Raw genomic sequence first — 72,089 nt, 5'->3', positions numbered from 1 at the left:
ACAGCTATCCCAATTAATCTAGTCCCGTTTGCCAGCATTTGGCCCAATTCCCTCCAGACCCTTCCTATTCACAGACCTATCCAGATGGATTTTAAATGTTGCAATTGTACCAGCCTCCACCACTTCCTCTGGCAACTCATTCCATACACACACCTCCCTCTGCGTGGAAAGATTGCCTCTTAGGTCCTTTTTAAATCTTTCCCCCCCCCCCCCCCCCTCACCTTAAACCTATGCCCTCTAGCTTTGAGCTCGTCTACCCTGGGAAAAGGACCTTGGCTATTCACCCTATTTGTGCCCCTCATGATTTTATAAACCTCTATAAGGACACCCTTCAGCCTCTGGTAGTCCAGGAAAAACAGCCCCAGCCTATTCAGCCATTCCCTGTAGCTCAAACCCTCCAATCCTAGCAATGGTGGCTCAGTGGTTAGCGCTGCTACCTCACAGTGCCAGGGGGACCTGGATTTGATTTCAGCTTCGGGCGACTGTCTGTGTGGAGTTTGCACCTTCTCCCCATGTCTGTGTGGGTTTCCTCTGGGTGCTCTGGTTTCCTCCCACAGTCCAAAGATGTGCAGGTTAGGTGAATTGGCCATGCTAAATTACCCATAGTGTTAGGTGCATTAGTCAGGGGCAAATATAGGGTAGGGGGAATGGATCTGGATGGATCACTCTTCAGAGGGTCGGTGTGGACTTGTTGGACTGAAGGGCCTGTCTCCACACTGTAGGGATTCCATGAAATAATTTTCTATGGTATAAAAAATCTTTTCTGCATCTTTTCAAGCTTGTTGATTATGATATAAACATATTATATGGTACATGTTATAAAAGGAAAGATATTATATACTTATCTTGTTGCACATGTTTTAAGAGTTTTGTTCTTGTAGTATTAGAAACTTGAAAAGATCTTGGCACTGAAGGACCCTCAGAGCCCAGCTTGCTGGCCAAAAAAAGCTACTCAATGCCATTGAGCTTCCATTTTATTATGTGTAGACTTGTGGTGATGGCACTTCAAATGTTTCTTAAATGCAACCAGCAATTCTGCCTCTTTCAGAAAGAAAGTTCCAAATGCCCACCAACCTCTATGTGAACGAATTTCTCCTCAAGTCCTCTCCAATCCTCGTTTTTCAGCCTTTTCCTTTTGCAGGAAGTGTGTGACCTTCCTGAAGGCTAGGATTGAATCTGTACCCACCAGCCTATCAGACAATGAGTCCCTAACACTAACCACATTCCTCATGCTGTGTCTGCCTCTGGTGCCTGTTGCCTTAGAGCTGTGGTTTTAACCCTTCAACAATTGAAACCACTCCCTACTTATTCTTGCCTAAATGCTTCCTGACGTCACAGACACAGTTTGAGTTTCATTTAAAACATAGAACATAGAACAATACAGCGCAGAACAGGCCCTTCAGCCCTCAATGTTGTGCCGACCTGTGAACTATTCTCAGCTCGTCCCCCTATACTATCCCATCATCATCCATGTGCTTATCCAAGGATTGATTAAATCTCCCTAATGTGGGTGAGTTAACTATATTGGCAGGTAGGGCATTCCATGCCCTTACCACTCTCTGAGTAAAGAACCTGCCTCTGACATCTGTCTTAAATCTTTGTTATGGCATTAAGGTTGATAACTTTGTGCCACTTTCAACTCTATGTCTGCTTTGCGCTGAGAATCAAGGAGATGTGTCTACAGCACCAAAACTAACCGAAGATAAATTACCATCCTACTAGACAACACTGGATTGTGAATAGGGTTTTAACTCCAACACTTAGTTCTCTTACTGGTGTTTCAATGAGTTATGTGAGGCAATATCAGTTTCTGTACTGCATAGAATTTACAGTATAAAAAAACAGGGCAATCCGGTCCCTGCCAGCATGTGTGTGCTCCACCCAGTTCCCCTTTCATCCTGCTTCAGCTGCTCCTATTTACATTCTCCCAGCCTCTCTGCTTCATCGACCTGGGTGGCTCATTCTTACTCACAGCCATGTTATTCTCAACCTTGCCTTAAGGTAGCGGGTTCTATGTTTTCACCATTGTCTCCTGAGTTCATTTTTGGGTTTACTGGCGGGGCTGTTGTCACACAGACAGGATCAATCCTGCCACGACAGACAGACCTTTTACAGTGTTACCACCAGGAAATTGCCAGATTAATTTTAGAAGTGCATCAGTTAAAAAAAAGAGAGATTTGTCCTCAACTATTCACCTTGACTTCAAACAAAATACTCTTTATCTATCTGTTAGTCATAAAATCCGTTGCAAATATGCGTGCTTTATATCTATAATGCCAGAACACTGATAATAATGCCTATACAGATCGATTATGCTTTCATATCACATGCTGCAAAATTAAAATTTAACATTAATTAATTTGTATTTGACACACATTCATATAGTACTTGTACTTTGTAACACTGACTCCTTTGAGCAGTAATTTTAGCAGTTGACTTTTAAGAGAATAATTTGTTCATAAATATTGCAACAGTAATTCTGCAGTTGACGATACTTTGTGATCATAGAAACCTATTACACTGGAACTGCCACTGAGGTTTGTATATGCTGTGAGTGAACTATGAAAATAATTGTGTCGACATTTATTTAAGCTATGAAATAGACTGTGCCTCATTTTATCAAAATTTAGGCATGTTGAAAATAAAAAATGACTTGCAAAACTAGCAAGAGCTTTTGGAGGGAGATAAATAATTTTTTTAAGTTAGCAGCCTCCAGAACAGGGTTTTTTGAGTTAGTAGGAAAACAAAACTTAAGCCTCTTAAGTGGCACTGCTGCCTCACAGCGCTACAGACCCGGGTTTAATTCCTGTCTTGGGCAACTGTCTGTGTGGAGTTTGCACATTCTCCCTGTGTCTGCATGGGTTTCCTCCGGGTGCTCTGGTTTCGTCCCACGGTCCAAAGATGTGCAGGTTAGGTGTATTGGCCTTGGTAAATTGCCCGTAGTGTTAGGTGCATTAGTCAGGGGTGAATGTAGGGGAATGGGGTCTGGGTAGGTTGCTTTTCAGAAGGTCGGTGTGGACTTGTTGGGCCAAAGGGCCTGTGTCCACACTGTAAGTAATCTAATCTAAAATGTTTTGGCATTTCTGGTTTGTAATTTATCGTCATGTATTCAGAAAATGGTGTCTTCCTTCAACAATTAACACTCTTGTAAATTGATTGAAAGGTTGATCTGAAGTACAGGTCATTCTGCTGTAATATGATTGATTAATTGGGGACATTGTTGGGACGTCGCAGACTTTCTACTGAATGGGTATAATTACATTCTATTAACAATCTTCTACAGCGCGACTTTCTATAGTGGTTTTCCATAATGCGAGGCTACAGGGGAACACAGCTGTCACATTATAGCAGAACGACCTGTAACAGTCATATAACTTTACTGTTCAAACTGCTTGAAGCTGGAGCCTAGTTAATTTGAAAGTTTGAAAGAATGAATTTTTTTTTACCTTGAGGTGGAAGCTTTGTAGAAACATAGAAATTAAGGGGAGGAATTCAACCATTTAGCCCATCAAGTCTACTCCTTCATTCAATGTGATAATAAATGATCCTCAATCTTAACACCACACTCCTGCTTGCTCCCCAAATCCTGTGATAACCTTAATGTCTAGAACATTGGTTAAGTCACTTTTGGAATACTGCAGTCAAGTCTGGTCTTCCTGCTTTTGGAAGGGTGTTATGAAACTTGAAATGGTTCAGAAAAGATTTTCAGGGATGTTGCCTGGATTGGAGGGTTTGTGCTAAAGGGAAAGGCTGAAAAAGTTGGGGCTGTTTCCCCGGAGCATTGGAAGCTAAAAGGTGTCCTTATAGAAGTTTATAAAATCATGAGGGACATGGAGATGGTCTTTTCCCTGAGGTAGCATAGTCCAAAAGTAGAAGGCATAGGTTTAAGGTGAGAGGGGAAAGATTTAAAAGGGATCTAAGAGGCAACCTTTTCATGCAGAGAGTGGTGTGTGTGTGTGTGTGTGGAATGAGCTGCCAGAGGAAATGATGGAGGCTGGTACAATTAGAAGGCATCTAGATTGGCTTTTTAATACGAAGGGTTTAGAGGGATATAGGCAAATGGGACTAGATTAATTTAGGATATCTGGTCAGTATGGATGAGTTGGGCCAAAGAGTCTGTTTCCATGCCGTATGACTCAATGACTCTACAATGCAGTTAAGTAGCCACAGAGGAGACAGTTGATAGCTTTCACTTGCAATTCCAATTCATTGCCTTAGACATGGTGAAACATACAACTCTGACACAAAAATTCCTAGCCACCAAAGACAAAACTCTAGCGCGTAATTGTTAATTTGGGATTTGAATCATGAAGCAGCTTTCTTTAGACCAATGCAGCCTTGATGGGCTGAAGGGCCTTTTTCAGTGTTGTAGAACTCTGTGACTCTCATTCTCAAGCACTTGTCACTAGTACAGGAATTCATGAAATTTAGAACTCAACTTTAAGATTCTCATCATTATTTTCAAATCCTTCGATAGCCTTTGCTGCTTACCATCTCTGCAACATCTCAAACCCCTCCATGACTTTGATGCACCAGAAATTCTAGTCTCTTTTATCTTCCCTTTTCAATTGGTCCACTGTCAGTGGCCATACACTGAGCTGTCCTGTTCCATAACTCTGCACCACCCTCCCTCAACCTTTTGAGGTACCGACTCAAATGTGTAAATGGCCAAATTTGTGGTCATCTAGTTTAATATTTCTTTGTGTGATGTAGTGTCAAACTTTGGTTACTAGTCTCTCCTGCCAAGTCCCCTGGGTCCTGTGAACATTAGAGAAGGTCAAGTCATTAGCCACAGTCCACAAATGAATGTCAGGCATCTCTCTCCATTACAGAGTGTGGCAATTGGTTATATGCAGGGGCATGGACAGTAATCATAGGACCTGATGCTGTTATAGCCTGGGCCCCCAGCCAGAGCCCTCTTGACTTGGGTCTTGAGCCCTGGTCATGTACCCTGATTAGCTACAGTTTGAGAGGCACCACTGCACAAGTAATTAGGCAAGGTGAGCAGGCAGACTTGCACAAACTAGAGTTGGAACCTACATCATTGAAGTCACATGTCAGTCAACTGAGTTAACCCGCTCCCATAACGTGAGCACATCAAGGGTGCTACACAAATCAACTTGCTGTTGCATCATTACTCAACTTGGATAGAAGGGGTTGTGGGGATGGGGGGTGGGGGGGGAGTGGGTGGTGAAACTACATTACTTGATTAAAATCAGAAGGTTCCATTATCTCAGTTGGCTAGCACTTCATGCAGACTGATCTTGTCACTATTGGGTCAATCCCAGTATGGGCCAGTTGCTAATTCACAGAGGCCCTGTCCCCACTCCTTGTCCCACACATGTGGGCCAGCGCCCCTCAATGACCTCACTCTGGTCCCCCCACCCCCGGGGTCTATGATCAGTCAGCCTACTTGAAACAAAACGTAAGGCTATTTGATCAGCTGAGAAAGCTGGACAAGACCGAGTGGGTGATGATAACATCAGTGTGATGGCGATCATAAGCTAAGTTGATGTTGTGGTTTGATATTGCCTGAATCTCCACAAGATCACAAGCAGCTGTCCATTCTCTAAGAATGCAGTTTCTGTGGTTAGCAATTTAACCACAGGCTTGGCCAACCAGTTATGTCTGCCACGATGATCACACTGTCACTCAATTGGAGCAAATGACTTGCTCTGCTTTTTTCTATCTCTCCTGAAGCAACTTTGGTGCTGTTAAGCAGTTCAAGCTATTGCTCTGTGCAAATAATCTCCTGGACTCTGTCATACTGATGTCTGCAACTGTTGAACAGCTCACCCTGTTAGCTTACATGCAGAAGAACATCTCTGTGACAGTGGGGGGGAGGGTTGGTCAAATGGCCTGACCTGCAGCTATCAAGACCCTCACCACACGAGGAATCAATCAGGACAAAAACAAAATGGGCATGGCGTAAGAAAGTGTTTTGGTTTTCGATTCTTATTTTGTTCTTCATCTTTTCGCAGAATGTGGGTGTCCGTGACAATTCAACGGTTTGTTACCCATTCCTAATTTATCTCCCAGTTGCTCATTTCTAACTACTCCCTGATCTGAATGAGTGTCTGGAGCCATTTCAGAGGGTCGTTTAGAATTGACCACATTGCTATTGGTCTGGACACATAGACCAGACCACAGACCAGGGAAAGACAGCAGATTTCCTTCAATAACGGGATATTCACAGCCAACGAAGGTTCTTAAACATCGATCATGGTTCTCATTGTTGCTAGAGCTGAGCCTAACTTTATGTTTGAGAATTATGAGTTGCACGTGGTGAGTGGCAATGCGATGGCTTAGTGGTATTATCACTAGGCTGTTAACACAAAAGGCAAAAGTGAGGACTGCGGACGCTGGAGATTAGAGTCGAGAGTGGGGTGCTGGCAAAGCACAGCAGGTCAGGCAGCATCCGAGGAGCAGGAGAATTGACATTTCGGGCAAAGGCCATTCATCAGGAAAGGGCTTTTGCCCGAAACGTCGGTTCTCCTGCTCCTCAGATGCTGCCTGATCTGCTGTTCTTTTCCAGAATCACACTCTCAACTGTTAACCCACAGACCCAGGTAGATGGTAGCATTTGAACTCAATAAAAATCTGGAATTAGGCATTTGATGACGACCATCAATCCATTGATGATTATTAGGAAAACCCACCTGGTTCACTAATGACACTTAGGAAGGAAAATCTGTCATCCTTACCCGGTCTGGCTTACATACGACTCCAGAACCACAGCAATGTGGTTGACTCTCAACTGCCCTCTGGGTAATAAATGTTGGCCTAACCCATGATGCCTAATTCCTGTGAATGACTCATGAAAGAAAGTGAGTCATTCCAGACCCCCCCAGAGCATTAACTTGAGCCCAATGGGCCAACAGTCCGGTGACATTGACCATTACATCCCCGTGTCTCTGGTGAAAATATTACTGGAGTAATATACTGCCGTCTGAGTAGAGCTGAAAATGTGTTGCTGGAAAAGCACAGCAGGTCAGGCAGCAATCCGAGGAGCAGGAGAATCGACGTTTCGGGCATACTAAGAATGACAATGGTTACCATTTAACTCAATTCCAGACTTTTAATGAATTCAAATTTCACCTTTGGCCAGGTGAGACTTGTACCCATATCCCTGGAGCATTAGCCTGGAGTTGTGTTATTGGACATTACCACTACACCACTGGGCTACAGTGTGGTGCTCAAAACACAACCTTTTATTGTTCATCCCTCATTGCCCTTTGGTAGTTAGGGGTCAACTGAATTGGCTGTTGGTCTGGAGTCACATGTTGGACAGACCAGTTAAGGATGGCCATTTCCTTCTTTAAAGGGCTTTAATGAACCAAATGTTTGTTTTTCCCAAAAATCAACAATGGGTTTACAAGTCATCATCAGCCTTTTAATTCCAGATTTTTTAATTGAATTCACGTGTCACCATCTGCTGTGGCAGGATATGAGCCCGTCTCCCCAGAACACTGCCAGGGCTGCTCAATTAACAGTCTAGTGATAATACCACTACCCCATACCATGCCCCGTAAGTTTGTAACTTCTAAAACTCACTGTGTCTGCTACAAACCCATTGGGAATGATTCTAAGATGTGTGCTCATTTCTGTCTAAGTCAGATAACTAACAACATCTGGATTAATGCCAACAGAGGTGGAAAATGAATCCAGATATCTTATTCAGTCCAAACCAGCAAGAAGAGCTCTCTGGTGCATTTGTAGCATCCATACCCCTGAGTCAGGAAGTCTAGGTTCAAGTCCCAACTGCTCCAGAGGTGTGGTAACAAGGATAAAAGCAGTATTGTCACATCCCAGAGAGCTATTCACTCACTAGCAATGGTTATTATTTTTAAACTGAGGGTCACTATACATCCGGAAGGAGTCAAGAGCGTGGCACTGGAAAAACACAGCAGGTCAGGCAACATCCAAGGAGCAGGAGAATCAACCTTTTGGTCATAAGTCCTTCATCAGAAATGTCACTATACATCAGACTTGGGGAAGAGGTTGAGAAGGAGACTCTTTTGTACTGCTGTGGATATTGAACCCATGAGTTGGCATCACACTGGATTGCCACCCAGTGCGTTGAGCTAGCCAACAGCCTTGGCATGGCATAACAGGTTGATTAAAAACATTTAAAGTTGACTTAAGGTCAATACTTTCAATTTAAAATCCTATATTTACCAAGGACTGACTAAATTCTTGCAAATGAATGAGCTACTCTGCACTACAGTGTACAACCACCAGGTGGCAGTGTTGCAGTGTGTCAGTGCACCTTTCTTTGGTAAAAACAATGACTGCAGATGCTGAAAATCAAATACTGGATTAGTGGTGCTGGAAGAGCACAGCAGTTCAGGCAGCATCCAACGAGCTGCTCGTTGGATGCTGCCTGAACTGCTGTGCTCTTCCAGCACCACTAATCCAGCACCTTTCTTTGTCCTGGTTTTGCAATTGGAGTCATGATTTGGTGATGCCGGTGTTGGACTGGAGTGTACAAAGTTAAAAATCACCAGGTTATAGTCCAACAGGTTTAATTGGAAGCACACTAGCTTTCAGCGCATCACTCCTTCATCAGGTGATGAAGGATCGACTCTCTGAAAGCTAGTGTGCTTCCAATTAAACCTGTTGGACTATAACCTGGTGTTGTGTGATTTTTAACTTTGTTCTGAAGTCATACAGCACGGAAATAGGCCATTCTGTCCAACCAGTCCATGCTGACCATAATCCCAAACAAAAATGGTTCCGCCTGCCTGCGCTTGGACCATATCCCTCCAAACCTTTCTTATTCTTGTACTTATCCAAAGGTCTTTTAGAGAACATAGAACATAGAACAGTACAGCACAGAACAGGCCCTTCAGCCCACAATGTTGTGCCAACCACTGATCCTCATGTATGCACCCTCAAATTTCTCATATGCATGTCCAGTAGTCTCTTAAATGTCTCCAATGACCTTGCTTCCACAACTGCTGCTGGCAATGCATTCATGCTCTCACAATTCTCTGTGTAAAGGACCCACCTTTGACATCCCCTCTATACTTTCCTCCAACCAGCTTAAAACTATGACCCCTCGTGTTAGTCATTTCTGCCCTGGGAAATAGTATCTGGCTATCGACTCTATCTATGCCTCTCATTATCTTGTATACCTCAATTAGGTCCCCTCTCCTCCTCCTTTTCTCCAATGAAAAAAGTCCGAGCTCAGTCAACCTCTCTTCATAAGATAAGCCCTCCAGTCCAAGCAGCATCCTGGTAAACCTCCTCTGAACCCTCTCCAAAGCACCCACATCTTTCCTATAATAGGGCGACCAGAACTGGATGCAGTATTCCAAGTGAGGTCTAACCAAAGTTTTATAGAGCTGCAATAAGATCTCACGACTCTTAAACTCAATCCCCCTGTTAATGAAAGCCAAAACACCATATGCTTTCTTAACAACCCTGTCCACTTGGGTGGCCATTTTAAGGGATCTACGTACCTGCACCCCAAGATCCCTCTGTTCCTCCACACTGTCAAGAATCCTATCCTTAATCCTGTACTCAGCTTTCAAATTCGACCTTCCAAAATGCATCACCTTGCATTTATCCAGGTTGAACTCCATCTGCCACCTCTCAGCCCATCTCTGCATCCTGTCAATGTCCCGCTGCAGCCTACAACAGCCCTCTATACTGTCAACGACACCTCCAACCTTTGTGTAGTCTGCAAACTTGCTGACCCATCCTTCAATCCCCTCATCCAAGTCATTAATAAAAATTACAAACAGTAGAGGCCCAAGGACAGAGTCCTGTGGAACACCACTCACCACAGACTTCCAGGCAGAATATTTTCCTTCTAATACCACTCACTGTCTTCTGTGGGCCAGCCAATTCTGTATCCAGACAGCTAAGTTCCCCTGTATCCCATTCCTCCTGACCTTCTGAATGAGCCCACCATGGGGAACCTTATCAAATGCCTCGCTGAAGTCCATATACACCACATCCACAGCTCGACCCTCATCAACTTTTAAATGTAAAATACTAGCTGACGAAACCTTGCTGCTAGCACCTGAGACATCAATTCATGACTCTCTGGCTCTTTAACGTAGGAGACTTCAGAACTGAGAAATAAACAGAGTGAAGGAAACAAAGTAAATTAAAGTCAATTCAGTAACACAAAGGGAAATAAAGAGGAGGTTAGACATGTTGGAATACGAGAATGGAAATAACAGGAAAAATAAAATAAATATTAAATTTAAAATATCTTGATAAAACTGACTGGTTGAAGATATGCGATTGAATACTTTAAACTGTCCCCTGAATGAGCAAGGAAGGTTGGGATGAATTATTGTCACAATGTTATAAAAATATTACTGTACTTTCTGTGTGAGTTTATTGGGGAATTAATGCATAAACTTGGTGAGTTGCTAAAGACAATGAGGTGGTTAAATGCTCAAAACAATTTGTGAAGACAAAGAGCTGGCAAAGGCAGATGGGCCCACATGCCCTATTCTGTGCTTTAATATTTGATGATTTTCTGAGGGATTTGAAGGATTCAACTATTTGATGGAAGCAATGGCAAGTTTTTTTTTTATTTTCTCTGAATTGATTATATTTTTATCATGGACCAATGCGTACCTCGAACAGAGGGAAAGGTCCCAGGCATAATATTTGATAATAAGGATGTGATCAAAAGCATGCTCAAAAATCTGAGTCAAAAAGAGGACAGATGGTAATCTGCACTAGATGCTGGAAAACAATTAAGTTGAAATTGTTGCCTGATCTGTCTTGTCTTGTGCAGTGATTTGTGCAAAACACGATGTATTTGTTCATCAGTTGTTACTGACCCAGGAGAGACACACGTTTATTGCCCGTCCTAATCACCCACTGTGCTGCAGTCCATTTGGAACGGTTATGTTTAAATTGGCACCGCTCAGCGCATGAGCTCAAGACAACCTTGGTACAAACATGGATAAAAGAGTTAAGCTCAAGAGGAGAGGTGAGAGTATCATCGTGGCAGGGTTTGACTGTGTGGGCATCAAACAGCCCAAAGGCAATGGGAGTCAGGGGAAATCACTCCACTGGTTGGAGTCTTATCTAACACAAAGAAGGATGTTGTTTGAGAAAAAACATCTCAGCTCCAGGATATCTCCCACAGGAGTTCCTCACTTCCTTACATTCCTTAAGTCCGACCATTTTCGACTGCTTTATCAATGGCCTTTCTTCCATCATAAGATCAGGAATGTGGACGATTGCACCAATGTTCAACACTATTGTGGACTCCTCAGATACTGAAGCTGTGCACCTCCAAACATAGTCGAGAGAGTGTGATGCTGCAAAAGCACTGCAGGTCAGGCAGTATCCAAGGAGCAGGAGAATCGATGCTTTGGAATCAGGAATCAGAAATCAGAAATCCTGATGAAGGGCTTATGTCCGAAACGTTGACTCTCCTGCTCCTTGGACGCTGCCTGACCTGCTGTGCTTTTCCAGCACCACACTCTCAACTCTGATCTCCAGCATCCGCACTCCTCACTTTCTCCATGTCCAAACATCGCAAGATCCGGGCAAAATTCAGGATGATAATTTAAGGAATGTCTTATGCCACATAAATACCAGGCAATTACATCTCAAACAAGAGGCAAATCTAACCATTTCCCTATGACATTCAATGGCATTGACACTAATGACCCTTTGACATCTCTACCATTGACTAGAAACTGAATTGAACCAGCCATGTGGTTGCTGTAGGCTGTAACAGCAGGTTAGATGGTGGGAATTCTGCAGCAAGAACCTCTTGAATGAATTAATCCTTTAACACGGATTCTTTGGTGGCTAAGTCAGTTGCTGTGGTAATTCCAGCCTCAGTAGCGATTATTAAAGCTGCAGTATTTAATAAGTTCACAGTTGGGGAAAGGAACAACAGTATTAGAATTAGAACCCCCAATAGCGTGGAAACAGGCCCTTCAGCCCAACAAGTCTACACTGACCCTCCAAAGAGTAACCCACCCAGACCCATTCCGCTACATTTACCTCTGACTAATAACCTACATTATGGGCAATTTAATGTGGCCAATTCACCTAACCTGCACATCTTTGGATTGTGGGAGGAAACCCACATAGACCACAGGGGGTTTATGCAAACTCCACACAGACAGTTGCCTGAGGCAGGAATCAACCCCGGGTCCCTGGCGCTGTGTGGCAGCAGTGCTACCAGTATGTTGGCTTAAAAAAAAACTGCAGTGAGTTCTGTCACTCCCGATTGAATTTGGGAAGCTTTTATGAAGAAGGTTCCACCTTTGACGTCTATTCAAAGTCCTAGGTTTAAGTAGATTTCCATCCAAACTAAAGCTTCGTGCAGATGATGTTTCCATCATTCTAGGCTGTCAGAGATGCAGCTGAATGCACACAAGCATACACAGTTTCTCAGAGGAATCATCAAACCTTATCCTTTATATCACAGACTCTTGTTCTCTTTGAATATTCTCTTTGCAGAGTTTTAGTCTGTGTCATGAGAATGTGTTTGTTTGACGTTAAGGGGACGTCATTCTAATTCTTCACCAGAGAGTAGTTACTGAGCAGTTTCGCAAATTATGGTTTGTTTATAATAAATAGATCTTTTTAATGAAGCATGGTGAAAGTGTAGATTAGGAGCATGCAAGGAAATCAATTGCCAATTACGTGGTTGCTTCAACACATTTATACTGAAGACAAAGTTGCTACCTATTAGACGATAAGGCTGCTCTCTCATTCGAGGGGTTAACCTGAGGTTCACCGCACCCTAGATGGGGGGAGACTTTGAGAATGAGAGTCCTTCACGACCACCTCAACTGGCGTGGGAATTGAACCCACGTTGTTGGCATCACTCTGCATCCAACTGGTAAATGACTCGCACATTTATATTAACACTCTTGAGTGGGGTAGTGGGACATGCTGAGCAGCATGCTCCTCCCATCAGTTATATTCATTGCACAACTTGTGATGGAGGGAAATCTTTGACAAAGTGGTTGAAGACGGTTAGGTCCAGGATGTGACTCTGAGGAACTCCTGCAGAGATATCCTGGACCTGAGATGACTGACCAAAAAACAATTGCAGCCATTTTTAATTTTCCTGAGTATGATTCCGAGCAGTTCCCCACTGCTTAGTTTTTACTTGGGTTCCTGAAAGCCACATTCTGACAAACGGTATCCTGATATCAAAGGCAGACTCTCGCACCTCTGGAATTCAGCTTTTTGTTGCCATCGAATCCCCTATAGTGCAGAAAAAGGCCATTTGGCTCATCAGGTGTGTGCCGACCCTCTGAAGAGCTTCCCACCCAGACCCACCCCATCACTGCATTTACGGTGGCCCCTAGCCTGCACATCCCTGAACACTATGGTCAATTTCGAATGGCAATCCACGACCGCTTCCATCTAGAAGGATAAGAGGAGCAGATACATGGGAACACCACCACCTTCAAGTTCCCCTCCAAGCCACTCACCATCCTCACTTGGAAATATATCGTCGTTCCTTCACTGTCGCTGGGTCAAAATCCTTGAATTCCCTCCCTGAGGTCAATGCACAGCACATGGACTGCAGCGGTTCAAGAAGGCAGGTCGCCACCACCTTTTCAAGGGGCACCTAGGGATGGGCAACAAATGTTGGGCCCAGCCAGCGACGCCTACATCCCACACAAATGAATAAAAATGGTTAATCCACCTGATCTGAACATCTTTGGACTGTAGAAGGAAATCCACACAAACACCGGAAGAATGTGAAAACTTCATGCCATCATTCAAGGCTGAAATCGAGTCCAGGTCCCTGTGAGGTAGTAGTGCTAACTACTGAGCCACTATGTTCAGACCAAAGTTGAAACGAGGTCTGAAACCAAGTAGTCCTGGCAGGAATCAAACAGTCTTAACGAATGGGTTATTAGTGAATATAGATGTTTGATAGCATTGTCAATAATACTGTCCATCATTCCGTAGAAGATTGAGGATAGACTGTTGGAATGGTAACTTGCTGGATTAGCCTTGTTGGTGCAGGAGTCAGCAGGATAGTCTCATAGCCTGAAGGTTGTGAGCTTGAGCCTCACACAGGACACTGTTTTTAGATGAACAGAGGGATATGGATCCTGTAAGTGAAGACAGTTTTGGTATGGAAGGGCAAAATGTGTCGGTGCAGGCTTGGAGTGCCGAAGAACCTGTTCCTGTGATGTAATGTTCTTTGTTCTAGAGTTGACCTGCTGTTAGTGGACAGGACATCCCCGGGCAACTTTACACTTCCCATCTTACCTGTTGCACAAATTCAGCTTTCCACCTCTTGGCACTGTGCACTGAGCCTTGAACGACTTATATCTAAGGAATGTTATATCAACCACTTTGGCCCTAATACTGCCACGTCACACCCTGAAGAAATGTGAAACTGGACTTGCCTGATTCAAAACAATTAACACCAAACAAAAAATACAATTGTTTTTTATTGAAAATCAACAAATATACAACCAGTACATACACACAATAACTCAAATGTAGTGTTGGCATTGCTGCATGTTATCAAATATATTTACATCAACTTGTCATGACTGCATCATACAGTCCTGTATAATACAACACGAGGAACTGCACCTGCTACAGATGAGAGTGATAACTCAGCCATTCCTGTTCCTCTGGTGAATTTCTGCCAAGTTGCGATACAGGGTCAGTGGGAAACAGGGTTTGCTCACATACTGAAGGCACAACAACTGATGGCTGTGGAGTTTGCCAGTCTTTACTGGCAAAATGGTCTGGCCAATTAAGTAAATGCTGGCATGGCCAGTGAGGCTCCCAATCCATCAAACAATAGCCCAGCCAAAGCTTCATCCCAATAAGAACAGTCTCCATTTAATTTGGCCCCCTTCAAATGAATGCATTGATCCCTTAACAGCACGTCTGACATTTAGCAGAGAGTAGGCCGCAAGTAAGTCAAGACGGATCATACAAAGCACTAACTGGATTGTCTCAATGCTGCCACCTAGAGACAGACATGTGCCTGCAAACACAAGAGGGCTTTCTCTAACATTTTTAAAGGGTGCAGTCTAACACTGTCAAGGTAAAAACGTACACCGAGATTTTGGGACAAACAAATATACAGACACTTTATTTTGGCAAAAGGCAGGGCTGAATTTGCTGATTAATCCTTCCAGTGCCAAAGTATCTGGTAATTTCACGTCATCCCATGCTTCAAGTCAGTCAGGATCCATGAAACCCATTTATTTCCTCTCTGTAAACACTGAAGAGGGATTAAACATTGTCAAGTATCGAATGATGCACGTAAGGTCCTAACAACAATATCTGGTCAAGAGCAAGGGCTCACACTGCTCAAAACAGCAACAGTCATTTCTACATCAATACTATGTCTGGGGGAGGGGGGGAGGTTGTGAAGGAGGGTGGACGAGGAAGGGGGAAATCAGATGATAGCGAAAACACAGGAAACGTCTTCCATCTGTGCTTGCTGCTGATCCTTAGCATTTCTTGAAAGCACAATCGAGGAGGGAGAGGAAGAGCAATCCTTCAGCTTTTGTACAATGAAGGGACTGGGCCAGGAGCCCTCAGTTCAAGTGGGACAGTCTGCCCCATTCTCACACTCCTCCAGCATCACCAGGGAAGGCTGAGTGTTACTGTACAGAGGCAACACTGGGCTGGTGTGTTACCCCACGCTGCCCGCTCGTCATAAGGTTCATGCCAAGCGGGTGACAGCCCTCGTTCCATACCCAACAATGAGTAACACCTTTGGTCCCCAGTTGAAGGAGAGGTCACATGAATCTGGACATAAGCTCTCTGTACAGCATCACTGCTAGACAGTGGAATGGTAGACCAGAGATTTCCGGGTTTCATTCGGTATTGCCGACCAAGCTACCATAACTCTCTACGCCCCCTCCCTCAACACAGCGCACCTCTATCATAGTCTCTTAGTCCTGAGGTAATCCTGGTTGTGTACTTATTGCTATTGGCAACCTCTAGCTGCAAAACAAGTTGGCCAGAGGTTTGTTTCCATTTTCTACCGCAGCTGGGGGTGGGGAGGGAAATGCACTTCCGAAAGGTTTGGAAGCTGTCTGTCAGGGGAGGGGCACGGAGGCCCTCAAACTCACTTGTTCAAAGACCCACTGCTATGACATGCTGCCGTAAACACTGACCAATCAGTGGTGTCCATCACCCCATGCTTACGCCACCCTCCCCCTCCCTTGATGCATGGGGCACCATCTTCCAGCCGGAAAATCCTGGGGACGATCCGCACCCAGCCCTCACCTCCTTCCCCCCCAACCCTCCAAGCTCTTTCACCTCAAAAACCACTCCAACAGGGAAGGATGTGGAAGGTCAAAGCCCATTGTCCAATTCACAGAGAAGGCACAACGTGACCGTCAGTGTTTCAAAATACTTTTCTTCTTTTTTTTATAAACGGTTTTTTTGACAAAAAATGAAATCTACAAATCTGCATCCTCTGTGTAGCCGTCAGGGACTAGCTGGTCAGTCGATGGGCCCGAGCTGCTGTTGTAGGTCATATTGAAATTGGAACTGAACCAAGGATGATCCAAGATCTCACTAGCCGTCAACCTCTCCGCAGGATTCCTTCGCAAGATGCACTGGATCAGGCACTTGGCTTTGGGGGAGATGTGGTCCGGGACAGTGTAGAGACCTCGCCGAATCTTGCTGAAGAGTGCGGCGGGTTCCATGTCCTGGAAAGGGTAGCGGCCCACCAGCATGGTGTAAAGGACCACTCCCAGACTCCAGACGTCAGCAGCTCTCCCTGAGTATGACTGCTTGGTGTTAAGTATCTCTGGCCCTACATACGCAGGACAACCGTGTTTGTCCATCAAGGAATCATCCTCTCCCTTCAGGACACAGGCGTCATCCAAGTTTTCAAGTCTCAATTTGTTCCTGTAAGTGTAAAGGAAAGATCCATTGAGAATCTGTGCTTTTAGATGTCAGCCCAAGCCTACTCTTTAACTGTTCTGACAGAAACAATCCCCCAGGACATGCAATTCTTCATTTTCTCTCGTTGCAAAAAGATTGGTTTAATTTTTATTAAAATGTACCAGAAAAACATGTCGAAAGTTCCTGCTTTTTAAAGGATAGGAATATTAACGCCTCATTTATGTCAGTGTCTCCTTTACTGTTTGCACCGTCCCTGGCACAAGGCAATAGAACCACCAAGAAACTAGTTTGCGACTGCCCAGGTTTTACTGCAACTTGTCTCGTCTGAAAATGAAAGCGTGTGTCTACGCCCACGTTCTGGGGAACCCCAACCACCTCACAGCCAATTAATTACTTATCATCAGTGAGTCGTTATTACTGCTGCAATGTAGGAAAAACATGGCAGACAAAGCGGTGCACAGGAAGATCCCATACACAACACTATGACAAAAACAGATGATTTTGCTTAAATGTTGATGTTGGTCATGGGTTAGGTTATTGCAGAGGATTCTGCTTTTCCTCAATATAATGTCTTTTACATCTACTGAGGGTTCAGACTGAGGTCCGAGAAGGTAAACAACAATGACAGACACATACACACACACTCACGCTGACAAACATACAGACAGACTGGCATACAGTCACTGACAAACACAGACACACACACGCAAACCAAGCACAATCACTGACAGACACACACACAACAGACACCCAATCACTGATATACATTCAATCAGTTATTTTAAAACGTGATGGTCGTGTTCTTGTGCAACCCCATGTGATAGAAAAATCACACTTTAGAAACAGCGCTTTAAGTGTTGGCGATGTAATCAAGTTAAAGCCAAACACACTTTTTAAAAGTTCACGCCGTAGAACAGTGTTGCCCCAATTTGTCCATCACGTTGACGAAACACGCGTTACAGCAGAATGACCTGGACGCAGATACACTACACAATGAGAAACTGACATGTAAACACACACACAGGCAGAGACAGACAGATATCTAACGCAGAAAGTGTTGTTTACGGAGATGTCTGTCACGCAGCCTCTGTAATCTTCCCTGTACTCACCTCTGTCTGTTGGCGAAGATGAACTTCCTCAGTTTGAGGTCCCGGAGTACAATCCCGTGTTGGTGACAGTGTGCCACTGCCTCTGCCATTTGCCTGAAGAGGGTAGCAGCCTCCTCCTCACGCAGCCTCTTGCACGTCCGCACGTACGAGTGCATGTCGCCATAGCCACGCTGGAAAAGGACGTAGGCCTTGCGGTCTCCTGCAATCACCTCAGCCATCTGACCCACGTGAGGGTGAGGCGGCAGGCGGGCGTAGGGTGCAATCACCTCGCTGTAGCGTTTCATCGCAAACACCTACAGTGCAAATAGGAAGAGGAAAGTCAGTGAAGACCAACAGTGACAACTTCCCAAAGCTCATCATTGAGCTGTAAATCAAACTGCATTTTGGCACCCAGGGAGGTATTAGGACGGGTGACCACACTGTATTGAAAATGCAACTCCCAACGGAGTCACTTGAGAGCATGCAATAATCATTAGACTTTATATTTAAGAAACAAAAACTGAAGGTGCTGGGAAAGCTCAGCAGGTCTGGCAGCATCCACGAACAGAAATCAAAGTTAATGTTTCGGGGACTCTGAACAGGTTGAGTCTGAATAGATGAGGGAAGAGAGCCAGATTTTTGCAATTAGAGGGAGGTTGACACCATAGGGGTGAGTGCACAGTGTTTTCCCCTCCATCTCCACTTTAACACGAAAACCCCAGTCTTTCCCTACCCTTCCCTTCTGTTATTGTTGCATTGTCCCCAATGGGCAGTGCATATAGATTGTTATTTTCACTAGTGACCAAAGTGATCTGGTGGTGGGCTATACAAAAAAAAACAAAGTCAGCTCCTTCCCCTCCAACACTTTTGATTGAACCCCACCCTCTTTCATTACCCGAGATTGGTTGTTGTAGTTGCACTGACCCCTGGTGGATAGTGCTTGTGTTCATTGTTTAATTTAGATCAGATTCCCTACAGTGTGGAAACAGGCCCTTCGGCCCAACCAGTCCACACTGACCTTCTGAATAATAACCCACCCAGACCCACTACCCTCTGACTAATGCACCTATTGCTATGGGCAATTTAAAGATTAGATTACTTATAGTGTGGAAACAAATCCTTTGGCCCAACAAACACACAACTCACCCAGACTTATTCCCCACTTCACCTAACACTACGGGCAATTTACCATGGCCAATTCGCAGATTTTTGGACTGTGCGAGGAAACCCACACAGACATGGGAAGAATGTGCAAACTCCACACAGTCACCCAAGCCTGGAGTTGAACCTGGGACCCTGGTGCTATAAGGCAGCTGTGCTAACCACTGAGCCACTGTGTCCAACTCAGAGGGGTATAAGAAAAAAAGAGAGAAGTGGGTTCTAAAAGGTGGACAGCACTGGGGTTAGACAACACTATCTCCCCCTTCAACACCATTTTGATTATTTTCCTCCCTTCTTTTCCCTACCTTTTACATATTTGTTATTGTTACAATGCCCCACATGGGCAGGAGTTGTAATTGGGTGCTCATTACCCCTGGTCGATGATGTTTGTAATTTGTTTACTTGATATTTCATTCATTGCTGGTGGGTTTATTTTCAAAAGAAATAAAGAGCTGTGTCCTTTTGGTGGTGGGTTTTGATTAAGATTCAGGTACCTGTGGCAGTCAATACTTATCATTTGTAATTTTGTTCCTTTTAGACTTAAACAAAACACCTGCGTTCTTGTACTGCCCCTGACAGGGGTTGTTTGTAATTTGGTGATTTGTTAATTTGATGATTGGGTTTATTTTTTATAAAAGAGCTGGGTTTTTCCCTAATGGATGCTTGGACTGCTGGATACTAGAAGGATCAAGGGTAAAATGGAAACTGCAATAAATTTACAATAAAACCCTTATTAAATCTGAAAGTTTTTTTAGCTGCCTAGTGCACTATGTAGATATTGGTCTGCTAAATGGATCAAAACTTTGATTGACATGATTGGGTCATAAAAGGAGAATACGTTTAGGTTACAGATGGAGAGGTTGGGGCAGGAAATTCTTATATTGGAGTCTAGGCTGCTGAAAACACACTTCAATTCAAATACCCCACCTCCTCTATGGGATTAGCACATAACCGGCCTGAAGTGAAATTGGCAAAAACTATGCACAGACTTCAGGTCACACAGATAACGAAGGTGATGCTGAAATGGCTATCCAGTTTTGTTTCTCGATCTTTGAAAAACCGTTTACAAGATTCCCCCAATGTCAGCTCCAGCTGCTTCATAGAGAAAGACAGTTCTGTGGTACAAAGGGCAGTGTGATCATGGCGCCAGTTTATTAACAGACACATCCACACAGACACACATACAAATACAGACACATATACACATGTATAGATAGACACATACACACACACACATACATAGACATATACACGCAGGCACATACATACACAGGTACACATACACAGACACATACACACAGACACATATACATAGACATATACACGGACACACATATACAGACACACGCACAGACACATACACACATACACACAGTCACACATGCACACACGCATTCATACAGATGCATACACATAGACACACATACATAGACATACACACAGACACACATACACACAGACACATATACATAGACATATACACGGACACACATATACAGACACACGCACAGACACATACACACAGACACACATACACAGTCACACATGCACACACGCATTCATACAGATGCATACACATAGACACATACACATAGACACACACAGAGAAACACATATACTGTCACATACACACAGACGCACATACACAGCTGTACACCTAAATGATTTGGGTCATCGTCTGATAAAGGGAGGTCTCCAAGCTAATGTTGCCTGTCAAACAATCCTGTTTCTCACAGAGAACAAACAGTGGGGGAAAATAATCTCTCGGTGTGTTCTCCCATTTGGGAAAAGGAGAAAGCAGCAAAAAGGAAGTGGTCTTGTTTGTGGAATGGCTGCATTGTTCGAAAATGATAAAAGGACCAGGAAAAAGACAGAAGTGGCGACGGAGAAATTGTAGAATCTGTTACACCACAGGGCCACAGGAAATTGACCATTTACAAGAAATGCACACGGCAGCGTGGTTTGTGGTTGGAAGTTGCTTCGAAAGGTTGGGTTGGCTTCAACAGTGAGAAGTGAACATAGTGCAAAGACCTGCAGCCACTTCTCCTGAAAACACAAACCACCTGGGGCCCTGACACCAAACGCCCTTCCCTCCTTGGGGCTGAGGTCAACAGTCTCCAACACCCTTCAAACTCCACCCTCACCCACCCACCTGCTCTCACTGTCCTTCGGACTGGGGTCCTCCTACAGGCCAAGGAACATAATCAGGTTCTCGTGTGGTCCATTGGCCAGAATACGCAACAGTGGCCAGCTACCCAGAGAGCAAGACCTGCTTTCCCGATAACACTCATTCGGCGTACCTTGCAGATGTATTCCTGCTCTGTGTGAGTGTGGATGGCTCGGTAACAGTTATTCGCCTCAGTGGGATTCAGCAGGAGGTAAGGTCCAATGCGGGACACGGTGTTGTCATCGGAAGAGGAGGGTGTTGGGGATGGCGAGCCAAGGCATGGAGATAAGGCTGGTATAGAGAGCTGGCTCACACGGGCTCGCTTAGATTTGGGGAGATCGGGGTTGTCAGCGTCATCGAAGTCTAACCTCTTCAACCTGGGCGGGAGCGACAGCAGCGATCTCTGGGCGTTCACACTCATAAGGATCTGAGGGGGAAGCAAACGACAAGTTTTTACATGGTGGTTCCCAAAGTCAACTTCAGAGTTAAACAGGTAGCTCAGGCATTTAGTTATTTTGTGACTGATCTGTACCTTCACTCCATCTACACATCTTGGTTCCAACATTGCTCAACACCCTGAACTAACAAAAATCTAACCAGTTTTAATTTTTGATTCATTCCCTGAATGGCTTTTTTGACTCACAATGTTCCAGATTTCCACAAGTTTTTGTGTAATACCAGTGCTTTCTGATATCATTTCTAAATAATTCAGTTCTCATTTAGAGTCACCATAGAATCCCTACAGTGTGGTAACAGGCCATTTGACCCGACAAGTCCACACCGACCCTCCAAAGAGTAAACCACCCAGACCCGTTCTCCTACCCAATTACTCTACATTTACCCCTGACCCATGCACCTAACCCACACACCCCTGAACACTGTGGGCACTTTAGCACAGCCAATTCACCTAACCTACACAGGTGGTGAGAAGGAAACCAGAGCATCCGGAGGAGACCCACCAGACACAGGGAGAATGTGCAAACTCCACACAGACAATCGCCCGACGCTGGAGTTGATCTCAGGTCCCTGGCGCTGTGAGGCAGCAGTGCTAACCACTGAGCCATTGTGCCAGCCTCATGGAATCCTACAGCGCGGAAACAGGCCCTTCGGTCCAACCAGTCCATGCCGACCATAATCCCAAACTAAACTAGTCCCTCTGCCTGCACTCGGTCTACAACCCTCCAAACGATTCTTATTCATGTACTTATCTAAATGCCTTTTAAACATTGTACCCATATCCACCACTTCCTCTAGAAGTTCATTCCACACACGAACTCTGTGTAAAAAAATTGCCCTTCAAGTTGTTTTTAAATCCTTCTCCTTTTGCTTTAAAAATATGCCCCTTCATCTTGAAATCCCCCACTCTAGGGTCATTCACCTTACCTATACCCCTCATGATTTTATAAACCTATATAAGGTCACTTCTCAACCTCCTCCTTTCCAGTGAAAAAAGTCCCAGCCTCTCCTTATAACTCAAACTTTCCATTCTCGGTTTTGGCACCATGTTTTGTAACAACCACCATCTCCTCCCCCATCCCAAAGAGTTTCTCTCCATCCGCAGCATCAACTCCTTGAAGCATCTGGAATGCTGGGTCCTGCAGCCTTTCCCCTGAACCCACTTCCGAACCCATCCCCATGACTAAATGTCACTTAGGGCAGCATCGTTAATGTCCAAATGTAGAGATAGCATGTCAATTGCAAGGCTACATGAACCCAACCATTTTTGCAAACTCCTGATGTTACTAAAGTCACAAGGTCCCTTGCAGATCAGCAGTGGACCCTTTGTACTGCAGCCAAGTCATACCATGATATCTCGCACCTCCAGTTGTGTGTGCGTGCTGATAAGGGAAAAGGGATAAAGTGCTAATTCATAGCCATGCTTACAACTACGCAGGCCCCAAGCAGTGCAATTCCCTCCATCAACCTCTAGCGCCTGCACCACCCCCTTCTCCTCTTTATCCTAGTCTTTGGTCATCTGTCCTAATATTTCTATGTGGCCTAGGGTCAAATTTTGTTCCTTATTCACTCCAGTGAATATAAGTGCCTCAGGGTGGATTACTACATGTAAAGGTGCTGTACATTGCCTTGTGACTGCTCATCTTCCACCATAACACTGAGGTGTTTATTCCATTACGGCATGTTTTAACCCATCAACACTCAGCAGCACCGGAGTTGGGAGTGCACAGCATTCAGCTCTTCCACCATTCAGTGAGTTCCTGAATTGTCTAATTCCACACAGCTGCCTTTGTGCCACATCTCCTCATATCCTCAACATGAAAAAAACAGGAATTAAAGTGTAACAATCAATCTACCATCAATTACTATTTGCAGAAGCATGTGCCAAGTTTCTATTGCACTTTGCGTTTCAAATTTCACTTCTGTAAGGACCAATTCTCAATTTTACACCAGTTCCTGCCATCCTGGGCTCTGCAGCCAACACAAACATTCTCTCTCTCTCTCTCTCTCTCACCTATCAATATCCTTTAATATCTTGCAAAAAAAGAACTCAAATCAAATTGCCTACTAAATTCTGAATAGTCATAGGAGAACTTGTATTCTGAACCTGTTTTATGCTTACAGGAGGTTTTGTGTCAATACGATGTTTGTTTGACATTGATGAGTATTCTGAAAGACAGACTAGAAAGTAACTTCAGTGTTTGTGGGTTGTTTGATTCACAATCACCTGGTTTGGAAATTCCAATTGTGCACAGTGTGTGAAGTTTGAAATCAAGAGGATTCATTGTAGAAATGAGACCAAAATCTTGATTCAAACAGGTATGGGGTCTACAACACAATAGTGACCAGGAGTCAGTATTGACGTGAGGGTCAGTCAGCTCAGTTGGCTGAATGATGATGCTGTGCAATATCAACAGTGTGGGTTCATTTCCCACAATGGCTGAGGACACTATGCAGGACTCTCCTTCTCAACCTCTCCCCTCGCCTGAGCAATGGTGACCCTCAGGTTAGACCACCACCAGTCATCTTTCTCTCTTTAATGGGAGAGTAGCCTGTTTGTCTAGTAGGACTATAGTCCCTTTATCATTATTCCCCGAGCAAGACTTCAAGTGGAAATGCCACACTGATACTGTAGGTGGTGCTCTGGGCATAGTTGGCTCATGCAACTCGTACAAGAGGTACACGCAACCTTGTAGAGCTGCATCCAGAGTCTCAGAGAAACATGGAGACTCAACTCCCCCCACGACACACACAGGTTTATCTTTAATCCTCCCCAGGCCCACAAAATACAACACAACACACATCCATCAACGCTCTGACAAGATATTTTCCTAAGTGACCTGTTCAGGGATGTTACAACACATCTCAACAGCAGGAGGGGCTTGAACCCAGGCTACCTGGCTCAGAGGTGGGGAGCTTTACCAATGCAGCACAACTGCCTTAAAACAACTCTCCTGCATTAATGAGGATAGAAAGCAAGACACCAGACTCTTATCCCTAGCTCTTGACTACCTCACAAAGTGAGTTACTTCCGATGAATCACACTCAGGATGAATCAAATAATTGAGTAATAATCACCACCCAGCTAGTCACACTGCCAATGCTAGACACTCAAGGACGTGCCTCACCTCTGAATGGTACAAACAGCCTGTATCTTGCACACACACGACACAGGCATTCACACTTAATGACCACAAAACTGCTCCAAGCATGCAAGAATTTACAAATCCAGAGTCTCAGTGCTTCATCCACCTGGGAGCTGTGACTTGCCTTTGGAACCATGGCTTTGCCCCTCACTCTCTCTCACTTGCATCATTCTACAGCTCCTGTGATCTCTCTGTTCCTCCAGTTCAAGCCTTGGGAGCGTCCGTGACTTCAATCGCTCCACCAGAACCGCAGAACAGAATTGTTACAGTGTAAGAGGGTGCCTTTTGGCCCATTGTGTCTGCTGCTGTCTGATTGTCACCATTGTCCTGCCTGTGTAACTTGGCACCTTATTCTTTCAGTAGTCTATTTCTCTTTTGAATGCCTTGATTGAACCTCCCTCCATACCACACACTCCGGGAGTGCATCCCAGACCCTGACTAGACATGTGAAAAAGCTTTTCCCCACATTGCTTTTTGCTTCTTCCATCAATTACTTTTAATCCATGTCCTCTCGACCTTGATCTTTTCACGAGCGGGACCAGTTTCTCCCTGTCTACCCTGTCGACATCTTGCAGGCTTTTGAATACCTCTATCAAATCTTTTCTCCCAGACAGACAGTCCTAACTTGTTCACTCTCCAAGAGATCTTGCCATTATCCACCTCACCGGTAAGATCCATACCTCTTGCTCTCTCCCCTCACCGTTTTTATAACACATTTCTGAAACCTTAGGTCTCTGACCAAACTTTTGGTCACTGGTTGTAATATCTCCCTCCTAGTTTTCCATGCTTATATCTCCTTTCATGATCAAATCCGTTATAGGGGTTGACAATAAAATGTCCTATTGGTTTCACTGGAGTGTTAAGTTCAAGTTGTTACTGTGAAGAGTGAGGTAAATTGGATCACAGTCCGGCCCCTGCATTGTCAGTGCGGACACCACTACAGAACAAGTGGTGAACAGATGGCCCTCACTCAAAAAGGGGTTGGAGAGTCTTCGCAAAGCCACACTCGGCACCACATTGAGGAGGTAATGGTCACGAGGAGATTTAAAGGTCAAGCCAAGAGTTGGACTGAAACCCATTTATCCCAATTACAGGCGGCAACTTTTCACAGTTCAGGGGCTCCACATTCATGAACAGATTAGGCTGGAGGAGGGGAGGAGATGGCAGGAATACCTTGGGAAGAATACCAAGGAAAACCCAACCCTTTCCGTATATGTGGAACAAGTGGAGGACATTCAACCCCCACCAACCTATCCCACTGCTCAAGGAACGCACGGCTGATCTGTGTCACCAACTCAATCCAACCTCCTTAGTCACTTTTTAAAAAAATAAAGAGGTTTACCAAAAAAAAAGTCTCATTTTGAGATTCAGGACCTTCCTTCTCAGTATCAAACACCCTTTTTGTTGGTGGGGGGAGGGGGGGGGGAGTAACAAAACCAGAAATTGCTGGAAAAGCTCAGCAGGTCTGGCAGCATCTGTGGAGAGAAATCAGAGTTAATATTTCGGCTCGAGCGAGCCTTCCTCAGAACTGAAGCGACAAAACCAGCGTTTGCTGGCACCGTGTCCTTTTGTTCCAGGCCGTCTACACCCCGCCAGAAAAATAAACCCAGAGGAAGTTGTCTTTGTTCCTTATGTAAAGACCCCAAAGATCTCCCAACACCTCGTGGAGTGTGGGGGTCTCGGTTTTCTCTAGATTCGCTCCCCCCCTTAAGAAGATACAGAAATTTCCTACGCGCTCCTTGACTTTTCCAGGGATACAGCGTGTGCAGTTTCCACGGGGAACACCAATGTCTCTCACACAAAGAGAGTCGACTCCAGGTCAGTCCATGCGGTTCCAGAACTCTGCCACAATCTCCATTCCAAATGAGAATATCTCAAGGAAACTTTCAAGAATTCAAACATAAACTAATCCAGAGTTTCAAGCATCAAAACCGTTACCGTGGGGTTGGGGGGTGGGCGAGAGAACGAACTTTTTAAAAAAGTTTATGTCCCTTCACTCCTGTATAAACTTTACACAAAAGGAACAATATTATTATTCACTGTAACACAGATTGGCCATAAGTACAATTTTAAGTATCTATAACTTCTCTCCCCCTTCAATTTCTCAACAAAAGGTTAAACACCCGCCTCGATTTTAGAGGGACCGATGTTTAAGGTTCAATCTTAAACACTAAAACTCTCGTCTACACGTTTATATTTATGTATAATAACAGGCACCACTTACTAAAGGTTTTGTTTCGTTACAAAGCAAACGGAGGAAAGGGGAGGGGGGGTGGTGGGAGATTCGCTCGAAGCAGTTTCGACGAGGTATTCCCAGTAACGCAGGAATCTCCGAGAACCTGAGACGACAGTCTCTCCCTCTCGGATGTGAAAGTGGAAATTCGCAGATGCTCTCCCCCTGTCAGTAATTCCCCGCGTGTGGTCTCTGAGCCCCCCGACGATCCTGGGTAACGTTTACCTCCCACCGTCCAGTAACATTCTGAGCTCTCGGGAGTGAAGTCTCAATTGGAGAAGCAAGCAAAAAAGGAAAATATTCTTTGTAATTCCTGGGCAGGGGAAATGAAATGGTAACTTGTTCTTGAAATGCCAAATGATGGAAGGAAATCGTCAAAGCTCTCGACGTCCTCAGAAGTATCTCAGCCCTTTCTCCATGAGACTGATAAAATGTTGCCCTGGTCTTCTGTGTGTTTCCTCTTGGTGTGAAGGTGAGCGACTGAGTAAGAGAGTGTGATGTGTGTGTCCCAAGAGCAAAGACACACTGTGATGCTCGGCTGCTGTAATCCTGCTGAATTATTACACAGTCCACACGCTTTCACTCTCGCTCTGAACGGGCTGACGATGACTGGCGACCGATTGCAACATTCCCCCTCCCTCTCGGTATAACACACACAAACTATTGGCGACACAGTATCAAGGGGGCGGGCAAGAAGAGAAATATAATATATGTGTATATAAATCACCTGGTTTCAAAGACAGGTTTTCACCAGATACCCAGAGGTGGGCGGGTAGGAAAGTTATTCTTCAGAGCCTCTCTTCGAGCATCAATATCGCCAAACCTGTCAGTCAGAGGAACCGTCGCCATCCCAAATGAGATAATGTTCTGCACTAGACAAAGCCAAGTATTTATGTCACACCTGATAAAGGACAATGTGCCAAAGTGTTTCGCACGATACTATTTGAGCCAGAATGCAGGTAAATTACCCAGTGCCAGGGCAAAGTTGACGAGAAAGGTCATCGTGAAGAAGGATGGAGATCATGTACGAGGGAGCAGAGGATTTGGGGGAGGGAGATCCACAGCTCAGGACCCAAGTCAGAAGTCACAGGACACCAGGTTAAAGTCGAGCAGGTTTATTTGAAATCACAAGCTTTTGGAGCGCAGCTCCATCGTCAGGTGAAGGAGCAGTGCTCCAAAAGCTTGTGATTTCACATAAACCTGGTGAACTATAACCTGGTGTCCTGTGACTTCTGACTTTGTCCAACCCAGTCCAACACCGGCACTTCCACATTAAAACCCAAGTGGTAGCTAAAGTGATTAAAATCAAGAATACTCAATAGATCAGAATTAGAGGCGTGCAGTTCTTTTACTTAACTCATTCATGGGATGTGGACATCACTGTCAACATTTGTGGTCCATCCCTCACTCGTGTTGAGAAGCTGCCGATTTGAACTGTTGCAATCTTTAAGGTACAGGTAAACCACCGTTCTGTTAGGGAGGGAGTTCCAGAGTTCTGGCCCAGCGACATTGAATGAACAGTGATATATTTCCAAGTCAGGTTGGTGAGTGACTTGGAGGGGAACTTGCAGGGGGTTATGTTCCATGGGTCTGCTGCCCTTGTCCTTCCAGATAGAAATAGTAGTGGATTTGGAAGGTGCTGTCTAAGTTGATGCAGTGTATCCTCTGAGTGCCCATCATCAATGGAGGGAGTGATAGTTGAGGGTGGTGCCAACCAAACCTATTGCTTGATCCTGAAATTCACTCAGTGCTTCAGGACTAGATGGGATTGCCGTGATAAAGAGGAGTGGGGCCATGGAGGGATTTGAAGACAAGGCTAAGGAGTTCAATTTTGAGACATTCATTAGACAGGGATTAGCACAGGCAGGTAAACAATTCTGTGGTGTGAAACCTGTACAGATAATGCCAACTTTCTGAGAGTTCCCAACATTTTACTTTCAATTTCATATTTCCTAAAGTACTTTGCATTGTTTTAAAGTCCCCATTTCTGAGGATTGGGTTCCAACTGCAGACTCTCACATGAGCCAAACTATCACCAGATCATCAATGGAACAGCTACAATCTGGGTGTTATTTTCCTAGGAAGAAAGAACAATGTAAATACTGACAGCTCATGTGCCCCCTGTTATTGATGTGTTTACATGTACCCTAGATTAATGATTACACCTGCAGTTTATTGAGAAATCATTACAGTTTACAATCTAATCAGGTTGTACAATAAATTAATGATTCACTATATGAATTGCGCTCTGCAGTATATGCACAAATAAGACAAAACGCGGTTAGTGCGTCACTGAGATGAAAGACTGAATATTAAGCAATTTCTTCAGCTCCGCCCTGCACAAACTCCAACACATCAAGAGCAGCTCAGCCTATTTCTAGGGTTGGTTAACTCAGTTGGCTGCTTGGATGAGGGACACCGAAGACATGGGTTCAATGAATGGCCTTCTCAACTCACCCCTCATCTGAGGCGTGGTGACCCCTGGGTTAGGCTCACTCCTTTCCAATGCAAAAGCAGTCTACAGTCCTATGGGATTATGTGGCTTTCACTTCACCTACCCAAAAGGCTACTTATTTTGATTCAGGCAGTCCCTTCCTCTGCCTCCACAGCCTCTATCAGTCCCCACCACTGCCAGTACAGGACCTGAGCATCTCACTTAGACTGCCGTCTCTGTGCTGCACTGACAAGTCAGTTCTGCTATAACATGGTCGTCATGGTCTCGCACAATCCCATGTATTAAGTAAATTGCATAATAGTAGCATCATTTAAACCAATGGAGCCAGAATCATGTTATAATCGTGTTTAAACATATCGTGCTTTAGAAACAGTGTCCCCAATTTGTCAATCGCATCAAAGCAAATTTGCATTAATGAAACATGCATTATAGCAGAACGACCTATAGATCTGGAATGTTGGGAGCTCAAGGCCTTTTGCAGAAATGTGAGAGCCAAATCTAAATGGCCCTGCTGTGCTGTACTGAAGGAGCACTGCACTGTAAGAGATGCTGTCTTTTTGGATAAACCATCAAACTGATCACTTGGCTGTCTCTTCTAGGTGGTTGCAACACACAAAAAAACACTTTTAAGCAGAGCAAAAACAATGTGCATTCCTCTGGTGCCTCTAACAATAACATTCTAAGTACATTTATACAATGTCTTTGATGCAATGAAACATCTAAAGGACCTTCACAGGACAGTGATAAAGCAAAGTTTGGTACCGAGACACATAAGGTGATATGCGGTTAGATTCCCTACAGTATGGAAACTAGCCATTTGACCCAACAGGCCGAAACCAACCCTCTGAAGTGCAACCCAACCAGACCCATTCCTCTAACTAATACACCTTACACTATGAGCAATTTAGCGTAGCCAATTCACCTAACCTGCACATGTTTGGATTGTGGGAGGAAACCAGGGCACCCAGAAGAAACCCATGCAGACATGGGGAGAACATGCAAACTCCACACAGATAGTTGTCCAAGGCTGAATTGCACCCAGGCTAACCACTGAGCCACCACGCCGTCACAGCATGTACTATCACTTACCAGTGTAATAAATGAGTGTCACATTAATTGATGAAAAGATTAGATAAGGTGGTTGGTTTTCAATGACTGACTTGAAGACAGATGCTGGAAGATTTGAAGCTGAAAAAGCACAGCAAGTCAGACAGCATGCAAGGAGCAAGAAAGTGAATCTTTCAGGTTGAAATATTGACTCTCCTGCTCCACGGATGCTGCCTAAATTGCTGTGCTTTTCCAGCTTCACATCAATTGACTGTGGTTGGCTTTCAGAGTGCCTTAAAGAAAGGAAGTCAGGCTCTGGGGCAGAATGGGTTCCAATGGGAGAGCCATTAGCATTGAGAATGCAAAACAGGGAGAGTGTGAACCTATGGAGGGAGGAAGGTTGTGGGGCTCTAGGAGATGATGGAGATAGGGAGGGAGGGAGCCCATGGAGGGAGGAAGGTGGTGGGGCTCTAGGAGATGATGGAGAAAGGGAGGTAGTGAGCCCATGGAGGGAGGAAGGTGGTGGGGCTTTAGGAGATGATGGAGAAAGGGAGGTAGTGAGCCCATGGAGGGAGGAAGGTGGTGGGGCTCTAGGAGATGATGGAGATTGGGAGGGAGTGAGCCCATGGAGGGAGGAAGGTGGTGGGGCTCTAGGAGATGATGGAGAAAGGGAGGGAGTGAACCCATGGAGGGAGGAAGGTGGTGGGGCTCTAGGAGATGATGGAGAAAGGGAGGGAGTGAACCCATGGAGGGAGGAAGGTGGTGGTGCGCTAGGAGATGATGGAGAAAGGGAGGTAGTGAGCCCATGGAGGGAGGAAGGTGGTGGGGCTCTAGGAGATGATGGAGATTGGGAGGGAGTGAGCCCATGGAGGGAGGAAGGTTGTGGGGCTCTAGGAGATGATGGAGAAAGGGAGGGAGTGAACCCATGGAGGGAGGAAGGTGGTGGGGCTCTAGGAGATGATGGAGAAAGGGAGGTAGTGAGCCCATGGAGGGAGGAAGGTGGTGGGGCTCTAGGAGATGATGGAGAAAGGGAGGTAGTGAACCCATGGAGGGAGGAAGGTGGTGGGGCTCTAGGAGATGATGGAGAAAGGGAGGGAGTGAACCCATGGAGGGAGGAAGGTGGTGGGGCTCTCGGAGATGATGGAGAAAGGGAGGTAGTGAGCCCATGGAGGGAGGAAGGTGGTGGGGCTCTAGGAGATGATGGAGATAGGGAGGTAGTGAGCCCATGGAGGGAGGAAGGTGGTGGGACTCTAGGAGATGATGGAGAAAGGGAGGGAGTGAACCCATGGAGGGAGGAAGGTGGTGGGGCTCTAGGAGATGATGGAGATTGGGAGGGAGTGAGCCCATGGAGGGAGGAAGGTTGTGGGGCTCTAGGAGATGATGGAGAAAGGGGGGGAGTGAGCCCATGGAGGGAGGAAGGTTGTGGGGCTCTAGGAGATGATGGAGAAAGGGAGGGAGTGAACCCATGGAGGGAGGAAGGTGGTGGGGCTCTAGGAGATGATGGAGAAAGGGAGGGAGTGAACCCATGGAGGGAGGAAGGTGGTGGGGCTCTAGGAGATGATGGAGAAAGGGAGGTAGTGAGCCCATGGAGGGAGGAAGGTGGTGGGGCTCTAGGAGATGATGGAGATTGGGAGGGAGTGAGCCCATGGAGGGAGGAAGGTGGTGGGGCTCTAGGAGATGATGGAGAAAGGGAGGGAGTGAACCCATGGAGGGAGGAAGGTGGTGGGGCTCTAGGAAATGATGGAGAAAGGGAGGTAGTGAGCCCATGGAGGGATTTGAAAACAAGGCTGTGAATTTTTAAATCACAAAGTTGCTTGACGAGGAGCCAGTATGAGTCAGTGAGCACAGACATGATACGGGAGCGGGACTTTGTCTGAGTGGTGGAAAAACTTCCTCTGGCAACTCATTCCATACACGCACCACCCTCTGCATGAAAAGGTTGCCCCTTAGGTCTCTTTTATATCTTTATCCACTCACCTTAAACCTATGCCCTCTAATTTTGGACTCTCTCACCCCAAGGAAAAGACCTTGTCTATTCACCCTATGATCTTATAAACCTCTGTAAGTCACACCTCAACTTCCGCACTCCAGGGAAAACAGCCCCAGCCTATTCAGCCTCTGACTATAGCTCAAATCCTCCAAGCCTGGCAACATCCTTGTAAATCTTTTCTGAACCCTTTCAAGCTTAACAACATCCTTCCGATAGGAAGGAGACCAGAATCGCACGCAATATCCCAACAGTGGCCTCACCAATGTCTTGTACAGCCTCAATATGACCTCCCAACTCCTATACTCAATGTACTCAATACTCTAACCAATAAGGGAAGCATAAGAAATGCCTTCTTCACTATCCTGTCTACCTGCGACCTCACTTTCAGGGAACTATGAACCTGCACTCCAAGGTTTCTTTGTTTATCAGTGCTCCTTAGGACCTTCCCATTACAAGTCCTGCCTTGATTTGCTTTTCCAAAATGCAGCACCTCACATTTATCTAAATTAAACTCCATCTGCCACTCCTTGGTCCATTGGCTCATCTGATCAAGATATCATTGTACTCTGAGGTAACCTTTTTTGCTGTCCACTACAGCTCCAATTTTGGTGTCATCTGCAAATTTATTAACCATAGTTCCTATTTTCACATCCAAATCATTTATATAAATGTTGAAAAGCAGTAGACCCAGCACCAATCCTTGTGGCACATGACTGTTCACAGTCTGAAAAACAACCCTCCACCACCACCCTCTGTCTTCTACTTTCTGTATCTAAATGGCTAGTTCTCCCTGTGTACCATGTGATCTAACCTTGCTAACCAATCTATCATGAGGAACCTTGTAAAATGACTTACTACGTCTATATAGATCATGGAGAAAGTGAGGACTGCAGATGCTGGAGATCAGACTCAAAAAGTGTGGTGCTGGAAAAGCAGGTCAGGCAGCATCCAAGGAACAAGAGAATCGACGTTTTGGGCATAAGCTCTTCATCAGGCTTTTCCAGCACTACACTTTTTGACTCCATATAGATCACGTCCACTGCTCTGCCCTCATTGATCCTCTTCATTATCACTTCAATAATGGGATATTGAAAAAAATGGAACATCAAGTACTGCTATAGGAAGGACATTATTAAATTGGAGAGGGTTCAGAAAAGAGTTACCAGGACGTTGATGGGAATAGAGGGTTTCAGTTGTAAAAATAGGCTGGATAGGCTGGGACATTTTTCACTCGAGCACAGAAGTTTATAAAATCATGAGGGACATAGAAAAGATGAATAGCAAAGGTCATTCTCTAGGGTGGAAAGTTGAAAACTAGAGGAGGTAAAACTAAAGTTTTACAAAGGACATGAGGGGCAACTTTTTTACACAGGGTGGTTCATGTATGGAAATTAGCTTCCAGAGGAAGTGGTGGAGGCTGAATAGGAAAGATTTAGAAGGCTATGGGCAAAACACAGGCAGGTGGGACTAGGTTCATTTGGGAATATAGTCGGTGTGGACTAGTTGGACCGAAGGGTACGTTTCTGTTCTGTACTGAAGGGTCTGTTTCCGTGTTGTACATCTCTATGACTCTATGGTAATGAACTGCATGAGTATAGAAAAGAAAGAAGAGGGGCAGTAGTTCAGTGATTCAAACACAAAACAAATAGAACAGCTTGAGGATGGAAATGGAGTTGCTTTCAGTTCAAGCTTGTAACTTGTGTTGTTTGGGCCAATCATGCACAATCAGTTTAACAGCACTAAATCGTCCAGTCCTGAGGTGCTGAAATGGCAACAACAACTTGCATTCATGCAGCACTTTCAAAATATTTGAACATCCATGGTGCTCAACCACATTTGACACCAAAACCTTTCAGGAGTCTTACAGGAGTGGGAAGGGCTGTTCGGAGCAATTGAAGCTGAAACTTCCAGTGCTTTGGGCACAGTCACTTCTGGGGAATACACAAGTCCAGAAATTGGAGGAGTATAGTGGTTCCAGACAGCCGTGGGGCTAAACCTTTTGCATACTTTGAACCAATCTATACTCAGTAATCAGACAGTAGTAGACTATTCAGCCTCTCTACTCCTTGTATTATATCATGGCCCGATGAGACCTCAGCTCTTTTTCCTCTTCCTTCCTCCTCACTTATCCTTAATGTCTCTTGAGACCTTTTTTATGCAAAATGTCTCTCAGTTAAGACATCAAATGGTTTCAAATGGCAACACAAACCATTTGATAAACCATTTGTTAGTGTTTCAAAGACGAAGGAAATTCAACAAATAACATTGACCTCTAGAACTGATGGATTTGAGAAGGGGGATTTCTCATCTGAAATCCCATTCCAAACATTAGAAAACTGGACTGATTAATTTCACCAACACTTCTCAGCTTCCTCAGGTAGAGCTTCTATGTCAAGGTGCCTGAAGTATTTTTGATAAATTTGATTTTTCCTCAGAACAATTGCAATTCCTCTGAACAATGGCAGTGTTTTCTTAGTGTGCAGCAGGTTTATTTACACATTTACCTCTGCACTCACCAAAATGCCTGTGCTCATGTTTACAGTTCAGCTTCTGGTAGCTTCTGTGCTTCTGCTTATTTTGCTCTGAGTCAACACCCAGGCTTAAACAAAAAAGCATAGTGTGAGCATAGATCACTTACATATCCTTAGAAGCATACACAGAACTCTGCAGTACAGTCCTTCCTCTAGCGGTAGCTGCCTTTCTTTTTAGTCTGAACTAGAGACTCACCAACTGAAGGTCTTGTCTTGGGCTAAGTGGAAGGCCTTCAGACTGAATTTTGAGGCAGCTCTGCCTGTTTTTAAGATCCTCATGGGGTATCTGACTTGCTGCACCACCCCTATTATTTTCTAGTTGATATTGGCTGAGCCACTCTTGATGCCCCAGACCCAGGAAATGGGATCAGGAAGCAGAGGGGTTAGTGCGTTGTGCTCAAACTCTGCCCTCAATGAGTCATATGTTAATGTACTACACTAGTGGATTTCCCTCCTTAAGCATTGGCGTCTCCTGAGCTGGAGTACATGGAGGAAAGTCCAGGTATCGTGTTTATATGTGTGTGTTACTTCCTCATACCCATGGGTCCATATCTACAGCAATTGCATCAATCACTCATTGTATCTTTGCCAATTTTCCTGTATCCATTTTAGGCATGGGTCCTTACAGTGTCAGTATCTCACTGGGTAGTGGTCTTCCTATTGTGTTGAATTCATGTTCCACTCTTGAGACGATTTTCATCTGAGACATTACTAGAGTACTGAGAGAATACAGCAGAGGTGCCATCTTTCAGTTAAAGTCTCAGTTGCTGTCTCAGGGAGACAAAGAATATCCTGCAGCGTGATTTTGTAGAAGGCCAGGTTGACATTGGAGATCAATATTTGAAATTATAGAAAGATTACGAAGGAGGCTATTTAGCCCTTGTTTCCGTATTAGCTCTCAGCAAGGATGTTGTGAAACTTGAAAGGGTTCAGAAAAGATTTACAAGGATGTTGCCAGGGTTGGAGGGTTTGAGCTACAGGGAGAGGCTGAACAGGCTGGGTCTGTTTTCCCTGGAGTGTCGGAGGCTGAAGGTGCCTTATAGAAGTTAGAAAATCATGAAGGACATGGATAGGGTGAATAGCAAGGTCTTTTCCCCAGGGTAGGGAAGTCCGAAAGCAGACGGCATAGGTTTAGGGTGAGAGGGGAAAGATTTAAAAGAGATCTAAGGGACGACCTTTTCACGCAGAGGGTACTGCCTGTATGGAATGAGCTGCCAGAGAATGTGGTGGAGACTGGTACAATTACAGCATTTGAAAGGCGTCTGGATGGATACATGAATAGGAAGAGTTTAGAGGGACACTGGCCAAATGCTGGCAGAGTGGACTAGATTAATTTAGGATATCTGCTCAGTATGGATGAGTTGGACTGAAGGGTATGTTTCTGTGCTGTCCATCTCTATGACTCTGAGAACAATTCAACCAGTCCCACTCACTCCCCTGCCAGTTCCCAATACCACTGTAATGGGAGATGATGATGTGTTGTTTTTACTGGACTAGTCATCCAGTAGCCCAGGTGAATCCTCTGAGAATTTGGGCTCAAATCCCACCCTAGCAGCAGCTGGACTTTAACTTTGGCTAACTTCAGTAAAAATCCATCTGGTATACTGATATCCTTTAGGAAAGGAAATCTACGTTCATTACCTGGCCTACCTACATGTTACTCCAGACCCACATCAACGTCATTTACTCTGAAATGGCCAATAATGAAGCCACACAACATCAGGTTATAGTCAAACAGGTTTATGCGAAATTACAAGCTTTCGGAGCGTTGCTCCTTCGCTCCAAAAGCTTGTGATTTCAAATAAACTGTTCGACTATAACCTGATGTCGTGTCACTTCTGACTTTGTCCACCCCAGTCCAACACCGGCACCCCCACATCATGGCCAAGTATTGGCTTGACTGGCACCACATTCACTCCAGCTTCCATGTATAAGATACACTGCAGAAATTCGTCAAGGCTCCCTAAAAAGCACCTTCCAAAATCATGACTACTGCTATACAGATGGCCAAGGGCAGTGGATGCATGGATTCACCACTCATCCAAAGATGCATAGGTTAGGTGGATTAGCTATGTTTAATTGCCCATAGCATCCACGGATGTTCAGGCTGGGTGGCTTAGCCAAGGGAAATGCAGGGTCACAGGGATAGCATAGTGGGGTGGGTCTGGGTGTGAAGCTCTTCAGAGAGTGGATTTAATGGGCTGAATGGCCTGCTTCCAAACTGTAGGGATTCTATGATATCCTGACCTGGAAATATTTCAATGTTCTTTCGGTGTTGCTGGGGCAAAATCCTGAAACTCCCTTCCCAATGGGCCTACCTACAGCATGTGGACTGCAGCACTTTAAGAAGGCAGCTTCTCAGGGGCAACTATGAATGGGCAATAAATGTTGGCCCAGCCACGACACCCATGTTTTACGAATGAACTTTTAAAAAAGCCCCTCAGTTTAAGGATGATTAGGGATGGGTAATAAATGCTCATATGGTAGCCCACAAACCCACCAACATACTGAAACAGCTCCTGATGAATTTAAAGGACTCCATACCAACAACCAGCAGAACGAATGTCACATACAAAATATCCTACAAGGACTATAACAAACATTACAGTGGACAGACAGGCAGGAAACTAGCCACCAGGATAGATGAGCACCAACTAGCCGCCAAAAGACATGACCAACTATTACTGGTATCTATACACACAGACGAAGATGGACACCAGTTTGACTGGGACAATACATCCAGTCTAGGACTGGCTAAACAAAGACACGTACAGGAATTCCTAGAGACCTGGCATTCAAACCGGAACTCCATTAACAAACATATCGATTTGGACCCCATTTACCAACCTCAGAACCGGAAGTGACATTACCAACCACAACAAACCAACTGACATCAATACCAAGCAGGACAGGACATCAGTGCTTCACTGGAGGCTCACTGATGATGTTACCTAGCATGGTGATGAAACATTTGAGAATAAATCCAGCATGCAAACTTACAACCTGATCCACAACCTGAGCTACACATCTTCCCCCAAAAAGCTCACATCCTATAAAAGAATATTTGATTTTAAATAAAAGATGATCTTGATCATATTCCTTTTTGTGGGAGTTTGCCATGCAAAAAAAAAATGGCTGCTGTTTTTCTGACACCATAATATTCGGTATAACTCAGAAAAAGAACTTTATTTGGGCTTTGAAATGGGCTGGGAATGTGAAGGGTGCTATGTAAATTCAAGATGTTATCCTCTTACCCAGCCTTCTGGTTTTTCACAATGCTTTCCACCCCAAAGTCGTGTTATTCAAATACTGAAAGTGGGGAGCTGCTTTTTATTTTTTTTTGTCAAACAACAGCTGCAAAAACAAGATATAGAAAAAAGTCAATCGCAGGGAGACAAATAGGCGTGGAGAAAGGAAGGGGAGGGCCCGACAAACAAGAAATTAATGTTTTCAGTCCTGTCTTTGCAAAGGCACTGGGCGATTGCACCATCGAACTTGCTGAAAATTGCTGAGTGACAACATTGCAACATTGCACAAAGATTGCACATAACTCTGCAATGTCCAGGGCAAAACAGGCGGAGCCTGGGAAGCTCCCATCATAAATAACACGGTTGCCATGGCGAACTTGAAGGGACTGAACTTAAAAGGAAATGTTTGAATGATGTGGTGACTAATATATTAGCATTTTTCGCAAAGAAGGGAGCAGAAATTGGCGTTGGCACTGCGGTTACAAGCTTTATTTAGAAGCTGTGTTGATCGCTAATTATAAGTTGCAGAGTTGGGGTGTCGCCCCCGCTCTCGGTGCTACTTTTGCAGACCCTCCCTCTACCAGGAGTTCCACAGAGAGCTGCTAAGCCCGAGTCCATCACACACAACCTTCTTTCTCTGCGTTTTGCAACGGAGAGCAGACTTCAAAAAGTACTTGACCCTGGCTTTAAGACACGTCCTGAAGGTGACGTGAAAGGCGCTACAGGAATGCAAGTCGTGTTTCTTCCATGTCCCTTCCACATTAGGGATTTTCTCCCTGAGGGAGAAGTATGGGAAGCTTGTCTACGACCCTATCTTGTCTTCAAGTGGCACCAGCCCTCCACCCCAGAGTGTCCCACATGCAGGTGAGATGTTCGCCTCTAGAAGGCATCACAGATTAGTGCAAGTATTATGGTCTGTCTAGCATCCAGGGGGATGTGCGTGGAAAGCTTACTAGTGAGTGACCTGGTGCACAAGTTCTGGCTGATTGATTCACTGCTGAGGTCACTCACTGGCAGTCAGGAGTGAGGGATTGACCCTGGCACGCTTCTAATTGCCCCATTTGGCTTGGTGACCCTCAGGAGAGTTGGCTCCTTTCCCCAGCTAGATACATTCAGTCATGGAGGGCTGTGTACTTGAATTGCAAACATCTGGATTCAAGTTCCTTATCACACTATCCAACATCTGTTGCTGCTCCTATCTACATTACAGAGTAGGAGCATTCAATACTTACACTGTGGGGAGAAAGAAAACCATGCCCAAATTCAGAAGTGAGTTCCAAGAAACAAAAAATATGGTATAAATAGAGATGGGCATACAGTCCAAAGCCAAGAACTTAAGCTAATCCTTTATAAAATACAAGTTCAAATCCATTTGGAATATATTCTGGACACCATCATTTAGTGATGACAAGAAGGATTTCAAAAGGTTATGGAAGAAATTTGCAAAAATGGTTCCAAAGTTGAGGGATGACGGAAATTCCCTTGGCGTACAGTGAACTAGGGAGGAATTTGATGGAAATGTGATAAATCATGAAAGGTTTAGGTAAAGCAAATAAGGAGGAAGCATTTCTAACGACGAAAGGTTGATAACCAGGTGATATGGATTGAAGAGACTGACCCAAGGACCAGAGATTTCTGGAGAAACGCCTCGCTTATGTGAGGAAGAGTTGGGATTTGGAAAGTACCGCTCAGCCGGACATTGTAACCTGCGAAAGTAGACTGGACAAAGAAAAACCGAAAGAACTGCTGGTGCTGGAAATCAGAAACAAAAACAGAAATTGCTGCAGAAGCTCAGCAGGTCTGGCAGCATCTGTGGAGAGAAATCAGAGTTAACGTTTTGGATCGAGTGTCCCTTCCTCAGAAAGGAATAAGAAGATCAGATAAAGACTTGAAGGGGTGAAAACTGCATGGATACGCGAGAACACTGTCTCAAGACAAGGAGTCAGTTATTTAGGGATTGCGATGAGGAGGAATTTCTTCACTCAGAGGGTGGGGAATTTGAAGCATTCCCCATCTCAGAAGGTCATGGACATCCTTCAAATGGAGCATCTCCAAGGTTGAGATAGATTTCAGGTCTCTCAATCAATCAAGGGATATGGAGAGTGGGCAAAGAGATGTGGCAGGAGATCAGACACATGATCTTATTGAATGGCAGAGCAGGCTTGAGGGGCTGAATGGCTTTTGCCCGAAGTGTCAATTTTCCTGCTCCTCGGATGCTGCCTAACCTGCTGTGCTTTTCCAGCACCACACTAATCTTGACTCTAATCTACAGCATTTGCAATAGCCACCTCTGCCTTGAGGGGCTAAATGGCCTGCATCTGCTCCTTTTTCTAATGTAGCAAGTTCCCACATATGGCAGTTCGATTGTGAGCAAATATTTGACTTTAATGATTACTGGGAAGACATCAACACACTGCAGAGACCTCTCCTGCTATTCTTTGGATACTGACTGTGAAATCTCGCATGCCCCTCACTTGAGAGGGTAGAGGGGACCTCAATTTAACATCAAATCCAAAATACCCCATCTTAAAGATAATTGTCTTAGGACTGCATTGAAAGTCAGGCTGAGGGAGTATGGTCAATCGCAGAACAGAGCTGGTTTGCTAGTGATCCCCTTATAAGTGGAGAACTAGCTGGCTCAGAGGTTGTGCAATTTGCATCAAGATTATAAATAGCTGCCAGTCATTGATGACTAAGTAAGCTCTAATCGCATCTGCATATTCAGAGGCACCCACAGAACTAAACAGCGCTGAGAGTACTTGTTGCACTCAACTCTGAAAATAACACAGCTCATTCAGTGCTCTGAGTATAGACTTCCAACAGATGAAACCATTGGCTAGAATGATGAAACATCTAAATGCAAAAAGTGTGACCGAATGTCTTCCTTAACGTTTGGAATAAATGCACTTGAAGTCAATTTGATGGAAGAACCCTGGCTAAATAATATTGAAATTAATTTAGATTACATAAAAAGATTAATGATGTGGAGGTGTTGGTGTTGGACTGGGGTGGACACAGTTAAGAATCAACTAGGCAAAAGTGGGGACTGCAGATGCTGGAGATCAGAGTCTAGATTAGAGTGGTGCTGAAAAAGCACAGCAGGTCAGGCAACATCCGAGGAGCAGGAAAATCGATGTTTCGGGCAAAAGCCCTTCATCAGGAATGAAGACAGGGAGCTTCCGGGTGGAGAGATAAATGGGAGGGGGTGGGGCTGGGGAAAAGGTAGCCAAGAGTACAATAGGTGAATGGGGGTGTGGATGGAGGTGATAGGTCAGAGGGGAGGGTGGAGTGGATAGGTGGAAAGGAAAATTGGCAGGTAGGACAGGTCATGGGGGTGGTGCTGAACTGGAAGGTTGGAACTGGGGTGAGTTGGGGGGAGGGGAAATGAGGAAACTGGTGAAGTCACATTGATGCCCTGGGGTTGAAGTGTTCTGAGGTGGAAGATGTTGAAAAGTTAAAAATTACACAAGACCAGATTATGGTCCAACAGATTTATTTGGAATTGATAGCTTTTGAAGTGCTGCTTCTTCATCAGGTGGTTGTGGAGCAGAATCATAAGACACAGAATTTATAGCAACAGGATTGCAGTGTCATAGAATGTAAGATTAAACAAATTTAGCTTAAGGCTTTCATCTTAAGGATGAAAGGTTCCCTCATCTTACATATGAAGGAACTGAAACTAACATGGTCATTCTAAAAGATGAAAGACTGAAGCTAATTTTGTTTAATCTTACATTCCATGACACTGCAATCCTGTTGCTATAAATTCTGTGTCTTATGATTCTGCTCCACAACCATCTGATGAAGAAACAGCCCTCCGAAAGCTAGCAATTCCAAATAAACCTGTTGGACTAGAACCTGATGTCGCGTGATTTTTAACTAAAAGGATTAATGAAGCTTAGCAAGTCTGTCCCCTTGTGTTCCAAGTTCCTGCATGAACCAAGTCCTGTTCTGGAGGACCACCCATCAAACTCTTCATTTTATCTTTACGTATTGAGTCTATAAACACGGGAATAGGCCATTCAATCCTATAACAGATGTAATTATGCTTCAGTATGCAGTTAGCATAGTTTTATTATGCTAGTTATTATTTTGGGTGGCACAGTGGCTCAGTGGTTAGCACTGTTGCCTCACAGCACCAGAGTTCCAGGTTCGATTCCAGCCTCAAGTGACTGTCTGTGTGGAGTTTGCACATTCTCCCCGTGTCTGTGTGGGTTTCCTCCGGGTGCTCCACTTTCCTCCCACAGTCCAAAACATGTGCAGGACAGGTAGATTGGCCATGCTAATTGGCCCATAGTGTTAGGTGCGTTAGTCAGAGGGAAATGGGTCTGGGTGGGTTACCCTTCGGAGGGTCGGTGTGGACTTGTTGGGCCGAAGGGCCTGTTTCTGCACTGTAAGTAATCAAATTATGCTGTGAAATGTTGCTGAAAAGGGAAATATGTTGCTGAAACTTTTTCTATTGCTCTCATCAGGACAAATGCAAGAGTGCCAAATTTCAGATGGTTGCAACATTTTTTAATACAAGCGTAAAAGGTGCTGGTTGGTTGACATATCAACTCTGATTGAGCTTCCATCAATGTGAAAAAAAAAACGCAACACCAGGTTATAGTCCAACAGGTTTATTTGGATGCACTAGCTTTCTAGGCACAGCCTCTTCATCAAGTGGCACACCTTCGAAAGCTAATACTTCCAAATAAACCTGCTGGATTATAACCTGGTGTTGTGTGATTTTTAAGTTTGTCCACCCCAGTCCAACACCGGCTCCTCTACATAATGACCAGCAATGTTGGTTTATCCCGGGAGGCACTGATCAATGAGGAGAGGTTGAATAGGTGGAGCCTGTAATCATTGGAGTTTAGAAGAATGGGAGGTGACCTTATTGAAGCATACAGGATTCTTAGAGGACTTGGCAGGGTCGATGTGGATTGTATATTTTTCCCCTTGTTAGAAAGTGTAGGACCAGAGGACATAATCTCAGAGTAAGGGGTTGGACAGTTAAGACGCAGAAGAAGAGGAAGTTCTTCTCTCAGAAGGTTGTGAATTTGCAAAATTCTTTGTCCTGGAGGATTGTCAAGGTTAGGTCTTTAAATATATCCGAGACTGAGGTAGACCTTTAATCAGTAAGGGAATCAGCAGTTAGAGGAAAAGCAGAAGTGAGGATCTTTAGATCTGCCACAGTCCCATTGAATGGCACAGTCCCATTGAGTGGGACAGCAGACTCAATAGGCTGAATAGCCTACTTCTGCTCTAGTGTCTTTTGTCTCCCTTTTCAGCAGGATCCTTGCTGATATGTAGCTGTTCTTCTGACATCTTGTTCACACTCCGTTTTACTCCTTGGTTTCAGGAGATGGGGGAAATGGCAGGGAAGCCAGATTGAGACAGACTTCCAGTGCAGGCCTGTTGCTCGGGAGATCTCCCAGCAGCAAGACTAGATGTTTAACCACAACCCACAGGATGAAGATGGGTATCAAATTTAAAGAATGAAAGACTTGCTTAGTTGAACCATCTGGATGAGCTGGTGTTTTGCTGGCAGGGGAATGGGAGAGATTGTGCCCATGTCTATTGGGTGGGTTGTGGGGAGGGGTTTACAATTATGGCCCGAGATTGTATGGTGTAACAAAACGGTTACAAACAACGAAAGGTAACAAGATGGTTTCAATGGAATGTGCTACTTGGCTTGTCTGATTTTTCCTTTAAATTGTACCATCTTCCATCCTGGTGTTTCCTGCCTGCCTCAGCAGAGCCAGGCATCTCAATATGATTATTAAATCTCAGGAGCATCCTGTACTTCCTGCTCTCTCAGAGAGACACAGAGAAAGAGAGACACAACTGGTGGTGGTTTACCCTGAGGATCACCATGCCTTAGGTGAGGGGAGAAGTTGAGAAGGTGGGTCCTTCATGGTAACTGAAATAATTCCACAGAGGTTGATATCATGTCACCAAATCTCCTTTTATTTACGCATGGACAGCCATTTAGAACTGCTCCATTCAGAGTCAGGTATCCGAGTGTCAGTATCTCTGAACCTCTAGTACCTGACTCTGAATGTAGCAGTACTAAAAGTCTTTTTTGTATGTCAGCCAGGGCTCCCTGATTGGACAGATTAACAGCCCCAATCAGGGAACTCATATTCTACGATGCCCACCTGGCTGACCTCATTACAATCACTAGAGTAACCTCGGCATGGAAATGTCCACACTGTTGGCATCTCTGTACATTGTAAACCAGCTTTCCAGCCAACTGATCTAACCGACCCAACATTGGAACCAACATTGAATGGCTAATACTTTTAGACAATTGAGTATTTGTTGAGGCATGCACAGGAGGTTAATGCTCAAATGAATCCCCCCCATAACCTCCAAATGCTCTCTTTCACTGTTTACTTTGTATACCCCTCTGCTGTATATGTCTAGATCTCCCGTAAAGCCCTGAATCTCTCCAGCTCCTTCTCATCCATTAAAATCTGAATTAAAGCCCTGTCTTCATCAAAGCTCAGCATTTAGTCTTGATTCTGAAATGTCTTGGGATGATTTTGTACCTTGTCAGTGCAAATTCAATCTCTGCAGCTTTTCATTTATCTAATGGCAGCATTAACAGAAGTTTCCTTGTAGTTGCAGTTCCTTCACTTCAGGATATTATTTGATGTTTTTTTGAACACCTATCCAAGATTGCGAAAACTCCACTGCCCATTGACGGTGTACCAAGAATATTGTACTTCAACTGGCTACTGAATAAATATTCCTGAAGAATGTATCTTCGAGAACATTGACTCCAATGCTGTCTCAAGCCAAATACTGTCTGTTCACGGATGACTTTCAGCCCCACATCCCCTCCATCATAAATACTACTTGCTTCAATAATGAGAAAATGCTGCAAATGCTGTAAATCTGAAATAAAAACAACTTGAAGTTCTGAAGGAATATTGAGCTTGAAGCGTTAACTCTGTTTTTCTCTTCCTACAGACGCTGGTGGAGCTATTGAGTTTCCCCAGCATATTTGGTTTTTATTTTACATAGATGGCCTGCTTCAGCTTCTGTAACATGCCCTTCCTCAGTCCTGCTGCTGAAAACCTGGGCCTTTGTCACCACCGATCTTTGAAGTTTGCGTCACATGTGGGCAGGATGGAAAGGAGTTGGGACGTCTTGTTGAGGTTGTACAGGACGTTGTTCAGGCCTCTTCTAGAGTACTGTGTCCAGTTCGCATAGTTTTAGAAACGATGTTATTAAGTTGGAGAGGGTTCAGAAGAGGTTTACCAGGACGTTCTGGATTAGTGGCGCTGGAAGAGCACAGCAGTTCAGGCAGCATCCAAGTAGCTTCGAAATCGACGTTTCGGGCAAAAGCCCTTCATCAGGATGTTGCCAGGTATGGAAGGTTTGAGTTATAAAGAGAGGCTGGATAGGCTGGGACTTCTTTCACTGGAGCGAAGGAGATTGGGAAGTGACCTGATGGAAGTCTATAAAATAATGAGAGGTATAGATAGAATTGACAGTAGTTGTGTTTTCCCTGGGATGAGGGATTTCAAGACTAGGGGCATATTTTTAAGGTGAGAGGCGAGAGACTTAAAAATATCAAGAGAAGCAATGTTTTTATAAAGAGAGTTGTTCAGCTTGTGGAATGAACTTCCTGAGGAAGTGGTGGATGTGGGTACAATTGCAACGTTTAAAAGACATTTGGATAGACATTTGTGAAAGAAATGTTAGGAGGCATACGGGCCAGGAGCTAATTTAGTTTGGGATTATATTCAGCAAGGGAGCGAAGGGTCTGTTTCCATGCTGTATGACTCTATAACCAAGCTGGAGTATTCCTCCTTACTGACCTTTAACCGTCACCCTCCAAAAAATCGTCAGCTCACCCAGAACTCATTTGATCAGTCCAGATCCCAAAATCCCTCAGGTTTACAACTCATCCCATTCAGAAGGAAAACATCCCCCAACAGGTAACTACATAATTGTTTCATCTTAAGGGAAATTCACTTCATGTTGACTTTCTATGAAAGAATTCATAAGATTCATAATGAGACCAGCCATATCCTAACTTGCGTGAAGCCTTTGAACACCTGTTTCAGAAAGGTGGTGAGCTGAAAGGTTGTTTATGAGATCCAGACATTAAAAAGGACTGGGAATGCCTAATTTCAACTCCTGGACAGATAGCCCAAGCTTCTCATCCATTTGTTAATATCTCCTAACCAATCTGTTCAACGAAAACTGGCGATAGCAAAAAGAAAGAGAAAACTTACAATTATATACTGCCATTCACAACCCTAGATGCCTCAAAGTGTTTCGCATCAGCCAATAAAATGCTGTCACTGTTGAAATGTAGGAAAAAAGGCTGACAAGTGAAGCAGACTTGATTTTAAGATTACAGTAAGCACATACATTGAAAGTACAACAATCCTGGCTTGTCACAAGGCAATCTTTTGGTTTCAAAGATTGATTGATCGAGAGCTCATGTCTTCTTTCTTCCCTTCTGTGCAAAGTAATGGAGATCATTAAACTTCCTCCTGAGGCTCTTTTGCCTGTTGTGTAGTTTGGGACATAAATTCCCAGTTTGTTTGTTACCTGGAGTGCTCTCACTCATCTCTTCACCAGTGCCCACTTCAGGGGCCCTTGTGTGCAATGTCAGCTTCCTTCACCCCAACTGGACTGGCCATATCTTCGGTCATACAGCACCTCAGTTCTGTAAATTTTTCCCTTAACCACCTTGTTTATCCAGCACTATCTTGTTTGCAATATATTCACAGGTGTGACTGGCTGGGCCAACATTTATTGCCCATCCCTAATTGCCCTTGGGAAAGAGCTACCTTCTTTAACCACTGTAGTCCTTCGAATATTCGAATATTGGGACATCCACAGACCTGTTAGGGAAGAAGTTCAATGATGTTGACCCAGTGACAGTGAGAAAAAGTGATATAATTCCAAATCAGGATGGTGGGTGACTTGGAAAAAAACTTGTAGGTTCTGATTCAATCTTGATCTCATTAAGTGGCTGAGCAAACTCAATGGGCTGAATGGCCTACTTCTGCTACGTCTTACAGTGATCTCATTCAACTCTTGTCCTTAACTATCTGGATGGGAGAGATTGTGGGTTTGGAAGGTGCTGGTTGGATGAATTACAGCAGTGCATCTTGTCCATAGTATTCTGTTTCTGAGCATCAGTGGTAGAGCTGCTTTGTCCTGGATGGTGCTTCATGAGTGTTGTTGGAGCTGTACCCATCCAGGCAAGAGGGGAGTATTCCATCACACTCCTGACCTGTGCCATGTAAATGGCAGACGGGCTTTGGGGAGTCAGTAGGTGAGTTACTCACCACAAAATTCCAAACCTCTGACCTGCCCTTTTAGTCACACTGTTTATGTGGCTGGTCCAATTCGGTTTCTGGTTGATGGTGTTCCAGAGGGTAGTTAGGAGTCAACCACATTACTGTGGATCTGGAATTACCAGACCAAGGAAAGATGTCAGATTTCCCTCCCTAAAGGAAATTACTGTACAAGATGGGTGTTTTTTTTAATGAAGCTCAAACCCATGCTCCCAGAACATTAGCTTTAACCTCTGGATCCAGTGACATGACCACTGCTCCAGCAATCCACATGTCATAACAGGCCATCCATGATCAGGGGGACATTGTGCAGTTTCATTGTCCCATAGACAGGTATTAAAGCTGCTAAAGGGACATATTTTTAGGAGAATTTTAAAAAAATATATAAGGTAGAAGATTTTTCCATGATTAATATCTAACAAACTTTGGCATTATTTGAAAGCCAAATGTTTTCACTGATCTTTGTAGGGAGTTGTTACTTATGAAGAAAAGAAGGCTTTCCATTTATTTCTCTCTCTCTCAGTAGGACTTTAAAAGTCTTTTTCTCATATAGATTCAATCTCTCAACATGCAGTGGCATTTGGTCTGAATGGATTAACACAGGAGTGTGGTGTCTGTCCTCATGAGTTTCTGTGGTTACTGCTCAGCGGGATCCTTTGCTTTGAAACCATTCGTCAGTGTTTTTCACAGAAACACCAAGTGCCTATTGTTTGGTTAGGTGTGTGTGAGCTGGACTCCCTTCCTGTGCAACATCAGCTACAGACTCGACAGGAAGACAGCACAGTACACTCGCTGTTCCCCCTTTACACACAGTCACACAAGTGCTCACACATAAGTGGTGTGCTTCATTGAGTCCCTGTGCCTCTATCCTTATCTTAATTTCCGTGCCATTATACAACAGATGATCTGGCAGATTATTTCAAAAACAGCAGCCAGATCTAAGATTTATTCAATAAAAGACATGCATTTGCATAGCACCTTTCACAATCTCAGCACAGTCCTAAGTACTTTACATCCAGTAAAGTAACTTTGAAGTGTAATTTCTTCAACAGAATACTGTATGAATGAGACAACACACATTTTGTCCAAACACATAAATTTATATTAATACACAGGACCCTGTTTATTGCAGACAGAAATAACATGTATGAACAATACAAATACTTCAACTCAACCAAATAGGTAACAACCATCCACTAGCATCTTTCCCCCCTCAGGACAATGCCCTAATCAATCACAGTCAATCTGTCCCACTTAACAGCAGTTAACTGTCAATGATCATTAATTGGGGCTATTTTTACACTTTTTTTACATCTGTATCAGTAAGTGTCCACTTGTCAACCAATAAAAATGTTCCTTTCATGCAGGATAAATGTTGGTTTTCCCCTGGAAATTGGTATTCTTGTGAAGTGTCCAGAAGTATACATGAAAAATACCTTTGATAAAATGTGTCTTGTGTGACAAATGTTCACTTTCTATGCTTCCAAATGAATATTTCTAGTCACTGTTTTAATCTGACAAGTAACTGCACAGCAGAGTTCCACAGAAAGTGATTAGATAAAATGATGAACAGATCATCTGTTTCTGTGACAAAACCAGAAGTTTCTGGAAAAGCTCAGCAAGTCTGGCAGCATCCGTGAAGAGAAATCAGAGTTACCGTTTCAGGTCCAGTGACCCCCTCCTCAGAACCATTCTGATATACAGCATCTGCAGTTATTTTGGTTTCTGTGATGTTGGTTGAGGGTTAAATCCTGGCCAGATCACCAGAGAGAACTCCTTTGGCCTCCTCTGAAATTGTGCCTTTTTCTTACGGCGACCTCAGAGTGCAGACATGGCCTTGTGCCCTAAGAAAGACCCTCTCAAGTACCTTTACTGTGGCGAAACAGCTCAAACCATTTCACAGGAGCATTATCAGACAAAATCTGACACCAAGCCACATGAAGATGCATTAGGACAGCTGACCATATAGTTGGTCAAAGAGGTAGATTTTAAAGAACACCTTAAAGGTCAGAAGAGATTTTGTGAAGCAGTGAGGTTTAGGGAGGGGGCTCTGGAGCTTAATGCCCAGCCAACTGAAGGCATGGCTATCAATGGAGGAGCAGTGGAAATGGGTTTTACACACAATGGTCAGGATTGGAGGAGTTGTAAGGCTGGTGCAGATGGGAGCTTGCTGTGCCAAAAACGGTAACTGCATTTTCTACACTACAGCCTGAAAACATTTAGAGATTAATTGGCTGTGAATTGCTTTGGGACATCCTCAGGTTGTGGAATGTGTTATCCTTCTACAAGTCATTTAATTTCTTTACCCCATCATATCATCTGAATCTTTTGACATACATTTAATTCTGACGAATATTCCTGATTCATGTCTTATAAATGCTGACTGTGAATTGGGAAGACAGGAGGTGATTCATTATCCACAGAATTCCTCACCTCTGAATTGGTGTTATTGGTTTATATGGCTAATTCAGTTCACATTCTGGTCAATGGTAACCCCTAGGATGTTGATAGTGGGGCATTCAATGATGATAACGCCATTGTCAAAGGGCAATGGTTAGATTCTCTGTTGTTGGAGCTAGACATTGCTTGACACTTGTGTGGCTTGAATGTTACTTGCCACTTACCAGATGTTATCCTGGTCTTGCTGCATACAGACACCAATTGCTACAGTATCAGAGGAGTCCTGAATGGTGCTGAAGATTGTGCAATCGTCAATGAATATCCCCATTTCTGACCTTATGATGGAGGGAAGATTATTCCATTCATTTTTCCTCTTTTTGACATATTAGGATCAATATTTAGCCTCCAACCTAAAACAGATTTTAGCAACATTTGTTGAATCTTGCTACATATACAAATTACTTCTGTGCGTCCCCACACTGCCAAAGTAGATGCATGTTAAAATATCCTTCATTGGCTGTAAACCACTTGGAGATGGTCTGAGGCTATGCAAAGAGTCACAGAAATGTAAATTCTTTCTTCTTCTTGCTTGAGATTCTGATCAGCAGTAGCCCCCTGCCTGGTCTTGCACTGCACACAGTTTCATGTGATCACTGCTTGTGAATCTCATCCATAATATAAAAGGACAGATCCCAGAGTGTTGTAGACTGTGGAGCTATTAATGCTTCAGGTAGTCTGATCACATGAACTGTTTTGAAATGCCAGGTATCTATAGACCAGTGAGCCTGACGTTGGTGGTGGGCAGGTTGTTGGAGGGTATCTGGAGGGATAGGATATACATGTATTTGGAAAGGCAAGGACTGATTAGGGAGAGTCAGCATGGCTGTGTGCATGAGAAGTCATGTCTCAGAAACTTGATTGAATCTTTTGAAGAAGTAACAAAGAGGATTGATGAGGGCAGAGCAGTAGATGTGATCTATATGGACTTTAGTTAGGCGTTCGATAAGGTTCTCCATGGGAGATTGGTTAGCAAGGTTAGATCTCACGGAATACAGGGAGAACTCACCATTTGGATACAGAACTGGCTCAAAGGTAGAAGACAGAGAGTGGTGGTGGAGAATTGTTTTTCAGACTGGAGGCCTGTGACCATTGGCGTGCCACAAGGATCGGTGCTGGGTCCTCTACTTTTCGTCATTTATCTAAATGATTTGGATGTGAGCATAAGAGGTATAGTTAGTAAGTTTGCGGATGACACCAAAATTGTAGGTGTAGTGGACAGCAAAGAAGTTTACCTCAGATTACAACAGGATCTTGATCAAATAGGCCAATGGCCCAAGAAGTGGCAGATGGAGTTTAATTCAGATAAATGTGAGATGCTGCATTTTGGTAAAGCAAATCTTAGCAGGACTTATACACTTAATGGTAAGGTCTGAGGGAGTGTTGCTGAACGAAAAGAACCTGGAGTGCAGGTTCATAGCTCCTTGAAAGTGGATTCGCAGGTTGATAGGATAGTGAAGAAGGTGTTTGGTATGCTTTCCTTTATTGGTCAGAGCATTGAGTACAGGAGTTGGGAGGTCATGTTGTGGCTGTACAGGACATTGGTTAGACCACTTTTGGAATGTTGCATGCGATTCTGGTCTCCTTCCTATCGGAAGGATGTTGTGGAACTTGAAAGGGCTCAGAAAAGATTTACAAGGATGTTGCCAGGGTTGGATGATGTGAACTATAGGGAAAGGTTGAATAGGCTGGGGCATTTTTCCCTGGAGCGTTGGAGGCTGAGGGATGACCTTATAGAGGTTTATAAAATTATGAGGGGCATGGATAAGATAAATAGACAAAGTCTCTTCCTTGGGGTGAGGGACTCCAGAACTAGAGGGCATAGTTTTAAGATGAGAGGGGAAAAAGATATAAAAGAGACCTAAGGGCAACTTTTTCACGCTGAGGGTGGTACATGTATGGAGTGAGCTGCCAGAGGAAGTGATGGAGGCTGGTACAATTGCAACATTTAAAAGGCATCTGGATAGGTATATGAATATGAAGGGTTTGGAGGGATATGGGCTGGGTGCTGGCAGGTGGCACTAAATCTTATCGACATGGACGAGTTGGACTGAAGGGTCTGTTCCTGTGCTGTACATCTGTATGACTCTATGAATCTATAACAGAGTTAATAGGAACAGGAGTAGGCCATTCAGCCCTTCAAGCCTGCACTGTCATCCAATATGATCATGGCTGATCATCCAACTCAGGACCCGATTGCTGCTTTCATCCCATTACCTTTTGATACCCTTAGCCCTCAACTGCTTTCTGCAGCAGAGAATTCCACAGGCTCACCACTCTCTGGGTGAAGGAATTTCTCCTCCTCTCAGTCCTAAATGGCCCACTCTATATCCTTCAACTGTGACCCCTGGTTCTGGACTCCCTGGTCATCAGGAACATCCTTCCTGTGTTAACTTGTCTTGACCTGCTAGAATGTTATGGGTTTCCATAAAATTATTCCTCATTCTTCTAAATTCCTGTGAACATAGTTCTTTCTCTGAAGTTTTATCGCTGTTTGGAGCTCTCTGAGTTTCTTTATCTCAAAAGGTCACTTTTCGGAGTTGATTATGTGCCTCTTTTTTTGACAGCATTACAAACCTGCAATAGGCTTAAGGATAGGGTTAGGTTTAGCAGTAATAAGCCAGATGGATATGGTTGCTTAGAATAGCCTGTCTTGGCTTAAGTTCTTTTTAAAAAAAAATATTCTGAGATTGTTGTGCAATTCCTGTGGATAACGCTTATTGTCTGCTCTGGTTACTTTAAGAAGTTGGGCTTTCTGTTTAATTGGGATCGCTTTGCCCTTGATTCGTCTTGCTGGGCCACTTTAAAGGACACAGTTTGTGACTCGCAGTCAAATCTAGGTCAGATCTGCTGGGACAGCAGAATCCTGTCCGTGGAGGATTTCAATTGATTTCTTAAAACAGCAATACATCATTTTTTTTGCCTTTCTGACAAGAACTGAATAAATAACAGATTTAGTAAATGCAATTTTGTAGCTTGACTGTGTGGGCTTTGACTCCCCCCCCTTGGTTGTGTCACAACAGTCTCATTATTGCAGTCACATTCTCCATGACCATTGAATATGCCATAGTTTGTCAGTTTCGTGGCATTCTGTGGCGCTGGGCACCTCCTGAAGATATGTTCTGTTAAGAGTTTCCAGAAGCAGAAGGAGTGTGCAATGAGTTTCAGCTCTGGTTTCAGTGGTGCTGCTAGGGGACAGTCCCTTGAGCGATTCTGTGATATAACTGTAACCTGTGCTGTTGTATTTCTCTCAGTAATCTATTTATTTTGCTGACGGGCTGGTGGAATGGTAACAAAGAGAAAGAGACAGGTTCAGAGCACAGTAGCTGAAAGAAGTGATACTTCTAACAGCAACATCTTGTTGATTCAAGTCTCCAGACCGGAGGCTTGAACACATGCTGACACCCAAGGGTGGCTGCCCGGTCACTGGTGTTACCTTCTGAATGAGACATTAAACCAAGCCCCTATTTGTTCTCTAAAGTGAGAGCAAATGACACCCATGCACTCAGTTGAAGAACCAGGAGATAATGAGGACTGCAGATGCTGGACAGTCAGACTTGATAAAATGTGGCGCTGGAAAAGGCAGAGCTGGTCAGGCAGCATCTGAAGAGCAAGAGAGTGATGTTTCAGGCAGGACCTTTCATCAGAACTGGGGAGGGGGTAGGGGGCTGAGAAATAAATGAGGGAGGGTGGGGCTAGGAGAAGGGTAATATGACTACATCGCCTAACGACCACCCTCTTGTAAAAACATGATCCCTCACTCCCAATTTCTCCGCCTCCACCATTTCTGCTCCCAGGATGAGCAATTCCACTCCAGGACATCCCAGATATCCTCCTATTTCAAGGACCATCATTTCCCCTCCCCTGTGATCAACAATGCCCTCAATCGCATCTCCTCCATTTCCCACACCTCAGTTTTCAATCCTCACCACCCCCCCGACCGCAACAAGGACAGAACCCCCTCAGTGCTCACATTCCACCCCATTAATCTCCAAATCCAGTGCATCATCCTCAGCCATTTTCACCACCGACAGTCAGACCCTACCACCAAAAATACATTTCCCCCCTACCCCTATCTGTGTTCTGCAGGGACCGTTCCCTCTGTGACTCTCTCGTTAGGTCCACACTCCCCACCAACCCCCTCTCCACACCTGGCACCTTCCCTTGCTACTGTAAGAGATGCAAAACCTGCACCCCGTCCCCCCCCCACTCACTCACCTCCATCCAAGCCCCAAAGGATCATTTCATATCCGGCAGAGATTTACTTGCAAATCCTTGAACCTGTTTACTGCATCCATTGCTCTCGATGTGGTCTCCTCTATATAAGACAGACTGAGCGCAAACCCGTGGAATGGTTCAGGGAACCAACCAATTCCACCCTCCTGTGGCCATCCATTTCAACCCCCACCTTCCACTCCCACAATGACATATCCATTCTGGGCCTCCTCCACCGCTTAATCAACGCCACCTCGCAAACTGGAGGAGGAACAGGTCATCTTCCATCTCAGGACCCTACAACTACACAGCCTCAAAACCAGTTTCCAAATCACCCCATCCCAGATCCAACCCTCCAACTCGTCACTGCCCTTTTGACCTGGCCTACCTGCTCATCTTCCTTCCACCTATCCGCTCCACATGTCCCAATGACCTATCAGAATCACCTCCTACCTTCGTCCACCTATCGCCATCCCATTTACCTTTACCTTTGCCCCATCACCCCTCCACCTATTTATTTCTCAGCCCCCTTCCCCCTCCCCAGTTCTGATGAAGGGTCATGTCCAAAACATCGACTCTCTTGCTTCTCCAATGACCTGCTGTGCCTTTTCCAGCACCACATGTTTTCAACAGTAAGTTGAAGAACAGCAGGGTCATTCTCTTTGGTTTTCTATAGGACTTATTGATTCATCAGCTTCACGAGGACAGAGTATCTGATTGTAATCTAATTGCTATCCAAGAGACCTTGCTGTGCTCCAATTTGGCTGCTCTGTTTCTTTAGAATTTGTTCATAGCATGTGCGTGTCAGTGGCTAGGCCTGCATTATTAAGAGTCAACCATACTGCTTTGGTTTGAGAGTCACATGTAGGTCAAACCAGTTAAGGATGGCTTATTTCCCTCCCTATGTGGCATGAGTGAACCAGAGAGGTTTTTAATGACAATATCTCCACGGTCACTGTTACATTAGTTTCATATGCCAAGATTTTATTGAATTCAAATTTTGATGTCTACCGTGGTGGGTTTTGAAGACACGTCCCTTAGACATTTACTAGGAGAAAATGAGGGCTGGAGATCAGAGTCGAGAGTGTGGTGCTGGAAAAGCACAGCCAGTCAGGCAGCTTCCGAGGAGCAGGAGAGTCGATGTTTCGGGTCCGATTCTCCTGCTCCAGCACCACACCCTTAGAAATTTAGCCTGAGACTTCAGATGACTTATCCAGTGACACCACCACCCTCCCCCACTTTTACGTGACAATCGGTGATAACACTTCAAAAGTTCTTATTTGACTATCAGTTCTGGGACATCCCAAGGTCATTAAACAGCGCTATATAAATGCAAGCCTTTATTTCTCCTTATCTCTAAAAGGAAAGGAAATTTATATTACTCTTTGTCATGCTGTCAAATTACCATGAAGGCAGTTGATGCAGTGAATTGCACTACCTGCTTGACATGGGAAGTCTTTCTTCAATAACAACCCCCACAGTATCAATGACAGGTCAACATCTTCTTGGAAAGAAAAGTGCTGGATGTTGATGTCCTGGAGGAGCTTCCTGCACGTTCTGAATGTGATCTTTACTGTCGATCCGAACTGGGAGATGGGGCCTTAGGTGAACATAAGAAGGTTAGAAATAGGAGCAGGAATGGCTAGCTCAGCCTTTGAGCATGCTTTCTTATTTATAAGATAATGGCTGAAGTTCTACAACAACCCACTTCCTTACCCTGTCCCCATACTCAAAGATCTATATTTCTCAGTTTATGAATATATTCAATGACTAATTAATCACAGCCCTCTGAGGTAGACTGCTCTACCTCACAATTCTCTTAGTCAAGACATTTTTCCTCATCTTGGTTCTAAGTATCTAACTCCCTAAGTATCGAAAACTTTGTTCCCTATTTCTACCCTAGAGCATGTGACCTATCAAACTCTCAACGGATACAGAAAGTTCAGTGTCACACTTTCCTTAACACAATAGGAATTTTTGTTTGTTAGATTATCCCCTGTTATTGGTGCTAGAGTAAAACAATTGCACAAGCTCATTTTAGAACATAGAACATAGAAAAGTACAGCACAGAACTATGCTGTGCCAAGGGTTAACCCTAATGCAAAACAAAATAACTTAACCTACGCATCCCTCAACTCACTGCTATCTATGTGCATGTCCAGCAGTCGCTTAAATGTCTCTAATGACTCTGCTTCCAATAACACTGCTGGCAACGCATTTCATGCATTCACAACTCTGCGCAAAGAACCTTCCTCTGACATCCTCTCTATACCTTTCTCCTAATATCTTAAAACTATGACCCCTCATACCAGTCAATCCTGCTCTGGGAAAAAGTCTCTGGCTATTGACTCTATTCATTCCTCTCATTATCTTGTACACCTCGATCAGGTCTCCTCTCTTCTTCCTTCTCTCCAGAGAGAAAAGTCTGGGCTTATTCAACCTCTCTACATACGGCAAGCTCTCCAGTCCAGGCAGCATCCTGGTAAACCTTCTTTGCACCCTCTCCAAAGCCTCCGTATCCTTCCTATAGTAGGGCGACCAGAACTGGACACAGTATTCCAAGTGTGGTCTCACCAGGGACCTGTAGAGCTGTAGTAAAAACTCGTGGTTCTTAAGCTCGATCCCCCTGTTAATGAAAGCCTGTGTCTGCACTAACCAATAGCATTTATGGGATCAAGGGAGGCCAATGGGCCCATCATGCTTGAGCTGGTACTAACACTTTCTTGCCTATTTCCAGTCTCCTCCTTTCATTCTCTAATTCTTTTTACATGTTGGAGTCCTCACTTCAGTGGCCACATGTTCATCTTTAAGTGATCCAGTGTGTGAAAGGGAAGCTATCAGATCCCTCCTTTATTGAAAAGACAGGTAGATGGGCAGAGTGGGCGGCATTGCCTTATTAGTAAGAAATCAAATCGATAGCAAGAAGTGAAATAGGGACAAAAGGCATCGAAGTGTGGGTAGAGTTAAGGAACCACAAAGGAGAAAAGACCCTGATGGGATTTGTGTACAGGCTTCCTAGCAGTAGTCAGGATATGGTCAATAAATAAATCAGGAGATAGAAACAGCTTGTAAGAAAGACCTAATTACAATAATCTTGGGGGAGGAGGCTTCAATATGCAAGTAGACTGAGACTATCAGGTTGGCATTGGATCCTCAAGAAAAGGAATTTGTGAATGTCTACAACATGGTTTTTGGAACAGCTTGTAGTAGAGCCCATATGGGAACAGACAATTTTGGGTTTGGTGACGTGTAATGAGGCAGACTTGATGAGGGAGCTTAAGGTGAAGGAACCCTGTAGGGATCAGTAACCATAATATGGTAGAAACTACCAGTTATGAGAACAAGTAAATGGGTCAAGCAGGGATCTGCCCTTCGCTGCCACACACTGGAGCTGTTAAAACCTGTCTTACTGCTCACTAATTTCAGCTCCTATTACAGGCTCAAGAGTCTTGCCCACAGCCATGTAAAAACTCATTTGTTTTGAGTTCCTGACTTATAGACCGTGTGAAAAACCATCCCACAATAGACACAAGGAGGTTCCTGTAACTCTGGAGTTGTCGTTGACGATGTGGAACCAATGGAAGCACTTGTGCAATGTTAATGATGCAATACACTGTCAGTGTCAGGCAATCCTTTCAATCTATTGTCCCTTGTCCTGCCTCAACTATCCTTGATTGATTTATACTGTCACGTGCACTGAGGTACAGTGAAAAGTCCCATCTTACATGGCAGATTATTATCAGGATATCAGAACAGATCAATTATTTTTATACTTCTCCGTATATTGATCATCATCCATCTCAGTTTATCTATGTCACTTTTTGGTCTATTCCACTCTGCTTTGTGTCTGTCAATTTATTTCCATTGGCTTTTCTCAATTGCCAATTAGTTGATACTCTGTTAGTCACAAATAAAAAACAAAAAGTAAAGCTTCACAAAAAAATCAAAATACTCTTGAGCTCTGTCCATTCTACATCCCAGTGACCACAATGCCCTCTCTACATCTAGTCACCACCATGCCCACTCTACATCTAGTCACCATGGTACCCATTCTACACCCCAATTACCATAGTACTCACTCTACACCCTAGTCACCATGGTGCTTACGCTGCACCCTAGTTGCCATGGTGCTCACTCTACACCCTAGTCACCATGGTGTTTACTCCGCACCCTAGTTGCCATGGTGTTCACTCTACATCCTAGTCACCATGATGCTCACTCTACACCCTAGTCACCATGGTGCTTACTCTGCACCCTAGTTGCCATGATGCTCACTCTACACCCTAGTCACCATGGTGCTCACTCTGCACCCTAGTCGCCATGGTACCCACTCTACACCCTAGTCACCATGGTGCTCACTCTACACCCTAGTCACCATGGTGCTTACTCTACAGCCCAGACACCATGTTCTCTATTGTTCCAAGTCAGGAGAGTGATGGAATATTGTCCATTCAACTGGATGATTGCAGCCTCAACAAGAAGCTTGACACAATTAGGGCTAAAGCAGCCCGCTTGATCACCATCACATCCACTCTCTCCATCACTGCGTTTCAGTAACAGCGGTGTGTACTACCTGCAGAGAAGCACTGGAGAAATGCACCAAATATCCTTCAACAGAACGTTTCAAACCTACGACCACATCCATCTGGAAGGGCAAGGGCCGCAGATACATGGGAACACCTTCACCCGCAAGTTCCCCTCCAAGCCACTCACCATCCTACTTGGAAATATATCTACATTTATTCTCTGTCACTGGGTCAAAATCCTGAAATTCCGCCCCTTCCCTAATTGCGTTGTGAGTGTCCCAACATTGTTTTTTCCGGGTGCTCCGGTTTCCTCCCACAGTCCAAAGATGTGCAGGGTAGGTGAACTGGCCATTCTAAATTGCCCATCGTGTTCAGGGATGTGTGGGTCAGGGGTAACGTAAAGTAATAGGTTAGGGGAATGAGTCTGGGTGGGATACTGCTCGAAGGGTTGGTGTGGACTTGTTCGACCAAATGGCCTGTTTCCACGCTGTAGGGATTTTATGATTCTTCTGTGATTCTATAAACACTGCAAGGATTGCAGTGGTTGAAGAAGGCAGCTCACTATCACCCTCTCAGGACAATTAGGGATGGGCAATAAATGTTGTTCTTGACAGTAACACTCACATCCTGTGTAAAAAAGTTGCCCCTCAGGTTTCTTTTTATTCTTTAACCTTAAACTGATGCCCTATAGTCCTTGATTCCCCAACCTTGGGAAAAACATTGAGTGCATTCACCCTATCCACGCCTGTTCTCAGGTTGTGGACATCACTAGCTAGTCAAACATTTATTGTCCATCCCTAACTACCCTTGAGAAGCTGCCTTCTTGAACCACTGTAGTCCATGGGGTTTAGGTGCAACCATAGGATTGTCATTGATTCAGTTCATTCATTGATAGAGTTATAAGTGAAATGTGGGATTGCCAATCTAGAGGAATGCTGCTTTGAAAAGCATGCAGTAACAATGCAAACACCTCCCGGAACATAATCTATCTCTGATACTCCTTCACTTGGGCAAGAAACCAGAGAGTTCACCAGCACAGTTTCATTACCACCAAGGTAAGAGAAGAATAAAGTTTAACAATGATCAATAAATTGATCCACTTTCCTTTACCGTATTTGTTTCCTGGGTTCAGGGTGTTTGATGGCAATTATCCTGAGTGACATTGTTTCAAGGAATTTTACTGAATCAATCTTGTCACTGAAAACACAAAACATATTATGACTGACTTGGGAAGAGGAATTACTTTTACAATAAGGATGACTTTCGGTATACAGCATCTTTAACACGTTTCCAAGCACTTGAGCAGTATTTAATTTGACATTGAGCCACATCCAGAGGTATTAAGTTAGATGAACGAAGGCCTGGGGAACACATTAGTTTTTAAGGAGCACCTTAGAAAGGAAGGAGAGGCCAATTGGAGACTGATGAAAATCTGAGACATGGAAAAGGCCAGAATTGGAAGTGCACAGAGGTTTCAGAAGGTTTAATGCACTAAATTCCAAGAGACAGGAACCTTCTTCTATCATCAAGGCCTCTTTCCAACCCCCAATAATAAATAAACATTTCATTGTATTCCGAATATTTTCGGATGAGATGAGGTAATGTCTGGTGTGGTGAACTCTATGTGTGATGTTGGCTGGAATCTTCAGACAGTGATCTATCTTGTCAAGTGCATATTGAATGAAAGTGCCTCAGAAAGAGGCAGGATGTTTCTGACAGGTCTGCTTGCACCTTCCTTGAAAATGTGATCACTGCAATTTGTCACATACTCACCTCTTCCGATTGGTGGAACAATGTTAGCTCACCACCCAAAGGAGGCCAGGGAGAGGAGTCAGCTGCATCAGTGCCACTGTCACCTTGGAATGCTGGGAGAAACTGCTCTTCATACTTTCCTAACCATGGAGTAACTCTCCGCATTACTGCAGCCCACTATGGCTCAGTGGTTAGCACTGCTGCCTCACAGTGCCAGGGACCCGGGTTTGATTCCACCCTCAGGTGACTCTGTGTGGAGTTTTGCACATTCTCCCCGTGTCTGTGTGGGTTTCCCCCGGGTACTCCAGTTTCCTCTGGCAATCCAAACATGTGCAGGTTAGGATGGATTGGCTGTGCTCATAATGTTCAGGCATGTGCAAGCTAGGTTGAAGGCAGTGGGACAAAAAAACTGCAGATGCTGGAATCCAAAGTAGACAGGCTGGAGGCTGGAAGAACACAGCAAGCCAGGCAGCCTAGACGAGTGGAGAAGTCGATGCTTTGGGGTTAACCCTTCTTCAGGACTGGAGTGGGGTGGGGGGGGAGCTGCAGATAAAGGGGCTGCAGGGGCAGGGTGGTGATGTGGGGATAGGTGAAGACAGGTAGAGGGTACGACCTGGTTAGTCAATGGGAGGGATGAATTCGGTTGGTGGCAGGGATGAGTAGAAGGGAGGGGGAGAGGCTGCGAAGGGATTCGGGGGAGGGGAAGGGAGGTTATATGAAATTGGAGAACTCAATGTTGAGTCCTCCGGGCTGTAGGCTGAAAGCCCCAGCAAATTGAAGAGGAGACTGAATCAATTTTCAGGAGTCACATTGGAAGGTAATTTAAGACAGTAGCACTTTTTGAACTATTGACTCACCGAAGCTTGATGCAGTGTTCAGACTGAGTCCTGAAGCTGTCAGTGCTGCTTAATTACCTAAATGGCAGTCTTCTGTCAGTTTTGGACTGCAATTGTAACTTAGATAGAATCACAGAGCCATATAGCACAGAAACAGACCCTTTAGTCCAATTCACCCATGCTGACCAAGTTTTCCAAACTAAACTAGTCCCATTTTCCTGCATTTGGTCTGTATCCCTTTAAACCTTTCTTATTCATGGACCTGTTCAAATGTCTTCTAAATGTTGTAACTGTGCCTACATCCAATACTTCCTCTGGAATTTCATTCTACATACAAACCACCCTCTGTGTGAAAAAGTTGTCCCTCAGGCTCCTTTTAAATCTTTCTCCTCACACCTTAACTCCCCCCGCCCTCGGGAAAAGCCCTTATTACTTGCCTTATCTATGCCCCTCACAATGTTATATAGGAATTGGCATAGGCAGCTCAGTGCCTCAAAACATGGCGTCCATTCGATTAGACTGTGGCTGATCTATATCAATTTCCATCATTGTGCTGCAGCCCTTAATGTGCTTGACAAGAAAAATCCATCAATCTCAGTGTTGACACTTTCAACTGGTCTCCAGCCTTAACAGCAGGGCATTCCCACCACTCATTCTGTGATGAAGTGTTCCCTGATGTGGTTACAAAAAGTCCCCAATTGGTTTTGAAGAAGTAACAAAGAAGATTGATGAGGGCAGAGCAGTAGATGTGATCTTTATGGACTTCAGTAAGACATTCGACAAGGTTCCCCATGGGAGATTGATTAGCAAGGTTAGATCTCATGGAACTAGCCATTTGGATACAGAACTGCCTCAAAGGTAGAAGACAGAGGGTGGTGGTGGAGGGTTGTTTTTCAGACTGGAGGCCTGTGACCAGTGGAGTGCCACAAGGATTGGTGCTGGGCCCTCTACCTTTTGTCATTTATATAAATGATATGGATGCGAGCATAAGAGGTACAGTTAGTAAGTTTGCAGATGACACCAAAATTGGAGGTGTAGTGGACAGCAAAGAAGGTTACCTCAGATTACAACAGGATTTTGACCAGATGGGCCAATGGGCTGAGAAGTGGCAGATGGAGTTTAATTCAGATAAATGTGAGGTGCTACATTTTGGGAAATCAAATCTTAGCAGGACTTATATACTTAATGGTAAGGTCCTAGGGAGTGTTGCTGAACAAAGGGACCTTGGAGTGCAGGTTCATAGCTCCTTGAAAGTGGAGTTGCAAGTAGATAGGATAGTGAAGAAGGTGTTTGGTATGCTTTCCTTTATTGGTCAGAGTATTGAGTACAGGAGTTGGGAGGTCATGTTGCGGCTGTACAGAACATTGGTTAGGCCGCTGTTGGAATATTACATGCAATTCTGGTCTCCTTCCTATTGGAAAGATGTTGTGAAACTTGAAAGGGCTCAGAAAAGATTTACAAGGATGTTGCCAGGGTTGGAGGATTTGAGCTATAGGGAGAGGCTGAACAGACTGGAGCTGTTTTCCCTGGAGCGTCGGAGGCTGAGGGGTGACCTTATAGAGGTTTACAAAATTAGGAGGGGCATGGATAGGGTAAATAGACAAAGTCTTTTCCCTGGGGTCGGGGAGTCCAGAACTAGGGTGAGAGAGGAAAGATATAAAAGAGGCCTGAGTGCAACTTTTCCACGCAGAGAGTGGTACGTGTATGGAATGAGCTGCCAGAGGATGTGGTGGAGGCTGGTACAATTGCAACATTTAAGAGGCATTTGGATGGGTATGTGAATAGGAAGGGTTTGGAGGGATATGGGCCAGGTGCTGGAAGGTGGGACTAGATTGGATTGGGATCTCGGGTCAGCATGGACCGAAGGGTCTGTTTCCATGCTATACACCTCTATGACTATGACTCTATGTTAGGCCACCAGGTTGGATACTTCAAACAGTTAAGTGCCTGGATGAGGAGGGGTGAAATACTTCCTTTGGTTATTCACCTACTCCCTCAGTTAATCACAACCAAGTTAAGTTTTAAAAGGATCCCTTTCCCTTTGGATGCATTTCTCTCTGATCTCAATGAACTTATGTTTTAACTGAGGCCAATTTGTTAGGCTTCTGTGGAATGAACAAAAAGAGGGAACTCACTAATTACTAAACATGAGTAATGCATCATGGATACACAGATTAATAAGAAGAGGGAGGAGCAAATAACTGCAGATACTGGAATCTGTACTGAAAACAAAAATGCTGGAGATCTCAGCAGTTCAGGCAGCATTCATGGAGAGAGAGCAAGCTAACATTTGACATGAAGGTCTGATGGAGAGTCATCCAGATTCAAAACATTAACTTGCTCTACTCCATGGATGCTGCCTGACCCGCTGTCATCTCCAGTGTTTGTTGTTTTCAGTTAAAAACAAGAGGTGAGTCCAAAAATAAAAGGTTAAAAAATAAGGACTGGAATGGTTTGTGAATGTTGCAGCTGTTGATGTCAATGTTGATATTGGAAGTCAATTTGTAGGTTGATTGAAACTCTCTTGGCATAAGTCATTTTGTCAGCAGCTGACTGGAGGAATTCAGAATGATGGAGAACAACTTAACGTTTCTTTACCTGCAGTGCAAGGGTGTTTAGATGACTGTTGTCAGATCTGCAATCCTTACCCCCAGGTCATTAGCATACAACAATGTTGCAGTCGGTCTTTAGCCCCCTTTTTTGTATATCCCTGGAGGCTAAAAGCACAAATTCTGCAAGAGGTGGATTTTCCTTTGCTGAAGGTGGGGGGAGATAGCCCCTTTGTTATCTCTGCCTTATTCATTTGTTTATTTGTTTGATGTTTCCCTGACACTGTACAAATTGTAAAGGACGTCAGAGCAATAGGTGATGACCTTGCTGTCTGTTTGCAGTGAGGACAGTTCAACACTCATACTCAGTGCATTGCCTTCCAGCATTGTCATCCATCACATCATCGAACACCTCGATTGGAATTCCACCTGGCTCATAGGAAGTCTAGGTGAACTTAGTTGGGCCAAATAGTCTGCTTTTATGCTTTTCATTCTATTTAAGACTGTACACTATTTGTACGGCTTCTGAAAATGTTAGAGAAATTGCGCATTGCAACATTGCTAGTGGCAGAACTCAAATGCAATAAGCTGTCAGCTGAGAATGAATAATTTCGGTCTGTATTTCTGTCAGTACACAAAGCCGAACAGTGAACAGATTGAGGGGTTAACGAGAATGAAAGAGTCACAGGGTCGAGAGAAAGAGAGCGAGAGCTCCACAGGAGCTAGGGTGTAATCATTACCCCAGACAACATTAAGTTTCTGTTTCTTTATATTGGTTACTGTCCACTTGTACTGTAATTTGTTATAGTGCCCAGTCAGGGTCTGTTCAAAAAGAAATAGATGGAGCTTTACTCTGTATTAAACACAATGCTGTCCCTGTCCTGGGAGCATTTGATGGAACAATATACAGGGAGCTTTATTTTCAGTTTAAAAGAGAGGAAACAGAGAGAGAAAAACGATTTCCTTCAGTGAAAATGCACGCGACAAAGGGGCATATCATCAAAATATGAGCCAAGCCACTGAAAGGGTGAGATCTGGAAGTGTTTTTGTCACACGAAGCCCGGAGTGGCGGGGGGGGGGGGGGGGGGGGGGGGGGGGCGAGGGGTGCAGAGATCTGAAACTCTCTTTTCCTTAAATAAGCTATTGAATATGGTGTGGAAGAAGATGGGGGTTAGCAAAGTGCGGTAAGGCGTATTGGGACATGGGAGGTGAATGGAGCTGAGATACAGATGTGTCATGACCTAATTGGAGTGGGCTCAGAGTGCTGAGAGGCCTCCTCCTGCTCTTCATTTGCTTGTTACTGAAAGGAAACTGGTACAAGTTGAACTGTCTTTTGATTTATCACCCTGCCTTATTGCTCTTAGCTTCCCCCAGTTGTGACACTGTCAGCTCAAAATGTGGAGCAGTCTCAGCAGCGAAACTTTCAGTAGGACACAGGCAGATCAAACACAGACAAGGAAAGGGGATTAGAGATGGAGTCTGCTGCTGATGGGTAGGGATTAGAGCTCTGTAAACTTTGTTTAAAAGGCACATCCGGCATGAATTAAACATGCTCCTGCAGATGCAGTTCTGTTGCACAAAGCAGATGAGCAACATCACGGTCATGTTCCTACATTCCTGTGTGGTGATATAATTGGATGAAGCAAGTGTACACTGAGCCAGTCATCTATTTGCACTCAGCAAGAAGATCAAGCAGGTGATGTAAGGAAAGTGCAATGCAATACTTGAATGCTTGCAGAAAAGTAGAGGAAATTCTGCAGAACTGCCTCTTGTGTCATTTATTTCCCTGTTCCCATCTTATTGCAGTGTCCCAACAGGAGGACCATTTAGATAATGATTGACCTGTATTTGAACTCCACTTACCTGCTTTGGTTCCCTAACCTTTAACAGCCTTGCCCCTACAAATTGTCCAACAATCTCAATTTACAATTGAGCCCAAACTCTCAAGCTGGTACAATATAGAAACCCTACAGTGTGGAAACAGGCCATTTTGGCCCAACAAGTCCACACTAATCCTCCGAAGAGTATCCCAACCAGACCCATTCCCCTACCCTATTACTCAACAGTTCACCTGACTAATGTACCTAACTTACACATCCCTGAACACTATGGGCAATTTAGCACGGCCAATCCGCCTAACCTGCACATCTCTGGACTGTGGGAGGAATGACTAGGAGAAGGAGAGTGGGCACGCAACAGAGACGGTGGAGGTGATCCTGAAGAGGAGGAGTCGGTGAGTGAGAGGAATATGAAGAGGATATATTTGGAGGAGGGGGGAGGAGAGGAGTGAAAATCAAATATATAAACGATTTGACTTGGAGAGCCTAGTTAACACCTCGACACAGCATGGACTGGGAGATAGCAATGGGAGTGAGACAAGTTTACATTAGTTGATGGAGAATGAACAAAAGCAAAATCCATTAAGCTATAAAAAAGATTGGTAATTGACATATTAGCATTTGAGAGGAAGCCAAATTAATTTACAATAAACCACAGAATGATTTAGCGTTGAATGGGTAACTGGCCATTTCATACAATGTCACAGAAAAAGAGATGCGTTACTAAATACAGACTTGCTCTCAATTGCTCAATATCTCCTCGCTCTTGTTTCCATGGATCTCACCAGTTTCTGGAGAAAGTTACAAGGGTGATGACACATGGTGCAACAGATCTGGACCAGGATCACGGAAGCTCTTGTGCAAGAGAATGAGCTTTTTGCAAAACACTGCTCACTCAGCTGTATTTTGGTTTGAAGCCAGGAGGAAGCAAGGAGACTCTGGCCATTCTTGGGTTATGTCAGTTTTGCTTGAGTGGGAGGCTTTTCAATTTTCTTTAGTGGTGAAAAGAAAGCACAGTCAGTTCCCATCAGTACCCTGCCCTTTACCAGCTGCTGGAAGAGCTGTAATTTGGGGTGATACTGGAAATGATGGCCAGTATCTGTGAGACTTTGTGCGGGGCAACAAGTGATATCAACACAGCTTGTTTGCAATGTGTGAAAGGCTTAGTGATTCTCACTCACTCTCATTCTGGGGTAGGACGTAGGCACCATTTGGTGTCCCCTTCTGATGGTAATGAATGGAGATGCAAGGTTGGCTTTATTTTCAGAATATCCATTACTAGCTGGGAATATTGCTTGTTAGCTGTCTGTTAGTGCTGGATAATTTTCTGTTATGATTATCCGAGTTTGATGCACTAGCTCTGATGGATTGTGCCAATGGGATGCTACTGGTGCATTTTGTCAGAACTTTGGTAAGTCTTTGCTAGATATCTGTCCCATTTTTGACTTGGATACACTTGCTGATGCAAATTGCTAGATTTTCTAAAAGTAGGTACATTGCAGATTTGCCAAACATGCTGACAAAAAGTTTGGTAGGAAGACAGACAATAGACAATAGACAATAGGCGCAGGAGTAGGCCATTCTGCCCTTCGAGCCTGCATCACCATTCATTATGATCATGGCTGATCATTCCTAATCAGTATCCTGTTCCTGCCTTATCTCCATAACCTTGATTCCACGATCCTTGAGAGCTCTATCCAACTCTTTCTTAAATGAATCCAGAGACTGGGCCTCCACTGCCCTCTGGGGCAGAGCATTCCACACAGCCACCACTCTCTGGGTGAAGAAGTTTCTCCTCATCTCTGTCCTAAATGGTCTACCCCATATTTTTAAGCTGTGTCCTCTGGTTCGGCCCTCACCCATCAACGGAAACATGTTTCCTGGTAAGTTAGGAGGACGACATGAGGAAGCTACAATGGCATATAGACAGGATTAGTGAGTGGGGAAAAAACACTTGGCAGAAGAATATAATGTGGGAAACATGTGAACTTGTCCATTTTGGCAGGAACAACAGACAAGCAGCATAATAGGAGACTGACTATAGAGCACTGTGGTACGGGGTGGAGGGGGGGTGGGGTGGGGGTGGGGGGGGGGGCGGGGGGGAAGCGGGGTTGGGGATCTGGGTACCCTGCAGCATGAATCACACAAAGTTAGTTTGTGAGTACAGGTGAATAGGAAGGCAAATGGAATTGTGTTGTCAATTGTAAGATAAATTGAATATAAAAGTAGCGGCTTGCTATAGTTGTATAAGTGAGACCACATATCTGGTATGATGTACAATTTTGGTCTTCTTATTTAAGAAAAGGATATACTGCATTAGAAATAGTTCTCAGCAAGTTCAGTCAACTAATTCCTGGATGATCTTATCTTTAGAGGAACAATTGATCACATTGGTTCTATATCCATTGGAATTTAGAGGAATTAGAAATCATCATATTGAAATATGTAAAATTTAGAGAATATAACAAGGTAGCTGCAGTCATAGAGCAATAAAACATGGAAACAGACCCCTCGGTCTAACCAGTCCATGCCAACCAGAATCCCAAATTAAACCAGTCCCACCTGCCTGTACTTGGTCCATATCCCTCCAAACACTTTTTAGTCATATACTTATCTAAATGTCTTATAAAAATTGTAACTGTACTCACATCCACCACTTCCTCTGGAAGTTCATTCCACACACGAGCCACTGTGTCTATAAAAAAAATTGTCCCTCATGTCTTCTTTAAATCTTTCTCCTCTCACCTTAAAAATATCCACCCTAGTCTTGAAATTCCCCACCCTAGGGAAAAGACACCTGCCATTCACCTTTTCTATACCCTTAGTTTATAATCTCTCATTTAAGATGGAAATTAGAATAATGATTTTTCCCCTCTGAGAGTCATTAGTTTGTGGAGCTCTTTACCCTGTATTTTTAAGGCAAGTGTGGAAATTGACTAAAAAGGGAGTCAAAGGATATAAAGGATACGGAGCAGAGTGAAGTTGAGACGACAAATCAATCCTGTTGATGGACCGAATGGCTCATTCCTGCTCCTAATCCATAAATTTGTATGTTGTATTATCTGCCTCCATAAACGTAAACTAATTCACAACTCTACTGTCCATACTTGCAAAATGTTCAGCTGACCTACTTGCTGACCTGCGTTGGCTCCCGAGCTGATAAATTCTCATTATTAAGTTTCTCAATGTTACCTTAGAACCTCTCCCTATCTCACAATCCTACAACTGTCCGAGATCTCTATGGTCTTCCAAACCAGGCCTCTTCAATCATTTAATTTTAATCGCTGCACTATTAGTTCACTAAGCCTTTCACTGTCTTGGCCCGTAGCTCTGGAATTCCCTCCCAGAACGCGATCATGTCTTGACTTCTCTTACCTCTTTCAGATGCTCCTTAAAAGCCACCTCTGATATCTGCTTATGTAACTCAGTGTCAAACATTTTCATGCACCCTGGGACATTTTGGGAGGCACGGTGGCTCAGTGGTTAACACTGCTGCCTCACAACGCCAGGGTCCTGGATTCGATTCTAGCCTCGGGCAACTGTCTGTGTGGAGTTTGCACATTCTCCTCACATCTGCGTGGGTTTCACCTGGGTTCTCCGGTTTCCTCCCACAGTCCAATGATGTGCAGGTTAGGTGCATTAGTCAGGGTAAATATAGGGTAGGGGGGATGGGTCTGGGTGGGCTATTTTATGGAGGGTCGATGTGGACTTGTTGGGCCGAAGGGCCTGTTTCCACACTGTAGGGAATTCTGTGATTTTATGATTTTATGGTGTTAAAGGCACTAAACCAACTCAAGTATAGTTGTTAACCAAACCGGAGTTATGATTAGAGCTGCAGAGAACTTCTGTAAGGAAACTCAAACCCTCTAAACTTGCTGCCTTTAAAATTATGCCACTTAACTCCATCCACTGACTCTGGTTCCACATCCTTGGTCATTTTTGCCTGACAAAAATCTGTCCAACTCAGTTTTGAAATTTTTAATTTACAATTAGCCTCAAGATTGGGGCAAAAGTTCAAGGTTTCCACTGCACTGCATGACAAACAGTTTCTAGCATCACCCCTGAGTGACCCAACTCTAGTTTCATGACTATACCTCCCTTATTCCGGACTACCCCCACCCACAACAGGAAAGAGTTTCTCTCGGCCCACTAGATCAAATCATTCAACCATCTTCAACACCTCACCCCAATAATCCCTTAATCTTTTGTTCTCAAGCGACCTCAAGTCCAGTCTATGCAATCTGTCCTCATTTGAGCCCACAACCACTCGCTAGCCTGGAGTTGCAAAATTCTCCAAAATGTCCCAGTGACCAAATGAAAGGATAGGAAACTGTTGAGAAGCATCGAGTGACAATTGAACAGTGAGGGAAGGCTTATTGAAACACTTCTCAAGATGCAAGATGTGTCACGGTAAACCACAAACTTGTGGTTTCTCAGACAATGAGCCCAATACTCAGCGCTTGGGCAGGATTTATTGTGAAAAAAAAATTAAATGGTGACAGAAATGTTTTATCAAAGCATCAACGTGTCAGTAAAAATTCTTATAAAAACTGGATCTGTTTACTCAGCACAGCGGTCCATCTAATGAAGAAGTACTTAAATCTAAGCTCTCCATATAAACCAGTTGCTTCTATTGACTAGGTTGCTAGACCCGAAATATAGAAAAAGACCTTTCAATACCATGAGTCTGTGCTAATCAAAATCAACCACCTAACCATCCCAATTCCGTTTTCCAGCATTTGGCCCAAAGGTTTGTATACCTTGGCATCACAAGTGTGCATCTATAAATGTTTTAAACATTATGAAGCTTTCTGCCTCCAACTGCGCACTGAATCCCTCCATGTTCAGTTTCAGAATTTCAATTCTGTTTGCAATAATTGATTGATTATCGAGCTGCAGTCTGTAAAAGTGACCATGAAGCTATTTGTGTGTTGTTAAAATTTATTAATTGGGAATGTATTGAATTCATTCATGTCCCGTAGGGATAACGCTGTTATCTTCATGCAGTCTGGGCCTACAAGTGACTCCAGTCCCAAACCAAGGTGGGAAGATTTTAACTGCCTTCTGAAGTGGTCCAAAAAGCCACTGAGTTGGGCAATGATAGGGATGAATAATAAATGCTAGCCAACCACAGAATGCAGGTATAAAGGCCACTCCTCTGTCCTCTGAATGGTGGGGGAGTCTTCAATATTCTGAAGGTAAGGCTGACTCCAAGACATCAACACCCCAGTTTGAAATGAAACAGGCTTTCCCGAGACCTGTGGGGGAATCCCACATCAGGGGAAAGGCCCATACTTTCCATAATTGGGGAGGGCTGCATTTTATCAATGAACCTTGCACACAGTGGGTGGAGAGAACTTATTGGCATCCTAGGGGCTTTCCGAATGCAGTTCCTGCAGCGCTCATCATATTTGTCCCTACAAGGGCCTCAGGGGTCTCCAGACTGTGAGAAAAAGGATCAGGACCTCCCAGGAGGTCAGAGGTATCTCAGTGCCCTGAGGTTGACATATATTTCCCAGGGTGAAATTCTACATTGCTGGCTTCATACTTCTGAAAGAATAGAATAGGAATTAAGAAATAAATGATTCCTCTTTTTAACTTTTAACAAGTGGCTTTTTGTAAAAGTTTTCAGACACCACAAAAACCTTCGACAGGATTCTAATTGTGGACAGATGATTATGTGTAATATAGACAGAAATACAGTCTTACATCTGTATGCACACTGTGCAAGTATTTAACATGTTTTGCAATAGCTACCCTCCCTTACAGCTAAATATTATTCACCATGTATGCATGTTGTGATGTGATTCTCTTTAGATATTCTCAGAGTTATTCATCGGAGTTTCAGTGTTGTGCAATCTTCAGCTGCTTCTGTTGTAATGGTCAACAACAGAGGGAACATTTAAGACGAGGTACAGAAGCTTTTGCAAGTTTGCCTCTTTCCCAAGTTATTTATGTTTTTCAATTGATCTTGAAAAACATAGACATATTCAAACCTCCATTCTCGGGTGCCCTCTACCCCACACTCATCTCAGTGAAAAGCTCTCAACTCCCAGAACCATCAAAAAAGGCTGCTCCAGGGTAAGGTATCAAGGGATGTGGGGTTAGTGCAGGCAAATGGTGCAGGGGTAGATTAGCCAGGATCTAATTGAGGGGCAGAATGGTTTACTCCTACTGTTCATTTCAGTGTTGCTAAACCATTATGTTGGGAGTGGGATGGTGGTGCCAAGGG

At 44.2% G+C, this 72,089-nt stretch overlaps 1 protein-coding gene and 1 long non-coding RNA gene across 2 annotated transcripts; one reads left to right on the top strand and one right to left on the bottom strand.

The window, feature by feature from the left end:
* Positions 1-14,399: 14,399 nt before the first annotated feature.
* trib3 (tribbles pseudokinase 3) lies at positions 14,400-27,734 on the bottom strand. Its single transcript, XM_072556250.1, has 4 exons — positions 27,094-27,734; positions 21,401-21,694; positions 17,961-18,253; positions 14,400-16,854 (listed from the first exon to the last, which is right to left on the bottom strand). Exons 2-4 carry the CDS (start codon positions 21,686-21,688, stop codon positions 16,401-16,403), a joined length of 1,035 nt encoding a protein of 344 aa, XP_072412351.1. The 5' UTR covers positions 21,689-21,694; positions 27,094-27,734; the 3' UTR covers positions 14,400-16,400.
* Positions 27,735-38,722: 10,988 nt separating this feature from the next.
* On the top strand, positions 38,723-45,291 carry LOC140463215 (uncharacterized). Its single transcript, XR_011954632.1, has 2 exons — positions 38,723-39,237; positions 44,983-45,291. It is a non-coding gene; the product is annotated as an uncharacterized lncRNA (long non-coding RNA).
* Positions 45,292-72,089: the final 26,798 nt, after the last annotated feature.

The sequence above is a fragment of the Chiloscyllium punctatum genome, chromosome 37, assembly GCF_047496795.1.
Source record: "Chiloscyllium punctatum isolate Juve2018m chromosome 37, sChiPun1.3, whole genome shotgun sequence".
In the NCBI taxonomy this organism is placed as follows: Eukaryota; Metazoa; Chordata; class Chondrichthyes; order Orectolobiformes; family Hemiscylliidae; genus Chiloscyllium; species Chiloscyllium punctatum.
The sequence above is the reverse complement of the archived record's forward strand: the minus strand, read 5'-3'. Positions and strand labels throughout refer to the sequence as shown.

What these genes read in the sequence shown, in the direction of transcription:
- trib3 (XM_072556250.1), bottom strand. Translation starts at nt 21,688, where the DNA reads ATGAGTGTGAACGCCCAGAGATCGCTGCTGTCGCTCCCGCCCAGGTTG. An exon ending in AGCAGGAATACATCTGCAAG is followed by an intron (nt 18,254 to 21,400) that starts GTACGCCGAATG and finishes TTTGCACTGTAG; the next exon opens with GTGTTTGCGATGAAACGCTA. An exon ending in ATCTTCGCCAACAGACAGAG is followed by an intron (nt 16,855 to 17,960) that starts GTGAGTACAGGG and finishes TTACACTTACAG; the next exon opens with GAACAAATTGAGACTTGAAA.